General features: G+C 36.2%; 1 protein-coding gene across 1 annotated transcript; it reads left to right on the top strand.

The window, feature by feature from the left end:
• The first annotated feature begins 21,883 nt into the window (after positions 1-21,883).
• On the top strand, positions 21,884-48,476 carry LOC150099465 (chymotrypsinogen A-like). Its single transcript, XM_090404235.1, has 9 exons — positions 21,884-21,942; positions 25,067-25,212; positions 32,309-32,537; positions 32,630-32,740; positions 32,847-33,054; positions 38,447-38,573; positions 43,055-43,217; positions 43,697-43,845; positions 48,250-48,476. Exons 1-9 carry the CDS (start codon positions 21,885-21,887, stop codon positions 48,427-48,429), a joined length of 1,371 nt encoding a protein of 456 aa, XP_090260361.1. The 5' UTR covers position 21,884; the 3' UTR covers positions 48,430-48,476.
• Positions 48,477-72,089: the final 23,613 nt, after the last annotated feature.

Raw genomic sequence — 72,089 nt, 5'->3', positions numbered from 1 at the left:
TACACCGTGCCTCGCCTTCTGGTTGGTGCTAACCACTGAAACGCTAAGAATTTGACCCGCTGAGCCATCTGTACCTTCGCGTTTAGAGCCCGGGATACCTTTGAACCCTTTGAATGGAAAGGTGTCCGTATTTGTGCCTTCACACCCGGGCTCTTAACGCGAATGTGATGTAATGTTTAAGCATTGAAAAGTGTCCTCTTCATGAAGCATTTGTATATTGTGTATATTTGTGTTTATTTTTAGGAGTCACGCGAAGCCAAGAAACAATTATGAGTCTTTGAAAGGAATAAATGCAAAACTATAATATCGGAGATATTGCTAATACGTGGATGTTCATCGCACAGCTAGCAATATAAGTTCTAAATTTCCCTGCTAAATATGTTAATTGTTATTTTAGAAAGGTTTTTATGTAGGGCGAAATTCTGATAATAAGGAAGTTGAAACAAGGAAGGAGTAGCAGATACTGATAAAAGCAAAGGAAATAAAAAAAATATTATATAATTAACATCGCAATTTCACTTTTATATATCGAATTTTATATATCATCATTTATCAAACATGTTGGTCGAGAAGAACATTACTTGCCATTTCCATTAGGAGTCGTGTCTCTTATGTTTTGAACAACGTCTCCTGCTTGGAGTCTTCATTTAGAGAATGCTAATGCTGTTAATGTACCACATGTGAATAGAGAAATGCCACAGGAACAGCCAGGCTTTAGGAGAGGTAGAAGAAATAGAAACCAAATTGATTATGGAAAGAACAAGAAATCAAAAGGAGGTATTCACTTGTTTTATTGATTATAAGAAATCTTTTGATTGCGTGGATCACAACAGTCTGTGGATTGTAATGAGATCAATGGGAAGATCAGAGCATCTGTGTGTGAGCTGTATGACAACAAAGACGCTTCAGTGAAAACAGCCTTTGTTGAAACAGACAGACAGACTGTGTTTGCGTGGAAAAACGGGGTGCGGAAGGGTTGAATACTATCACCCTATTTTTTTAATATTTATAGTTAATATATTATGAGAATGGCTAACTTTGACAAAGATCCAACCGGAATTAAGATTAGTGGCAGAAAAATAAATAATGTAAGATAGCAGGTGTGATTTCCTCATCTTCTGCTATGACACAACCCTCATAGCAGAAGATAAGGAAGATTTGGAATGGTTGATTCTATTCGTTAAAGAGGGAAATTAACAAGCCGGGCTTAATTTAAACATTAGCAAAACAAAAGTGATGGTTTCTGGCAATTTAAATGAATTTATAATAGAGGGAGACAAAATAGAAATTGCTGAAATTTATGATCTACTGGGATCTAGAATCAGAAATGATGGTAAATCTGAAGATGAAATGAACATGGGGGGGAAAAGCTATGTTAAACCTGACAAAAAATATGAAAGACAGGGGGTGTGAGTAAGGCCACGAAAGTTTGAATTGTCAAAGCAACGGTATTTTCAGTAGTGATGTGTGGATGTGAAAGTTGGATTATTAAGAAGAAAGACAAGAAGTGAACTGATTCATTTGAATTATGGATGTGGAGGAGACCATTAAGAATCTTATGTACTACAAGAATAACAAATAAGATTTTAGCGAGTATAAAGACAGAATGTTCTTGGAGGCGATGATCGCTAAACAAAAGCTGATTTACTTTGGTCATATTATGCGAGCTGATGAATCATAGGACAATACAATTATGTTGGGGAAGATTGATCTTACCAACTTGAACTTACAATCGCTGAAAGAAAGCACAAGAGGCGAGTAAGATGGAGAGCCTTTGTTCAAAAGATCACCAAGATTCGAAAACGACTGGAAGACATACAACAGCAACAACAATGCTGATGATTTATTGAGTAAAATGTCTGAACTCAGCCATGTATTTGTTTCTTAGTAAGTTTTAGAAGGGGACAATTTTATAAAAAAATAGACTAGTAATAAATTTAAATTTCATTATTTTAATAAATAAATGCCTGAATGTATTACTGATAATGTGCGACTTCTGACCTTTCACGTTTGATTTCAGGGAGACAGTGGAGGTCCTCTTGTATGTCGTAACGGTACTCAATGGGTCATAGCCGGTGTTACCAGCTTTATAACTGAGGACAATTTGATGGGTGCCTTGTGTGGACAAGTGCCCGCCGTATATACGAGGATCCATTTCTTTTTGGACTGGATTCGTGATACAATACGTTATGCTGAATAAAATTAGAAAAAGAAAAGTGTGTTGAATAAATTTCTGGAAAGAATTAAGTGCGTTGAATAAGATCATTTATAAAATTTCTACGAACATAGGTTTTTTATTTACATTATTATTGATAACTGTCAAATGACTTCTCTTTAAAACAACAATACTTAAAAAAACTAATAAACGTATAGGATTAGTTCTTACTTTGCTTTTAGAGATTGCAAAGAAAGCCCCATCCATGAAAACAGATATACGACCATTTGCTAGTCAGAGGAAAGAAAGAAAGACGCTTTTGGCAATTTGGATTTTTAACGCCTTTAAATATAAAGAAGTCGGATGTTGCAGAATAATGAAAGAGATTTTCGTAATACCTAAATAGGTTTGAAAGTTATGTAGCACTGTTGTATCTCATTGAGTCTATTCTGTTAAGAACCAACAACGATTCAGGATAATATTTGTTTAGAAAATGATTCAAATAAATATTAATCCCACTTATATTTTAACAGGCCACTGATTTGTAACGGGGTCATTATTCATTTGAACTCATTGGTTTGGAATACAAAACACATCGAGGACGATCACACCATTACACGAACTGAATACTTCTTCAACGAGTATGACAAACTGATTATAAATTCACATTACTATACACAAATAATACGAGTATTAGGGGGTAGAGTAACACGAAATGGCACAGTTATTTGTCCTGTTCTCTTTTATAGGATTTGGTTCAGTGAGACCTAAAGCTCACTAGTGGTGAATGCTGAAGGATGCAGATTGGTGGCCCTTCTGTGTTTGATAAAATTAGTTCGGTCTATTGGAGATCCTATTACTCTCTTTCGTGGATAAAAAAAAAAAGAGATCGGATTTATTTCATTTCTAGTTACTATAATATACAAAATTAAAGAAAATTTCCCATGACCTTAACACGATACTGAATGTACTCGGTTTGCACTCTTTCGTATGCGGGAATCATCAAAATAGTTCACAATATATGTTACTCACCAAATGATTAGAATATATTATTAGCTTATTTTAATTAAGGAGATATCAAATCCCACATTTTTTAAAACCGAATAAGAAACTCAGAGATTGGAATCAGAGAGTTTCATGCCAAATATAGTAAACTATAAAAATATCGGCGAATACTAGCGTGAACTAATGCAAGCAGTCTTAGTACGTAGTACAATACTGGGCAACTCGTTGCAAAGGTGAGTAAAGTTCTGATCGCTATTCTTTGGTATTTTCCATAATGTAAAAACACACTTCCTAGGAAATGTATGCTGTTATTAACTTAATATTACCTCTCTATTATTAACTTAATATTTTAGTGTGTTCGTATATATTTAAATATCATTTAATCAGTATAACTCATAATGAAACTAATTCGCGGTGTCATCTATTTACAAGACATGACTTTGTAGAGATTTTCAAATGTTTGAAAGGTTGTATTGCTTATCTGTCAAAATCTATGTTGAGTTCGGATTCGATATAGACGTATTAAACACAGAAACACACGTAAAAGTTTGTAATTTGGAGAAGTGCCGAAATTTGCGAAACTCCAGCATCATGCCTCTCTTTTCATGTATTGTAAATGGCAACATCTACATTACTAACAGTTATTATAGAAAGGTTTATTAATTTTTATCTTCAAGATAAAAAAAAACAAACAAAAAAACTGCAGATGAAAGATGTTTTCATAGTCAATAAAGGCCATGGTTTTTATTTATTTATTTTTTTAATTTGTGTTTCGATTAACAATTTTAGAGTGAAAATGGAGTCGATCCAAGATCGGCTTTTTCGGAATCCTTTTCTTCCAGTAGATTGTGACCTACAATTCGGTCCAGTTTCTCTTTTATTATTCTAGTAAATTGGAATAACGAGAGCTATTTTCCTTAAGAGGGTGAAGATTTTCCAGAAATCCAGACCATGTTAAAGAATATCTGCATTTTTATACAGTTCCTGGCCTTTTCCCATTTTCATCTTATTTATTATATTTTTTAGTTCTGACATCGTAATATTATCTATTACATCATTCTTTCTTGTATAAAAACTTGACTTATTTATTATCATCAGTCTAGAGATTTTTAAATAAGTTTCCCATGTTTCTAAATCTATTTTTTGTATTTTTACTTTTTTTATTTTCTAGTTCATATATTTTATTATTTTAGTGGTTTTCGGTTGAGACTTAGATGCATCTTTTTCTTGTTCTGTTAAAAATCGTTTCATCTCTCTCTCTCTCTCTCTCTCTCTCTCCATGTTTTTACTTACTTGTTTTGCAGTTGAACTGTTTCATTTGTACTCTATTTTTCCTTCTACTATCTTGGAATTTAGTTATTGACTGGTGACTATCTTTTCCTTTTATTATGTTTTTCTCTTTCGTTGTTCCAGTTTCAGATTTTCCCATTTCTCTTCTATATCGAAATACATTAACCCATACGCAGTTAAATGGATGATTATATTGTTGTGGATATTTACTCAAAACAACAAGCCTGTCCCATCAAAAATCATCCCTTACGTAAACATAACAGAAGCTTTGAAAACGCCATTCGAACAATTAGCAGAACATCATGAAACACATTTATTTCTTTATTCTTATGGGGTTGCCTACTTTCAAAAACTAAAAAAAAGCTACACAGTTTTTTTTTTTTTTTAGGTTGGAAATACCAAAGTCTAACTTAAGGGAGAAAGGGAATGAAGTGAGATCTTCCTTACGCGTGCGCGCGCGAGAGAGAGAGAGAGAGAGAGAGAGGGAGAGAGGAATGTGTCTTTTGGCGGTGGATTATCTTATCCTATTTTACTGGAGATACCGATTACTGAAATTCTTGATTTCTGAATGAATCATTCTGGAACTACAAGGTTTAAATTTTTTAATAATGTTCAGAAATCGCTATTATCGTTCGCAAACTAGTTCCCAACGTGCGGTTTTTTTTTTAAATCACGATAAGCGCATGAAAACCTTTCACTGACTTGTATTTCCAAAAGGAGTAGGTGGAGGTCCTTTAGCCCTAACTAACATTTCGATGAACGAAGGTAGTCAATAATCACCCTTGACAATCATTAATAACTAAATCCAAGGCTATTCATAAATTCGTAGTCATCAAGATTGAGAATATAGCTGACGTGCTGACATATAGCTAAACACATCAAGATATTTATTACCATAATTAATTCCTGATATTTAACATTGAGGGATGTACACGATAATATGAGAGTAACATGAAAACTTTACATGCTTACAAATTTCTCATTGACATCTGACTCTAGACTATTTTGTTGTCTGTATTGTGAGAATGTTGATTTTCTAAGACACTGTTAGCTGCATCAATCCACTTAAATCTATGCCTTCCTTGGAGTATTTTACGTACAGTTCTGGCATCAAAAGCCTGTTTCTGCTTTATTTATTCGTATGGCATGAATAACAAAACATGCAGTACAATACACCTTCAATTTAAAAACATATAAAATTAAAAGTCATTTTAAAAACCAATAAAATTAAATGGTTACATCCACATTGGTCAGATAGTTCAGAGCTTCTGGTGTAGCACTTAAAAAGTCCAATTTGTCTCCTGAATATGCTCTGAGATAACACTGAGTCACAATATGGTCCACAGTTTGTCTTTGAGCTCCACAATCACATTGAGGATGGTGGTCGTTTACCCCATTTAAAAAGCATGTCCACACATACCATGACCAGTTCGTATTCTATTAAGCTGAGTCCAGGATTTTCGTGGGAGGTGAGAGCAAGCATCAAAACTTTCTTGTAATTCTTTGAGAGAAAATTTTGTGATGTCATCTGTCTGGCTCTCCCACTGTTCTTTCCACTTTTGCTTCAGGTCAAAGTTAGATTGTAGTAGTAGTTGGGCTAATTGTAGTGGTGGATGTCTTGATCTCAATTGTTGTACATTTAAGTCTGGGAGATCTAAATGTATTTGTAGAGCTGTGTTCTCCAAGATTTTCTTATACCCCTGTAAGAGACCCTTAGTCCTGCGCAGATTCGGTGGAACAATGTTGCTAAGAGCTGGAAGCCAACGTGTGGGCGTTGATTTAATTGTGCCCGAAATCAGTCTCATTGTATTATTTAGTTGTTTGTCAACAAGTTTAACATGTGTGCTATTTAGCCACACTGGTGAGCAATATTCGGCAACAGAGAAAACTAGATCAAGAGCTGTAATCCGCAGATTATGCTCCCCATGTCGTACCTGTTAGTTTTTGTATTATGTTGTTATGGGTTCTTAACTTAGCAGAAACGTTTGTTAGGTGTTGCTTGTAAGAGAGCGTGCGATACAGGGTCATGCCCAAGTACTTTGGAAACTTATTGTGTCGTAGTAAACATCCTTCAAAGAAAATATGTAAAATGACATCTGCCATGTGATTATTAAGGTGAAAGCTTGATACTTCTGTTTTGTCTGGATTGAGCTGGAGCCTGAGCCTCCATTTTTTGTAATATTCACGTATTGTTTTCAGATCTTTTGTAAGTACATCTTCAGCCTGACTCATGTTTTTATGTCGAATGGCAATTACAGTCATCATCATAACAGAACTTGCGTGAGAAGGTAGCAGGCAAGTCATATATTTGTATAGGTTATAAAGTAAGGGTGCCAATACTGACCCTTGTAGAAGATTATTATTAAGTTTTCGTTGTGGGGACATTTTATTTCCTAATATAACTTGAAAGAAACGTTCAGTGAGCAGACCGTTTACATGGGACAATGCTAAGAAATTTGTATATAAGACCTTCACGCCATACTGTATCATAGGCTGCTGTTAGGTCCAAGAAGACAGCTGATGTTTTTTCTTGCTTCTGAAATCCAGCTTCTATGTATGATGTTAGAGTCAGCACTTGATCAGAGCAATCACGTTTTTCTCTAAAACCAGCTTGTTCAATCGGGACATGCTGCATAATTGTATGGACAATCTGTTGTACAGAAGGCGTTCTAACATTTTATAGGTGCAACTCAATATAGCAATAGGTCTGTAACTTTTTGCCTCCTGGGGTGGTTTTCCAGTTTTAAGAATAACAAATATTTTTGACTTCTTAAACTGGATAGGTAGTCGGACAGTAAATAATATATCAGAAAAGAATTCACAGAGCCTTTTTATAGTGTTTGTCCCGCTATTAATCAGAAATTCAGGATGGACACCGTCGAAGCCTGGGGCCTTGCCTGCTTTAATATCTTTTATGAGGCTTTTACTTCATCTATAGTGAAGATTGAGGCATATTGTGAGAAAGCAGGGGCATTTGTTTTTAAAGCTCTAAGTTCTTTCTTAATTGTCTTGGTATGTCGGTCCCTAGGTGCCCTTGACATATTAATGATTTGATTAGCTATTTTCTCAGGGGAGATAATTGTGCTTTTTCTTTTAAGTAGATTAGTTGTGGATAGTTGTTGGAGAAGATTCCAAGCTCTTCTACTTGATCGTTTGAAGTCAAGGTTTTCAACCGTATCAATCCGTTTTGTTTTTCGAGATGAGTTCAGGCTATGTAGTAATTCATCTGCTATTTCAGGATCTTCACTTTTCAGGAACTCTTCTGTAGAGATGATCACTCTCTTCATTCCATCCGGGGACATAATCTTTCCTCTAACCTCCAGGGATATATTTTTTCGCAGTTGATATTATTGCCCCTATAAATCTCTTGTACTCCGCAACTCTAGCAGGGATCCAACGAACACGTTTATCCAATTCATTCGCAAAATTTTTCTACTTTGCTTTTTTAAAATTTCAACACGGTCGTGGAAAATGATCTTGCTATAAGTAGTGTCATACCAATTTCCAGTAACACCGGTCGACGTTGACGGTGTGGGAAGTTAGAAAGTACATATCGTATTGCTGGTAATGGTTGCCCTTCTGAGTTTATTGAAACAAAACATGACAGGATTAGATTCTGTTTGCCATGCTGATGATCTAAAGGTGTTTCTATCCTTGGCATCAAATACAAGGTGTATATTATTTATTTCTGTCCATTAAACGAGGGTAGTACCTCAGTCGTGTTATCACGGTACTTCCATTCTTCATGATGGCTATTAAAATCACCAATCCATACTGTCGGATGTTGATAAGTAGGTATCATATCTATAGACCAAGATGTTAAAGGAGGTTTATAGACATTGACTATTGTCATGTTGTGAACTTTCACACTCACAAGATGAGTATCGTTATCATATCTCGATGTCAGGACAGAAGCTTTTTCTATATCATGCTTGATATATGTTAAAATGCCATAATTTAGGTTGTATGTAGCACCAGTCAAAGTGAAACCAGTTATGTTTCCTTTTCTATTAAGGTCGTCTTCGTTTTCAGCATGCGTTTCTTGAAGAAGCACAACGTCAATGTTATTTTCGTGTAGTATTTTGTAGAGATAGTCACATTTTGCTCTGTTAATTCCCTCTATATTCAGTTGACACATCTTAAGGCTAAATCCCAGTTTTTTTGTCAGAATCATCAATAAAATTAGAAAAATCAGTATTTTTTGACTGCATGCCTTAGCCAGGAGAACTAAGTGTTAGACTGGCTGCCAAATCTCTCTAGCTCAATTAGCGTTACCCAGGGTGCACCACGAGGAGGCGAGCTAGATTAAACCCCCCTGTTTCGGCTAATATTGTCTTTCTTATTCTCTTTAAATCTTAGAGATGCTCTGCTCACATATTCCTTAATACTAACAATGTTAACTCCCTTTTCAATAACTGCATTTTTAGTATGATGATGCAACTGATGCCAACTGTAGCCTCCGATAATTTTTCTCGTAACTCTCATGTATGTTGTGTATGGTCTTTGATCAAGAAGTTTATTTTCAAACCTCTCAAATCCATAAGTCGAAATTGTTTAGTACAAATGTATTGTATTCAACTGAATACAATACACTGGTATTCAGTTGAATACAATTTTGTATTCAACTGATTTGTATTCAACTGAATAAATTTTTATTAGTACTAATTTCTTCAGTTGACTCACCTACCATCGCAGCTTGGCTCATTCTTTTTCTGTTTTCATAGAGACACCTCTGGGGAGTCCAAGGAGTTGTCATGGGAGTGACCATTACTCCATTACACACAGCTACCCGTTTTCTTTACTTAATCCTCCAATGCACACAACATCATCTACTGTCCACTACCACCAGAACCAGTAATATTTTTGGTTTGTAAAATGTTTGTGTGTTCTCCTAGCCCATTTGCCTGTCCGTGGAATAAAATCCCCGTTTCTGGGAGAAAATTCTGCTACCTCTGATTCAGATCAACTAACTCCCTTTCAACTAAAAAAAAAAAAAACTAATTTCATTTGCCATATTTAAATTTTCGTAACTATTGTAATAATTCGTGTTGAAATTTCCGGAAGAAAAAAAAACTATGTGGGACTGGAGTGAAAATGAATAATTTATTAACTAAATTTACGCGCAGCTTTTCTCCAGCTCAAGCTAGCATTATCAAACCAGGTTAAACACACACACACACACACAAAGCGAAGAAAATAATGAAATGACCTTGCTTGAGAACAAGAACGGTGTCATGCATAGGCGGAAATAGTGGCGTTTTTAGGGGTGTTCAAAAAAATACTTATAAACCAAATCACAGGATAATTATATAGATTAAAGAGAAAATGAGCTTTAGCAAAGAAAGCAGTGAGACAAAAACATAGAGAATCCTAGAACAATTTTTTTTAAATTAGAAAGAGTTATAACTAGACCATAACCTGAAACATAAAATATTAAATCATTTCAACAGAGATATAAAAGACAAACCAAGAATTACTACTATTAACACAGATACAGGAACATATTTTCAAGAGCTATAGGTAGAAAAAAACACATGGTGATTACCAAACAACATATATCACATTTATTGATCATAATATAGAACTAGGAGCCTCCGTTGCTGTATATTATAAAATATACAGCAACCTTATAAAAAATAAACTCAGTGAATTTTATGAAGAAAGAATAGAGGCGAAGAATAACATGGCTTTAGACGTGGACGCACGTGTGCTGATGGTTACTTTTCATTAAAACTTCTCATTGCGAAACACAAGGAATTTACTGTAGTTAATGAAAGCCACGTGAGTGGCTTTCATTAACTACAGTAAAGCATTCGATACAGTGAATCGTACAAAACTTCAGAATATTTTAGAAAATTAAATAGTTCAAAACCAACTGATAAAAGTAATTAACAACATATACACAAACAACAGATTTCTTTTCGAACAAATAAACAAACTTCAGTTCTGTTTAATATATATATATATATATATATATATATATATATATATATATATATATTATTACTCTAATAAAAACTTGGATACAAAAAATACAGGGAAAATATTCAAAATCAATTTTAGATACATTACCATATGCAGAAGACCAGGTGCTTTTAGCTTAGTCAAAAAAAACGAACTTCAGTATTCCATACATCATTTAGTTATAGTCGCAAAAGATTTGGATATTAATATATCTATTGATAAAACTAAAGCCATGGTCTTTGCAGGTAACATCCCCATAAGAAGTTAAATTTGCATTGAAAATCAAATACTACAACAAGTCAATACTTTTAAATATAGGATACCATTTCATCTACGTACAGTGAGGAGAAAGATATCGATCATAAAATAATAAATTTAAACAGAGTACTAGGCATTATAAATCAACTTTTTAAGCCTTCAATTGTTGAAAGCCATACCAGAATCAGAGCCTATAACTCCTTGGCAATACCAGTATTATATTATGGAATTGAAGCCTGGATTTTAAAGAAAAGATATTAGCAGAGAATAAGAGAAGCATTTTATGAGAAGAACAGTGGGATATACTCGTTCTGACCAACAAAGAATTAGTGATATACAGAAAGAAATCGATGAAAAACTAATAATTGAACACACATCAAGCAGTACAGGGAAAACTGGAAGAATCACATGGAGAGAATGAATATTAATTGATTCCAAAGAAGGGCTTGAACTACAGGCCAAAGGGAGAACGCTCAATAGGAAGACCTAGAATCAAATGGAGTGAGAACGTAACAGGCCACTAGGCCTGAGAAGAAGCAGAATTTTTATATTTATGTCACCTATTATTATCAGGTATTCTGAAGGAACTTCCTTCGTGTTAGAAAGCCATCTGTTTAATTCATCTAGAAATATTTCGGCGTTTAAATTGGTCTGTATGCTGAGTTTAATATCAAGAAGTTCTCTTGTCTGATATTTTTCACTTCGATGCATATATTTTCCGCAAATTCTAATTTATAGTTTATCTCTATTACTTCTAATTTATGTTTGATAAATATTATTATACCACTACCTCATTTAGTTTGTTTGCAGTTTGTTTTCATGGTTGCCTCTTCTTTTGTTGTGGATACTTCTGTTAGTATTAAAATATCTATGTTGTCTATATCTTCCTTCAGACAAGCTTGCAGGATCAGCTAGTATTTTTGATTGCTCCTGATGTTGATACGAAGAATAGACAGTCTTTTTTGGGACATAATAATAATTACTTTAGTATTAAACCTTCCTTTATTAAAACCAGTAGTGTTCACAAAAAGTAGGGGATAAAATTTTGCTTGTCAGGAGAGCAGCTAATTTTCAGTGTGTTGCGCGTATGTATTCATTAAGTGAAATCATAAGATGGTAAAGGAGACTAGCACTTCCGGAAAGAAAAAATAATGCTATTAGATCATGCACAATACCAACATATACTGTTTTTGGGCCGCAGCCCACAGTTTGGGCTGCGGCCCAAACTGTGGGCTGCGGCCCCCTTGGTGCCGTTAGTTTTGTTGAGGAGGCCGTGAAATAATGAAAACAAATTTAAAATGTTTTAAGACTAAGTGTGCCATGTCAAATGTGTGTCAGATGCTAAAAATGTAATATTTGCATTTGATATTTGCAATATTAGCTGTGTATGTTTTGTATTGAATATAAATACAATAAATATTATAATAATATATTTCTGTATTATGAATTTTTTTTCGATGGGGACCGTGAAATATTTTAATTTTTCCAAGGGGGGGCCTTTACATCCATAAGTTTGGGAAGCATTGGCTTAAAGCATCAAGCATGAATTTACAGGAATTTCAAACCAAAGGTTTCTGCAAAACAAGCGAGGCATATTAAAATATTGGCTATTTTAACTACTTTAAACGATCAAGTGCACTTATCCAGCCATTTTTTTTTCAAGAGTTGCACATAAACGTAGTAAGAAGCCAAATCAAAATTTCTTATTGATATGAAGACAAAACATGAAGATGCTGGAATCAATCAAACATAACAGTACCAGCTTAATAACCTACACTACCTTTCCATGCAAGCAGGGCTGTCACTGGACAATGCAGTGAACCAGACAACATTATTTTTGGCATCCTCTCAGGAAGCCAGAATTCAGGAACCCAAGTGAAGGGTAAATATTGGAGAAGCTGGAGACCAATGCTCTTTTATATTTCATTTTAACTTTGGAAAATTAATATTTTTCGACATTTCCATGAAATTGCATATATTATAAGGGCCTACTTGTTTGTGCTTTTACAACTCCAACTGATGAAGGACGTATTGTTTTCTCTTTCAACTTATAGCTTGCTTTGGTCACTTGTGCTACAGTTCCTGGTTCTTTGGATGGTTCCATCAGTTCAAAAAGGGTTCATGCATGTTTGGATCAAATCTTGCCAAGAGGATTCATTTGAATCAGACCATGTACACAAAATGCAATTGTGCTTCCATCATACGGAGTCTTCATAAAGATTTTTCAGTTGGGCATTTGCTTCTGTTAAGGCATCCTTTGCTTCACTTTCTGTTGCGAACTGTAGAACATCAGCCACTTCTAGAAGAATCTTACAGAAATTCTGAATTCCAAATTATTTAGTATCTTGAATTTGCTTCTTCATTCGCATCAGAATATTTTCACATTTTCTGCTAGTGATCATTTATATTTGCCATCTATTTCATTTATCCTTTGCATTAACTTATTGTATTCCTATTTCAAAGTCTTAAAAGCTACAGATTCCTCTTCATTACCTGAGGTTTTACATGAAGATTCAGTCTGAAGTGGTGAGTCAGCTTCATTTGCTGGGGATACAGAATTCTTATCTAAGGTAAGAGGACCAAAAGTTGCCACAGAAGACCATTTTCTCCTAAACAGAAATCTTTTACACAAAGAATTGTGAAGAGGTGCTATATATCTCACATTTTTGGAAACAACCAAGAAACTACGAAAAACCGCACGGCGCATGAACACAGACGCTGCCATTTTGAAAAAAAAAACATATTATTATAGGATTACATTCTTACATTATTATTACAGGAAACACATCCGATTACATAAAGAAACAGCAATAACCGATATGTGCGCTGGGAAACCCTTACATGGACAATTTCTTCGGGATACTGAGAAAAAAAAATTGACGTGCACAAGAGAAGCGTAGCTATGGCTAAAATACGGATGTATTAAAAACGAAACAGGATTTATTCAGCAGCGCATGAACAAGCATTACAAACTAATGCAATGGAAGCAAACATTTTGAACATGAATAATAACAGCAAATGCACATTATGCGATCAGTAAGATGAGACTGTAGAACATCTAATCAGCAAAGCAGCTCAAACTGATTATCAATACCGTCATGATCAAGTGGTCAAAATAATTCATTGGCATGTATGCAAAAAATATGGCTTTCCTACATCTGATAACTGGTGGCCGCATAAAATAGATAAAGTATTGGAAACGAAACAGCAAAAATTCTCTGGGACTTTCGAATACAAACTAATCGGCATTTGGAACACAATAGATCTGATATCACAGTTATCGAACTTCCACAGGTTTGGATTATTGATGGCGCTGTACCCAGTGATAGCAACATTAAAAACAAAGAACTGGGGAAAAGTTGGTTGTCTGTGGCTTAAACGCACCAAATTCATCCCAACAGTTATCGGTGCATTTGGTGCAATTTCAAAGAAGCTATCCAACTATTTACAACAATTAAACATTAACGAAGTGACCCAATATGATCTACAACGAACACCATTATTTAGAACTGTCCATATTTTACGACCCTGCTCGACCGGCTATTCTTTGATTCTTTGGCATAATGTAAATTGTTCTGTATCACTAATCAATTTTTTGTTTGAATGAAATCTTGTTTTGACTGTGTATACATTATGTGAATAAAATAATAATAATAATGAAACAATAAAATACAACAACAACAACAACTATAATAATGAAAAGAACAAGAAGGGAAAGTACATTTAACGTTGTGCCATCTTATGCTAGTGTAGAAGCATTTAAACAAAAAAAGGCGTAGTATCTGAGGAGACCAACAGTGAGAAGAACGAAAACCTCTTAATCTCAAGTTTCTTTGAATTTCTCTGTGAAAATTCACAAGACTTATCTTTAATTTCCAAACGTTTGTTAAGGTGGGCGTTTTTATCTTGTTAAGGAACACGTCTGCACATTGAATAATTACCATATACTAAAAGGCCTTCATTATCATTATCATGCGTTGAAAAACAACACTGATAGGAAGAGATAAAAGAGAAGAACGAAAATTTATGTGGGCAGTAAGGATGGGGAAAACAAACAGCTGTTGCCTTGATTTGAGGGAAAATATTATCTGAAAGTAAGTAGTCAAACGCACAATTAGCTGTTGCTGATAATAATAATAATAGAAATAGTACTGCGATCACTTAGTAATTGCATGCATCAGCATACATTTTCTTCTTAACTCCTAGTCCTTGAGTTTTAAAGTCTTATCTTTCTGTCGTATTTGATGTGAATATGTTCCATTCGTAAAGCTCAATGTACAGATGCTTAATTCAGTAAAAGAACAGTTGCACTTCTTCATCTAGTAGGAGAGGTTGAAACAGTCTGTCTGTCGTTCTCTTTTGTTATTTTTTTTTCTGAATCTTCTTAACAACGTAATCAACAGCTAAGTTTTAGAAGTAAGCATAAAAGGGCATCTTACGATAGCAGAATAAAAGCAGGTGATGCAGACCTAGAAACTGATAAACATGGTTGAGTTTCTCTGTTTGGATGTTCTGCTTAATAATGGATCTGAAATTGTATATAAACTCGTTGAGATACATTTTGCCATAATTTCTCCATTAGCAAAATGAACAAGTCGTGAAAACAGCGATTTATTCATTATTTTTTTCATTGACGAAGAATTTTTTGGCATAATACAAGCTCATTGGGAAGTCTTTCAAAAAGTTCTTTTGCAATTGTTTCACTCTTAAACATAGACTCCGCACCTTAGCATGCAGGTTTATCGAAACCAGATCCGACGAAATCGGTTGGCTATTTCTCGTTCCTATGATGGTCGATGTCTGTCAATTATGTTCTATTCTCTTTGCTTGTTTTTCGTAATGAAAAACCGCAGTTTCCGGGAGATAAAACCATCCACTTCCAATAAGTGTGGCTAAATCTCATTCAGATGTAAATCTCCGATAACGGTTCATTGCGTCATAGAGGAGATTTGAACCCAGGTGTTTCAAATCAAAGCATATATCCTCGAAACTGAATTATCTGCGTGAGTATGAAATGGTTAGAAACAGTAAATACAGGATTCGAGTCCTGACTGAGAGACAGAACTTTAGCAATCCCCTAAAAATAGAGTACAACAGAAACATTTAAGTTAACCAAAAAGTGTAAAGGTCTCTTCAGCATCCCAGGAATAATTTCAATAGAAAATCTTAGAGATGAGATACTGAGAAGATAAAGCGATTCACACAGCATACCGATTACTCTCTCGTCCTGAAGCTTTTCCCAAAATGGGGAAAAAATTGAAAAAAAAATAGTAGTAAAAATCATTGATCGCTGGAAAGGCACCCACCACAACAGAAAAGATAACATTTGTCGGCCAGAGTGATTACTCTTTTCGTGGACTGAATAGTACCTCTCACCACCTTATGCTGAGGTAGGAACAATATATTAATAACCTTCTCCATCTACGAAGGAACAAAATGTGATGTGATTGTTTACTTTTAAAATATTACTTCTCATTGACGCTGCGTAATTCCCAACCCATGCAGTTGTTCGCAAGTAAGAGGTTGTGTACGAAACTTTTCTCTAAAAGTGTTTAATGCTGTTCATAAGATCTAACCCGTTAACTGGATACTAGTCAATCACAGACTTCTTTTAGTGGCGTTCATTTGGAAGTTCTATTTTCCCGTGATATGCCTATTTAACATGCATTTTCATAAGTACTGTTTTGATGTTCTGGTTCTCAAGATATCTTGCTTTTTTCTAGAAGGCTGTAAACACAAGAACGACAGCAGTAGTTATGTACGTCAGGAATGTACTTTTAATTGCCGATGGTAATGTTTTAATTGGGTCATACAGGGTTCTGTTTTGAGGTCAGCTGGATGACATCATGTACGTTTTTGAGGTCATTAGACTGTCGTTTACATCACGTGAGAGTATTATCGTTTCTAGTATAGTTTTACTGGATGGTTTATTTGCTCCCTTATCAAAAAGTAATTAATTTCATCCCCCCCACGATCTTGTTTGAACTGCTTTGTAACCAACCCGACTGATTTATTTTGAGGTCAACGTATGGTGTTATGTACAAGTGACAGCATCGTTTCTAGCATAGTTTTAATCGGGAGGGTTCCTCCCTTATCAAAAAGTAATTAAATTCATCCTCCCCCCCACCTATTTTGAACTGCTTTGTGAACAGTCAACATGTGACACCATGTACAAGTGACAGCATCGATTCTAAGGTAGTTTTAAGACCTGTCTTGTGGTTGGTTGTAATTAGGTCATGCATTTCTCTCCAAGGTAATTTTCCATTAATCAAAAAAGTAATTAATTCTTCCCCTGTTCGTATCAGTTGAACTGGTTTTGTTTCGAGATCGTATATAACTGGCTAGCATGTTTGCACCTCAACCAATGGGGATAGAATTACGTCATGATGTCTTCGTTTCCAATAGATCATAGGCTTGTTGTTTCGAGACTTGTTTTTGACACCAGCGTCGGAGTCACTTGTTGCAATCAAGCCCCCCCCCCCCAGCTTTTAGGGTAATATTCTACTCGGATCAGTTTCCACCTTCTCTTGAAGAGTTTTTTGGGTAAGGTACCTGCAGGGGTATATTTCTGGGTGAATTATCTTGTTTAGAGAACGTTTCTTGAAAGCTTTTACGGTCAGGTATGTCTTCTTTTATCCAATAGATAAAATGTCATAGACAATGAGAAAAGAGGCATATGAAAGCAAACATGTGTACAAAAATTACCTAGTCTTGTCTCAGACATTACATCATGACAGTAACATTTTTCGTATAAAATGAATTGTTAATAACTCATCATTTTCTAACTGTTTGTTCTTAAATGTTTCCATATCAATAAGAATTATACATATATATATATATATATATATATATATATATATATTAATAAATATGTCTTATTTACTATTACTGGTATTTAAAGTTTGTAAACCTGTATTGTGAAAGTATTGACTCAACAACATAGTTCTTTTGAAAGCGTTTAGGGTAAGATATTCGAGAAATCATAATATATTTTACTTAAATCACCCTTCGTAGACATCCTAACATAAAATAAATATAGACAAGCACTTGTTCAGGTTAAATACATTTTAATTAAGCAAATATTTACATGAAAGACAATAATGAACGCAAATAGCTGTGCTGAGAAATCATTACCTAAAAGACATAAGCAAATTTACATGGAAGTAAAATGTGGGACAAAAGGTATTTTTTCTGCTTTTCTAAAATGTGGGACAGAAGGTTTAACAGATTTATTTTCCATTCTCTTCTCATTATTTGTTCTTCTCCAATCCCTAACGAACCTATGCATTTGTCCTATAGGGTATGTGTTCATTTTCTCAACTTCATCTAAAACAGCACTGTACGTAGAATAATTTGGTAACAGCAAACCTAGAGACTGGAGAAGTCCAAATGTGTGTGTGTTAACGACATGTTATTTAGGCAGTGTAGCGTGTATAGAAATACATTACTGCACTTGAAAGACCCTTGTTTTAACCCAATAATGAAAAAATATATTGGTTTAACCGACAAACCATTAGAACCCTAATTTTACTTCACGAAGACGACATAGCTCTTCATGTATCAAGAAAATGATTGAAAAGTGAATGCAAAGATCGTGATTGATTGATTGAGTGATCGTGCAAGTAGTATTTGCCAAAATCGTGATGTTTTGAAAGTAAATGCTAATGTGTTTCGTTAGCATGATTGATATATTGAATGCAATGATTGAAAAGTGAATGCAAAATTAGAACCATAATGGTTTGATTGATGGTGCATCAAAACAAGGATCTTTCCACTTTGGAACTATACTATTTTGATATCTGATGATCTCTCTAAATACCACATCATTTACACATGCATTCCGACTTCTCTGGTCTGTTTTTTTAAATCTAAAATATGGATCAGATTGATTTTCTGTTCTCTCCTCACTAATTGTTGTTCTCCAATCTATGGGAAACTTTTGCATGTTTCCTATAGGGTCAGTGGTAACGTAACTCTCTCAGTTTCATCTAGAATTGCATTAATGATAGTTTTTTTAAGAAAACCCATAAAATAGAATATCTCTCCAAAAGGAAGCTTGCATATGGATAAATCGGGGAGCAGGATTTTCTCAAGAAAAAAGAGGCTAGAAATAAATAACAAAATATGCCTGACATCTTCCTGTTAACAGAGATGGTCGAATGTACATCTAGCTCTCCTCCTCCTAAGCAGACAGCCTTAAAAATATAAGGTTTTAATATAGATATAGGTAAAAGCCATGTCGAGTGATCATTACTGTCAAAATGATTTCTAAAAAAATGCACTAAAAACCAATCCCCATGTTACCCCTTCAGAACAGTCGGTTGTATGAAATATGTTCACACACTCCTCACATGAATGACATCTTAGTGTACTGTCTGGAGAAAAGTCGATCAGATATCCTAGAGTAATGGGAACTTTCAAACATTAATGGGTGTTTCTTCAAGATATTCATGAACCAAAATGAAAACATATCAAACTCCGGTTGTAAAAATAAAGCCGATATGTTTTTATTGATCGATGCTAAGCGCCATAATAAAAATACCTTTTGTCATCCCATTTTAGAAAAGAAGAAAAATACCTTTCATAGGCAACAGCAGCAAACCTAGAGACTGGAGAAGACCAAATGTGTGTGTTAGTGATATGTTATTTAGACAGTGTAGTGTATATAGAAATATGGAAATTGAGATTCGTTCAAATTATTCTATGTACAATGCGGTTTTAGATGAAGTTGAGAAAATGAACACATACCCTACAGGACAAATGCATAGGTTCGTTAGTGATTGGAGAAGAACAAATAGTGAGGAGAGAATGGAAAATAAACTGTTACACCTTCGGTCTCACATTTTAGAAAAGCAGAAAAAATAACTTTTGTCCCACATTTTACTTCCATGTAAAAGACATATTTGCTCATGTCTCTCATGTAATGATTTATCAACACAGCTATTTGCGTTCATTATTGTCTTCTATGTAAATATTTGCTTAATTAAAATGTATTTAACCTGAACCAGTGCTTGTCTATGTTTATTTTATGTTAGGATGTCTACGAAGTGTGATTTAAGTAAAATATATTACGATTTCTCGAATATCTTACCCTAAAAGCTTTCAAAAGAACTATGTTGTTGAGTCAATACTTTCACAATAAAGATTTACAAACTTTAAATACCAGTAATAGTAAATGAGACATATTTATTAAAATATATATGTATAATTCTTATTGATATGGAAACATTTAAGAACAAACAGTTATAAAATGATGAGTTATTAACAATTCATTTTATACGAAAAATGTTACTGTCATGATCTAATGTCTGAGATAAGACTAGGTAATTTTTGTACACATGTTTGCTTTCATATGCCTCTTTTCTTATTGTCTATGACATTTTATCTATTGGATAAAAGAAGACATACCTGACCGTAAAAGCTTTCAAGAGACGTTCTCCAAACAAGAAAATTCACTCAGAAATATAGCCCTGCAGGTACCATACCCCAAAAACTCTTTCAAGAGAAGTGGGAAACTGATCCGAGTAGAATATTACCCTAAAAGCTGGGGGGGGGGGGGGGTTGATTGCAATAAGTGACTCCGACGCTGGTGTCAAAAACAAGTCTCGAAACAACAGCCTATGATCTATTGGAAACGAAGACATCATGACGTAACTCTATCCACATTGGTTGAGGTACAAACATGCTTGCCAGTTATATACGATCTGGAAACAAAACCAGTCCAACTGATACGAACAGGGGAGAATTAATTACTTTTTTGATTAATGGAAAATTTCCTTGGAGAGAAATACATGACCTAATTACAACCAACCAGAAGACAGGTCTTAAAACTACATTAGAATCGATGCTGTCACTTGTACATGGTGTCACACGTTGACTGTTCACAAAGCAGTTCAAAATAGGTGGGGGGGAGGATTAATTTAATTACTTTTTGATAAGGGAGGAACCCTCCCGAGTAAAACTATGTTAGAAACGACGCGGTCACTTTTACGTTGACCTCAAAATAAACTCGGGTTGGTTACAAAGCAGTTCAAACAAGGTCATGGGGGATAAGTTTAATTCCTTGATAAGGGAGCAAATAAACCATCCATTAAAAGAATGCTAGAAACGAAAATACTGTCACGTGATATAAACGACAGTGTGGTGACCTCAGAAACGTACATGATATGATTCAGCTGATCTCAAAACAGGTTTTTTGTGTTTATTGGTGCTAATTTGATGTCCAGTCGGAAAATATAAACCCAAATTTTTATTCTCGTCTTTAATTCATTCTATTTCTGTGGTTTGGAATTGACTTTTCCAAGAAGAGCATTACCTCAGTTTTACTCTTGATGAAGAAGAAGATGTAGAAAACAACAACAACAACAACAACAACAACAACAACAACAACAACAACAAAACCAGGTTTCTTCACACAAATCCAAATCATACACTTCTAGCAGAACATTAATAGTAGTAATAAGAGCTATGGAAACTGACTTCCATAGTTAATGAAATCGTATAAAGAATCTAACACACTACGTACTGTAACTATGATACTATTTTAATTACGCTTAACGTAATAAAAGAGAAACGCATCGCATAGTAACACCAAACACAACCTCTCTACACAACTAGGCACTATAATAATTTGTATAGGGCAGTATTGAGGGATCGTCTCATGCTACTACCCAACAACTTGCCATATAATCTAAAACACGTGTTCCTGCATAATTGGAACACGTGTAAACCTTTACACGTGTTCCAGTTATGCAGGTTCTAATTTAAACGTAAGTGTAATATTTTTGATGATGCATTAATCGATGCTAGGTAATGTGGGAACACAAAGGTTGGTAAGCTTTGAAAGTGTTAGAATGAATTACAAAGCAGGTCATGAAATAAAATTCACTGTAATTTTTCTGGTCAAAAACCCACGTACAACAGTTTAATTAAACGATTAATTCTGTAATATTCAGCAAAAATTATGACGTTAATCAAGTGATTGTAGATAATAGAAACTTAAATGAGAATTAGGTTACAATTAAAATATGTTTATATCACTGCAGGTGGCACTTCAAACCACTCTACGAAGAATTTCCCTTGGGAAATTGCCATGTTTCGTTGTTCAGCAGATAAGATGAGACTTTAACAAATTATCTATCTACATTTCCAAAACTATATAGGTGCCCAGATAAAACATCACAATATCATATTTGGCCGAAATATATGAAGGATGAAGACTGTGCAATGCATAGTGGCCATTGTTTTGACTTGGCTATCTCTCGTGTATGGTATGTTATATATTTTTAGGTTTGCATTTATTATTTCATTTCTTTATTTCGCTTCGTACACAGTAAAAAAACCAATGTAACGAATGCTATTGTTGCATTTTTTATATAAATATTCAATGTAATAAGATCTGTTTGCAGAATTACGTTTATATCTTCTACAATGATCAAGTACATCAGGGAATAACGCATCGCTCTGACGCTAAGTTATTTGTCTGATCAGATGGCAACATGAACTTTTAATTTTGAAATTCAAACTTTAAATTTAAAACTTCGTATCATTACTTAATAGTTATAAATTTTATTATTGCTTATTATTGGACAAGAATGCTAGCCCAGCTAACGAGGTTATTGGAGATATGGAGGAGGTTAATGAAAATGAATTAACCTTCAAAATAGCAAAATTAATGCAGATCATCGGAGAGACGACGCGAGAATTACAAAATTTCGAGAGGCATAAATGAACATAGAGAGGAAAAGAAAATTAAGAATATAAAGGAAGAAATTCAGAAACAGAAAAGAAAGGTAAACTAAATAGTAGATGTAGCAGGTAATACCAATTTAACTAGCAATAAGTTCAGTATGAGAGGACATAAAAGGGTTGTTGGAAGAGGTGAGAGTGAAGAGGTGAGAGAAAGTGAAAATCGTCAGTATTATACCTCGATATGATAAAAATGAATTAAGAAGAAGAGTTATGATGGCAAATGATTCGATTAGTCATCCATCAAATTAGTTTGATGGATGACTAAATTTGTATAAGAGGGACGATCATAACTGGTATGAGACCTAACATCGAGTCAGGGAAACTAAATTGTAAAGGGGGGAAATGGTGAAAATGTGAGTGTAAAAGCGACCATATTATATACTTGTGTTAATGAAGAGAAATGTTGATGAGGACAAAATGATTTAGACTTTGTGTTCGCCCGGTTTGGACCTATCAAACGAGTGCAAAGATGTCTACATGTAAATCGCACTAGACAACAATAGAGATATGCAAGATGTCCAACTGTGTCATGCAGACTACAGACAAGAGTATACAAAACAACATGCAGGTAGTTTATTATGTCTGTACACAAATTCTAGGAGTATCAGAAACAAACTGGTAGAGTTTGTTGCCTTGGTCAATATGTTTGGACCCGGGTTTGTAGGCATTAGTGAGACCTGACTATCAGAATCAGACCTATTAACTGGTATCGAGTTTCAAGAGTACAGTATTTTGAGGAAGGATAGAGAGGACCGGAGAGGAGGGGGCGTACTTCTAATTATATCAGACGACTTGAATCCAGTTAGAGGTTTCTCTCAGATATCTCAGATATATCATTTATCTCCTAAATTACATACATACATACAATAATATTATTTTTTTGCATTAAACGTACGATTACATATTGTGATTACATATTTAAATTACACGTGATACTTACATATGATACATACATTACGCACATTTCATTACATGTGATACTTACATTGTTTACATATTTTTTAAAGTCGATCATTTTTATTATTAAAATTATGATTATATATTGTAATTACATATTTACAACAGGTTTAGTTCTGTTTCTTTTTTTGTAACAAAAATTCATACAGATTTTTTTTTTGTGTGTGTGTGCATATATATATACTGTATATATATATATATATATATATATATGCACACACACACACACGCTGTGTATATATGTATATTTCTTTTCTTTTTTTTTGTTGAACTTGGTTGAGATGTAATTTCTCAGCTTTCACCCTCGAAGCTTAATTATTAAGCTTATCTGAGGATGATACCGGTTAGTTATTATTAGGTAGGCTGATGTTTGATAGGTCTCATTTCCAGTACAACTGTAGGTTGAGAAATTCACACACACACACACACACACACACACACACACACACACACACACACACACACACACACACACACACACACACACACACACACACACACACACACACACACACACACACACACACACACACACACACACACACACACACACACACACACACACACACACACACACACACACACACACACACACACACACACACACACACACACACACACACACACACACACACACACACACACACACACACACACACACACACACACACGATAATTTGGATAAATAGTATACTACAAAACACTAATTTCGTAATGGAAAACACAATAAAATCATACAAAAATAGCCAATTTCACAGGAGCATCAAATTCGCCAACCAACCACAATGAACCTCGAACCAGTCCCCCGATAATAAAATATACTTTTATAATGATACCCGCAATCTGTGGTTATTTTCCGTAGTTGACAGAAAATTTCACTTTCAGCTCACAATGCTATCGTATAGGCACTTGTACGCGCACAGCTCTAATGATATCTTGGAGAGAGTACAAAAGAGAGCGTTAAAATTATATCAGGATCGTGGAATACTGATTAATTACGAAGATAGATTGAGAATTTGTAGACTGCAGACACTAGCAAACAGGAGAAAGAGGGATGATATGATTAGGACTTACAAACTTCTGAAAGATCATACAGGATTTGATTTGATGAAATTTTTCAATTTATGGAGGGTGAGGAAAGGACAAGAGGGCGTCCTTGGAAGCTGAGAATGAATACCGCTAAGAAGGGGGTGAGGACTTGATTTTATTCTCAGAGAGTGGTCCGTGATTGGAATGGATTGCCATTGGATGTTGTGAATGCAAGCAGTGTGAATGAATTCAATAATAAGTATGATAGCTGGTGCGTGTAGTATGTAGCCTCCCTCGACGAATCCCTTACTCCCCGGAGGTCTCTCTTAATAATAATAACGCATATTATCAATTATATAGAACCGAATATTATTTAACAAGTGTTATCCTCATAATAAAAGTTTATTATTAACGCTATTTAATCTCATTGGCAATCAGTTACATCTGCAAATTGCGATATGTTTGTTTATTATTATTATTAAGTTTTCTTATTTTTATTTATCCATCCTTCATTAGCTCTCTAAAATGAGATCATGGCATTTTCATTTATTTCACGAGTGACGAAATTTAAGATTATATTTCGTTATTTTTCACAATTTGTTGGATGATATTTCACATATATGAAGTGAATGAATATTTTCGCCCTCCATATTTTAGGAGACACAGATCCCTGCGAAGAACAGGAAGTCGTAAATTTATCAGATGAGATCCCTGCTAACCTCTTTAGTGTCGGCTACACTGAAAACAAGACTTATCCGGCTAATCTTATGTGTGGATTTGAATTGCACGCTCCGGTTGGCTACGTGAGTATTTGACTCCTGCGTGATTTCTATAATTGATCTTGCAGTATTTGTAAATTGCTGTTTTTCTAAAAATAGACCATGAAGTGCTCATATGTTCAAATAACATAGTGAATAATACAATATATTATATATTCAAATATAATATTTCCTACCCTTCCTTATCTTTTGCAGAAATGACATAAACCCACTATTCATACAAAAAAGAACATATCCCGCAATCTATGCAGGATATGTTTTTTTTGTATATTTATACATGAATATCCTGTTATCATGTATAAATAAATAAATAAATAAATATATTTAAGTGTCCTCGAGGTTAGCCGAGTGACTATGCGCTTCGCAACCATATGCCTGGGGAAGGAGTGTCCTAGGTTCGATTCTCGTCGTTGACGTGAGGAGCTTAAGGATCTTTCTCAGTCATATCTAAGTTAATCGGACTTGGGCGTGACAGTAGACTTTTTCCCCAGTTAATCCGGGGTTTTTCCTCCCTCAAAGCAGGCAAACCAGCCTTGAGAAATCAACATTACAGGACATAGGATACACCGAAGCATAGGGCTGACTACCTTATCTTGAGAACGGTCAAGGTCAGATGATCAATAAACCCTGGACACCGTCAGGTAAAAGAGGGAAAAAGGATGATGAGATATATTTAAGTTGTTGAGCTGGAGTAAATCGTATGATGACATTCAAATTTTATGCAGATTACTGATGCACCCATATTCATTTAGATTAGGAGAGTGTTTTGTACCCGTTTATCATTCAAACCTCTGACTTTTTTAATCGCACAGTAGTTCATAAATTATTGAAATTACGTCACTTATCGTTCAAAGAAATCATCAACAAATTAAAACCAGTTTATTTTAAACCATGCCGTATTTTTATTTATGAGATACTAAACCTTTACAAATGCAATACTTACGCCCCGTTGTTGATTACGTAAACCACTCCACTCAGAACGTAATCAAAGAGCGAAGTCAGGTGTTGTGTTTAACTTTAACTTTAACATTACTGACTCCAAGAGTGAAGCAAGATGCTTTTCATATTCCCCACTATCTGGAATGGAGACAGTGAAGGAAAACGTTTACAAGCAATATGCTCGCCCTGAGAGAACAAGGATTATAGATCATTTGTTGAAACTAGGATGGTTTTAGGTCTTATGTGTTTGTAGAGATCAGCCTCATCATAGTCAACAGCTTGTTGCACCAGTAGCTTGGGATGTGTAGAGATTTTTAAGACGTTTTTCCTTCAGTCTCTTGCAGCAAAGAGTAAATATAAGGGATATCGGTGTCCCGATGAAGTTGTTTTGAACTCGCTGCAATTTGAGAATATTAGTATCGGCGGTATGGCTCCATGCTGGGGAAGTACATTTGATTATAGGACGAATGATCAGTTTGTAGAGGAGAAGTTTGATTCTGGTGTATAATTTACTATTTCTGTTAATTAGAGGATAGAGTTGGGCGATGTGTTTGATGCCTTTGCACAAGAGGCCTTAATGTGATGGTCGAAGGTTAGTCTGTCTAGAAGTTCACCAAGGTACCTGACTTCTGTTTTCCAAGGAAGTTTGGTGTTAAATAGGAAGATGTCCCCTGTAGGAGATACCGCTCTTCTGGAGAAGATCGCGGCTATGCTCTTCAAGGGGTTTACTTGTAATCTTCAATTGGAGAACTATTTTCTAATAATTGAAGGTTTTCTTGAGGTTTTTGGTGACTAGGTGTGGACGAAGAGATCTGGTTAGTATCGCTGTGTCATCAGCGTAGAGGGCCAAGATAGATGACATTGGATTTTGCGAAATATCTGCTATAAATATCGATAACAGAGAGCCTGTAAGGGTCCTTGCGGAACTCTAGTCGGAATGCGGCGCTTGGTAGATATTGTTCTGTTTATCTTGTTGACCTGCATAAATCTGTTGCTGAGGTATGACTGGATCAACTGTATCATCTGTAGCGTGATGTGAAAGGCGATGAGCTCGTGGAGCAGAACCAAAATGCCACACCTTATCGAATGCCTTGATCATGTCCAGAAAGACAGCTCCGGTTAATTGATACCAGTTGTAGCCTATGGTAATATATTCAGTTAGTCCATGGATCTGTTGAGTGGTGCTGTGACGTTGACGGAATCCAAATTGTTCATTTGGAAGAATATCCAGCTTATTTACTATGGCTTGGCGACTGGTGAGGATGACCCTTTCTGCAAACTTTCCCAGGGTTGAAATCAGGCTAATGGGATGTTAATTTTGTGGTAGATGTGAGTCTTCACTTGGTTTATGAATGGGAGTTATATAAGCAGTTTCCATCGGAAAGAGAAATATCGGAATCTAATGATAGCATTGATTATGTTGGTAAGATGCACAATGAATCTGCGGGGGGTAGTAGTTTAATGATTTTATTGGAGTTGCCATCTGGACCAGGAGCTTTTTTTGTTGTTGATGTCCTTAATGATCTCGTAGATTTCTGCTGGTGAAGTAGGGACGATTTGATTAGTACAGGCATCAGGAAGTTTTAGTACATGTCTGACATGAGTCATGTCATGTACTAACTTTTGTACAAGTGGTTAAAGTTTAAGTTTTCTTAAGCAGGCCTGCACTGCTCTTCTAAATTTTTTGCAATGGTTTCTGCCTTCTCTGCATCCGTGTGCACAAGGCCCAGGTCCGATTGTAGAGGGGGAAGAGATTTGTTTTTGTTTCTGAGATTCCTCAAGAGTCCCCAAATAGAGTGATCCTCAGGTGAGAAGGAAGCCAATTTATCTTCCAACACCGATCCCTGCGGGCATAGAGGGCATCTCTCACAGCTTAATTTAATCTGCTAAGGATTGTTTTGTCTTGAGGAGCGCGAGTATTGTGAAATCTTTTTCTGTCTTTATGTTTTATCTCTGATCAGGTTCATAATATCCTCCGGTGACCGAGTGGGTGTGGAGCGAGTTGTAGAGGAGGTAACTGCCGTTATGGCTGCATTAATTTCCTGAGTAAAATTTTGGACTGGTGTTTCAATTTCTTGCTTTGACTTTATAGGAGGAACAGGGCCAATGAATTCTGGGAGTGTTTTGCTAATTTTTCCCAAAATATGAATGAGTGTGTGTGTGTGTGGGGAAAACAGGTTGTGATGCGTTCCCAGCTGTAATAGCACTTGATCATGGTGTGATGAAAGCTCATTTAATGGTGTTAAATTATATTGAAATTTAACATTTTGCATATATCTAAGCTCTCAACAGTGCCATTCGGGCTATGATGAGTCGGTTCAGTGGGGTATGCGATGATAGCGCAGTTGAGTCCTGTGTAGTTGGCGAGGATGCGTCCGTTGTTATTTATGGTTCTACAATTCCATACCGGGTGTTTGGAGTTTAAGTCCCCAGCAATAATGACGGGCTCGCCAACATCTAGGATAGCATCCAGATCCGTGTGCAGTAGTGTTTATTGCGGTGGGTTGTATGCAGCGTAAATTTTCAGTCTGCTAGCCGAGCTAGTAAGAACCTCCAGGTCAGTAACCTCGAGGTTAGTGGTTGGGGGTTGTTTACTGTATGGTGTTAGATATAATTATTAATGAAGATGGCCGTGCCACCACCTCTGTCAGTTCTGTAAAGGTGATATCTCCTAATTTTTGGGCTGTCCGATGGCCTCAGGGACGTTTCACTTATCAAAACAACGCATGGCTGAAGGCTCTGAGTGAACTCTTGGAGCTCCATAATCTTGTGTTTGAGGCCATTGGCATTCCACCCCACAGTCTGTAGGGAGTCAAGAGTTATTTTATTCCTGTTCATCAATAAGTGCTGAGAGGATTGATTATGTTTCATATAGGAATCTTCTTTTAGCAGGTGAAGGATTGGACAACCTGCTGAAATCCTGTAGCATATTTGCCAGGGAGGCAATAATGACAGTTGTCAGGTTTGACTACGCTTCTGATTGATTCTTATTCTCGTTCGTTCGTTGTCATTTTGGCACGGGACGCGCCCGCATAAGTCGTTGCCTGCCGTTGGTAGTTTGTTCTCTTAGAGGCCTGAAACTGCGCTGTGGTACTTTTGTCACATTTTGTTTATTTGCATTTATAATTTTCTGTCTGTGAAGCCAAAGGTGGAGGTGTTCGTGAGCTGATAGAGGCGGAGGATTGTTTGTTTGTTTCGGAAGTCTATTATTCGGGTGTTGAATACATACCTCCTCTATAGTTAGCTCGGTGAGGGACATCGGTTCTATGAAAATTCGCATTAAGACATTCTGAATTAATTTTTGTAAAATATAAATGGATGATAAAGGGTATTATAAAATCATTAAAAAAGAAAATTAAAAAGGCGAAGCATTAAGGTCAGTGATACATGCCATAATGTATCACTGATCTTAATGAAATCATTTAGAATTGTGCAAATTAAAAGAGATTAACTTTTTGCTGCGGTTCGTCAATTCAACAAATTCATCAATAACGTCGCTCATTGGAAGAAATGCTAATGCTGTGAAGCATTTAATTTTCATGTTGAATTCAGCATCTATTTGATAGCGTAACTTCAAACCAATAGCAACAATTTTGCGATAAAGATTTTGTACCATATGAAATGAACAGCCAGTTATAGTTGTTGATGTAAATATGTTATAAAAAACATTTATAATTGCTTTCTCAATGTTTCGAGAAAGCATTAATGTTTCGGAATCTAATGATGAACGTAAGCCCTTTATGGAACTGAATAATCTGTTGTATGTTAATTCTGATTTGCCAGGAAGCAAAGCAAATAGCTTCCATGGAATCTTTAGGGGGGGGGGTCTAAAGACAGTTCCAAGCCTGTATGAAGGAGGAGGGTCGGTCATACGAGTGTCGATACTCTGACTGTAAAGAAAAAAACACGATTGTTATCTAATGCCTATACGATCAACAGTTACATCGCCCGTCGCTAGTTCGGACATCTCCCGGACCAATAAGGTCCATATAAAATAGTCAGATCTTTGTAGATAAATCAATATCTTCTTCTGTGCAGTCAGATGTGGGTGCACATATGTGGACTATTGACACATTAAATGGTTTTGCTCGGAATCGTGCTGCAACGATTCGTACATTGACTGGTTTGTAACCTAACAGTGCCTTTGTAGATTTTTATTGTTAAGAAAGAAACTAATTCCTGCTTCATGCTTGGTGTCATGCCATGACCATATGACTTCGCATCTATTTATCTTTCCTGCTGATGTCCATCGCAACTCCTCCAGTCCTAGTATATCACACCGATATCACTTCATTTCCTCGGGAAGTAATTCTAGTTTTCCTGATATCCAAAATGTTCGTACATTCCATGTTCCTACTGATAATAGTACTATTAGTTTCAGTTTTTGTTTCGCTTCGATATGCCACTTTTCAATCCAACCCCGATCAATCGATTGGTATCGCAGACGTTGTTGATCCGTGAGACGTCCGAGCCGGTATGTTCCTTTATCCAGACTTGAGACTGGCATGAGCCCCCCATCCCTCCCTAAGGATTCTATCAGGGCTTTTTACTTTGTTTCCTAGCCAATCAGAATTAACTTACAACAGATTATCCAGTGCCTTAAAGGGCTTACGCTCATCATTAGATCCCGAAACATTAATGGAGAAAGCAATTATAAATGCTTTTTATAACATATTTACATCATCAACTATAACAGGTTGTTCATTTCATATGACACAAAATCTTTATTGCATAATTGTTGCCATTCGTTTGAAGTTATGCTATCAAACAGATGCTGAATTCAACACGAAAATTAAATGCTTCACAGCATTAGCATTTCTTCCAATGAGCGATGTTACTGATGGATTTCTTGAATCGACGATCCAACAAAAGTGAATTCTTTACGCTGTATCTCTTTTAATTTGCATAATTTGTAAATGATTTCATTATGGTATGTATCACTGACATTCATCTTAATAAAGAATTGCCTTTTTAATGATTTTATAATACCCTTTATCATCCATTGATAATTTACAAAAATTAATGCAAAATGTCTTACGGTGTAAAAGTTTATGGAGAAAATGTTTACGGCGAATTTTCCTACGGTCTAGATCTGCAGGATTTACGGCTGATAAAATCCTGCAGGTCTAGGGACCTGCCAGCAGAAAATCCTATAGACTAAGGTGGTCTACTAGCAGTGATTGAGAGAGAAAGCAATAAATGTTGTAGTGTTGTGTGGAAGAAACAGTGAAACTAACTTAGTTCGGCTCGAAATTACCTACCTTCCTAAAAACCATACATCTACCACTGGTATTCGTGTCGGGTGGGGCCTACGTGGCCATCGTACACATTTCGTGTAGAGGAGGGGGGCAGTAGGAATTCAGGCAGGGTTAGAGCCAGTGCAATGCAAGATTCACGAATGCCTCGTAAGTTGTGCACTACAGCCTAAAAGCGCTGTTTTCTAGCACAGTAAATAAAACATGTCTGTCCACATCGAACTCACCATCTCTCACTTGTTGTGTTCAGTGGTAACTGCTCTACTTATATTAAAATTCTCTTTATTTGAAATCTTTAGTTTAAGTTTAATTTAGATATCACATGTGTATCCTGCAACTAGTGGAGGAACAGTGTACTAACAGTTTTCCTGTCACATGACAATCAGTCCTAAAGTTTGAAGGTTATCTTGTATTTAGCGATGAGTTATTTAATTCAATAGTTTGTAGCAAAAAACAGGTTTAAAATAAATATTTGCCACTTTTTAGTGCAAATTTTACAATTTTTTATGTACCGAATAGTGACTGCAGTAAATTTGTTTATGTTTCTTTGTATGAATTTCTTAAAAATCGCTTTAATTAACGTTTTATTTAAAGTTAATTTAAGATAAATTCATCCAGTGTCGTGATATCAAGAACAATGCCGGATAAATTTGATTTCATTTCGTGGTTATGCGGCTAGAAATGAAGTTGTCTAAGAAGACAAATTTCAATGTATAAGTAATGCAACAGAATTATAAAATGCCATCCGTAGTTGTTTTTATTATTTTTTTATGAATTGACTACGCCTTTTTTCACAAAATGAAATAAATATAGTAAGTTTTTTTTAATATTTTTAATAGCTTTATTTTGCTTTTTTTTAATTTAGATTAGCAGGTAAAAGAATAAACTGCAATCTTTCAAATATTAATGTTGCTTTTCCATACCAGGGAATTGAAATCGATTTTGTCGATTTTGAATTAGAAGAGAGTTCAAGCTGTGAGGCAGATGTCCTGATGATTGTTATCGAACCTTTTAACGTATTAAAGCGATTCTGCGGAAGAAACAAACCTCGGGATATAATATTTCCGTACAATGAGCTGGGGATTTTCTTCATAACGGATCTCATCGGCCATGAAAGAGGATTTCATATTCAGGTTAAAGCAACGACTAAGAAGAGTAAGTAGTACGTTGAGTCGGTTATCCAGTTTTGATGGAATGAAAATACTTCTGTAAAACAATTCATTTATTTTTAATTTTTATTCTTTCAGCTCTTTGTAACAGTGATGAATTAGAGTGTAAGAACCGGAAGTGCGTCAGTAATCAAGTGATATGCAACGGAATTGACGAGTGTGGCGATGGAACGGATGAAGAACACTGTAGTAAGTTCTTGAGTTCAGTAGGACGTATTGTGCAATTAAGAAAATAGCAAAATAACCACTTTTCTCTGTAGATCTCAAGGTTAAGGAAATGCATTTACTTATTTAGTGCCTTCCGATTTCCTGAGCTGTGGAATTCCTGATATACCGCCACTAATAGACGATCACGATCGTATAGTTGGGGGTGATGAAGCTGTTCCTGGTAGCTGGCCCTGGCAAGCTTCTTTACAAAGCACAATCACTGAGCCAGAAGGACATTTTTGTGGAGGAATCATTATTAATAGCAGATGGATCCTTACAGCCGCTCATTGTCTCGAGTAAGTTATATTAATATATTGTTTTCTATCGGAACTTGATAATCTTTTGAATATCATACACGAGTCCAGATGACTTCATTTTCTGTACTTTTTGGGTTATAAAAATATTATCGGATCCGATTCTGAACCAATTATTTTTAAAAGAAAATATGATGATCCCTGATCCCTTGAATAAAGAAAATAACAAACATAACTACATTAAAATGCAAAATGTGAGTTTTGTTCTTACAAATGCAAATGAAGTACAATAATTTCAAATTACGCTAATTATTGGCAAAAATCCAAAAAAAAAAAAAAATAGAAATGAATGAAATGTGGCTTTAAAAAAAATGAATGAAATTCTAAACTCTAAAACATAACAAGGGACGGGGTTCCATTCTTATACATTAATCATATCTTAAATCTTACATATTGGTGATTTATTAAATCCTTAATATATCGAGGACTAATTAATCCACATACTTTCGTCACTGGATAAATTGTGTGTGTGCGTGCGTGCGTGCGTGCGCGCGTGTGTGTGTGTGTGTGTGTGTGTGTGTGTGTGTGTGTGTGTGTGTGTGTGTGTGTGTGTGCGCAATTAAAGGCATTATCCTTTTCTCCAAACCCCATGAGAAAGAATGATCTGTGTAGTTCCAATCTTTCTTTTGAGATAATATATCATACTAGTAAGAATTACTGCACTGTTCAATGACATTTTAGCAATGACCGGTGGTAGTAATATATGTTTTAAATATTCTCTCCATTAGCCACCAAAACATTTCGCATTTCTGTTACCGAATCGGCGAACATTGCAATGTCATCTGCAAATCTGATCGAAGTAAAGTACTGTGCGAGTGGTCTAAGAAGTTTTCGGCCTCGAGTAGAGATGGAACACTATCGGCAAGAAAGTTTTTTTTCAGCTGGTGCATCTGCTCTAAGCACCTGTGTGAAATTGGAAGGCATTCTATCAAGGAGTTTGTTTCATACAGCTGTCTGAAGCAAAAGTGTTGTCTGCATCCCTTGAAATGGATAAAATTGAGTATCGTGCAGTTATAAAACCCTTTGTAAAAGAAGGGTTAACGCCAAAAAAACAATTGATTCGAAGTTCATAAAAGTGTATGGGCACGCTTCTCTTTCGTTTTTGACAATTACGAAATGGGCAGCCGTGTTTCAAAGCGACTGTAGCAGCCTTGAAGATGATCAAAGTGAAGAAAGTCCAAAAAGTCTAACAACACCAGAAACACATAGATAAAGTGCATGATATGGTATTAGATGATTGGCGAGTCAAAGTGCGTGAAATTGCTGAGACGATAGGCATTTCAAAAGAACGTGTAGGATGTATTTTGCATGAAGAATTGCAAATGAAAAACTTTGCGCTTCCTCACAGTTGATCAAAAACGCACTCGCATGAAAATCTGTGAACAGTGCTTGGAGCGTTTTAACAAGAATAAAACCGATTTTGTGCTTCGATTTATTACCATGGATGAGAATTAGATTCAACATTACACACCAGAATCCAAACAGCAGTCAAAACAGTGGACAGAATCCGGTTGTTTTATTCAGCGCCAAAAAAGACAAAGTCGGTTCCATCATTAGGAAATGTCATGGCATCGGTGTTTTGGATGGAAAAGACATTTTGTTTATTAATTATCTTGAAAAGGGTAAAACAAAAACCGAGGAATATTATTCCGATCTTTTAACTAGACTAGACGAAAAAATTCATGAGAAAAGACCCTATTTGCATAAGGGAAAAATTCATCTTTCATCAGGACAATGCACCTACCCACAAAATAGTTGGCAATGGCAATATTAACTGATCTGCACTATAAATTGTTGGAACATCCACCATATTCCCCAGATTTGGCTTCCTCTGACTTCTGTCTCTTCCCGAAACTAAAACTCTTCCTCGCTAGTCAGCGTTTTCTTCCAATGAAGAGGTGATTACAGCTGTAGAGGAGTATTTTGCAGATCTTACTGAAAACCACTACAGGGACGGGATAATGGCGCTATAACATCTCCGGAATAAATGTATTAGTCTTAAGGGAGATTATGTTGAAAAATAAAAATACTTTTGAAATTATAAATTCGTTTTTTCATTGTTAGACCGAGAACTTCTCAAACCACTCTCATATAACCATTTATGAATATATATTAGATACCACTTTTTTTCATTTATAGCTTTCAGGGCGCATTTTTGCTTAGCTCCGCTCTTTTAATTTAGAAGTTCTAGAGTTTTCATCTCTTTCAAATCTAGCTGTTTGTTCTAATTTCAAAGTTATATCCACTCTTCATTTTCTCCTGTCCATGTTGGCTCTTTCCATAACTACAAACGCTTTTCTCAATCTACTCGTTCAGAGCCTTATTCAAAACTACAAAATGAATATATGCGTCTCTCTCTCTTAGACAAAATATTACTTCCCTTTTTCCAGATTTTGTTTCCCCTCAAAATAGCGTTCAATTAGATTAACCTTTATTTTATTCTTTATTCTGTTTTGTGCTATTTTAAGAAGAATTTTTGAAGCACGCGACAAGTGATTAAATGTGTAATACTGTTTACAATGTATATCATCAACTTCTTCGGTATGCGGTTTATTACGCTTTGGTTGAAGTTTCTTTTTCTAGTTTCCTCTAACCTTCTTAAATCAATTAAATGAACTTCGATTTAATCATATTGCATGCTTTTTTATCAGTTCTGTTTCTATACCATCTTTACCTGGTGCTTTTCCAATGTTTAGTTAGCAAAATGCATTTTCAAGTTCTTCTCTTAGATATCTAATCTTCTCTTGAATCATTTATTTTGGCTATTTCATTATGTAACACACGGCAGTTGCCTAGATTCTAGAAATACTGCCTCTATCTCTGTTTTATATCTTTCAAATTTGTAATGATCGTATCATTTTGGTCTGTAATCAAGTTACTTTTGCTTTTTCCACCAAAAACAGCATTTCCTTTACTAATCTCTTTGTAATGTCTGTTTTTTATTTCATAGTTTTCAATTATCAGCATCTTTCGTTAATTCAGTATTTCTTCAGTTTTCTGTACTGTGATGCAGTTCTGTCCCTTAATCTTATAAGTTTCTCTTTACGTTTATTATGGTGTCGGCTTTTCTTTCACTTTGTTCATCTCTCTCTTTCTCTCTCTCTCAAAGATATCATTTTATTATTCAACGTGTTCGAGGTTTTCTTCAAACGCTGTACACGCTTATCTCCACAGTTTGGGGGTTTGTTTTGTCATTCCCGACCGCACATTTCCATCAATTTTCTCTGTTTGTTTATTTTTTCTTTGTTTTCATATCCAAAAGTTTTATGTGACGTTTACATTCTCTGCACTAAGCCTCTTGAAGATGGACTTAATTTCAATTCTAGTCACCGATTGAAGGAATGTTTTCTAAATCTTTTTTCGACCTGTTCCCTATTTAGTCCATCAATGGCACAAGCTAACGGTTTTTTTCTTCCGGAAATGCCTGTTTTTTGTTCTGCAATCTCAAGAAAATCGACCATAGAACTCACACTATTTCAAAAAATAAGATATCCTATTAAGATTGGGTACCAAGAGATGGCAGCACTTATTTGCCAGTCTCTTCCTCGGTTGTCGCTCATAATTACTGATAGCCTTGGGCCAGCTATCTCTGGCTGTTGACAGAGATTGAACTGCCCACTCAGTCTCCAAAATATATCTGAAAATGTTGTTAATCATGATTAGTTCATTGTTTGCATACTCCGTGAATTTTCACATCTAATGTTTCTTGTGCTAGTCCAAACTCATTTCACATTTTGTTTTATTTTACTTCATTACTGCCTTAAAAAGGCACCTTCAAAGCGTCTGTTGTTTCCTGTACTCTACCTGATTCCTCATCTTTTGATTCACAGGTCGATATATAGATTACTGGCTCACACTAACGCTTTTAACCACTATTATTTTATTACAAACATGTAAAGAGTTGACTAATTGGTATTGCTCCATATCATACTAAAATTATAGTTGTTCCATTTCTTCTTTTTTCTTCTTCTTCTTCAGAATATAGAGGAGGTTATCAAAATAATGGAAACACCGATAAAAAAAAGGATATATGCATTGCGGCCTATGCAAATCACAGACAACATCATCCGCGATGTGAGGTATATAAGACGGTGGAGTATGATATTGGCTATTACATAGCAGTGTCATAGTCGATGTTGAATTAGCTGTTGTGTAGTTAGTGTGGAAAATGTCGGACCTTACTGATCTCTAAAAAAGATACTAGCATTCGTGTGTGGCTTGCAGAAGCTTCCGTATCCAAAACGGAAGAAATCATCGGTGTTTCACGAGCCACAGGATCGAAGATTATGAGAAGGTATAGAAACAGATAAAACGTTGTCCCAAATGGGTTCTCAAAAATTCGATCACATCACATTTTCTGCTGGCAACATCAGTTGGCACATATTTTGCAGGAAGAATGGTCCAGTTATCTTCTGTATCAATCTATTCCACGTCGAATTCATGGTATTCTCACAGCCCAAGGTGGGTTTATATCTTATTAATAAAGGATACTTCAAAATGTATACGTGTTTTCATTATTATTATTATTATTATTATTATTAGACACTTCCAGGGAGTCCAAAGACTCATCGAGGGAGGGCACCTACTCTACAACTCTCCGTCTCCACCAACCGCAACTACCTTCAACTACACCAACGCCATCTATCGCCGATCACCACCACTGTTTTCACAGACAATCACAAGCATCCATGCCCACGACGGGATTCGAACCGCAGCCTTTTGGCAGGAGAGCGCGTAACCACTCTGCCAACCAGGCCGGAATCGAAAAAAAAAATCTCAATTTCCTACCCATTTTAAATCTGTTTCTTTCCATGACAACCAATGTTGAGAAATACAACACTGTATTTTCTTCTTGCTTTCTGCATCACAGTAACTTGTTCGAGTGACCTTTATTGTCATATTGCTCAAGATAACTTTCTTTATAACTGTTCCACCTGAACTAGAGTTTAGCTTGTAATAAACACAGATAATCACTAATGCTTTTCATCAGGGATATTTATCGACTTTCCAGTCTAGCTCAGTCGTTCTTTGCAAGACATAGACTCTTCCGTGAGGATTCAGTGACTTGTAGAGGACCTGATATGGACGATTCTGGTAAGAGAGACAGTTTTAGCCAAACTTACGAGTCCTTACCCCGAGTTTGTGAGGAGTAGTCACATTAGAACCAAGAGGTCCAGAACTTCTTGCCCCCCTCCCATGCGAAGGTATTCAACAATTCAACATGTATTTCTCGAAAATTACAATTTTTTTTAAAAAACATTTCTTTACTTCATGTAATATCAAATCATATCTTATCAAGTATTACTAATGACTTGTCTTAGTTTGTGGAAAGATTGCTGAATAATGTTGAGATTTCTTTCGTTGTTTTATATAGAGGTGAACCAAACTTAGAAGATTTAAAGGTGATTTTAGGAAACCATGACAAATTTATCGATGAGGATTCGGAACAAGTTCGATATATGGAGTTTGTGCAAGTACATCAGGATTACCACATGCCAAAGGTAAAAGCGTTGTTCTTAAAACTATATAATTAACTGACTATACGTAATATGGAGAGTAATATAATCTGTTATTTATTACCATTGTTATTTTAATAATAATATATAACAATACGAAATAATGATCTGCTTGATGTACGGTTCTTCGAGGACCTACCAAGATTGTCTTTCGTAACCAATTTAGGGATATTATGTTAGTCACATGTCTACATGTACAATACTAAGTGTAAATTGCACATCCTACTAGCTGCTTTTCCTGGTTGTTGAAGAAAAAACTCCAGTTTCAGGGAGATAAAATTTCCCACCTCTATGTGAAGTAGGGACTCATGCTCGGTCATCTGAACAAAATACAGTAATGCTGTTAAAAATGAAATAAATCATTTCGCAGCGCTGTTAAAAAACGAGTGGACACTGCTCCTTCTACTGTTCTGTTAGAAAAAAAAGAGATTGATTCTGGTTACAATCCGAATAGTTTTTATACAGATTTTTCCAATTCAAGTTGCGTTATCTGATCTCATACGACATAAGCAAGGTCTCTCGGAAACTAGTTTTTTCCTTTTCTCATACATGGCAATCACTCAGTGAAGCTCTCAATTAATAGACAAATGTACTCTGAATGGGGCAGTAGATGGCGTTGCATGTAGAAATAAGCAGCGCAAACAGTGCGGGTTGTAATGTAGAGTGATCTTTCAATTTGTTCTTGGATTCCCTGGAATAAGAGACATAATAATACTAGTAGTGTTCTACAGCTAATTACTATTACCAATCAATATTGCTATCATCAGAATAGAATAGAGTAATGAAAATAATTCAAATCACTTCAAGCATTTTTATTCTCTGATGAGAGTAGAGGAAGCAATATTAATCCAAATGAGCTTTTAATATCAAGTTGGGAACCTGTACTTGCGACCAAGTATAAACGATAGATTAGCATATGGTTATACTGATTTCGAAGTGATTGGCGAAGAGAGAAAGAGCATGGTAGGCTTCTGGTGTCTGATGATAAATTCTAACACATGCAGCCGGCAACAGCATGAATTTTCTTCTATTTTTCTCAATATAAACCAGAAGTTTTTTTTACAAAAAACAAACACTCTACTTGAGTAGGAAAATGATCGTTTGCTCAAGAATTAACTGATGAAATGCCTGGGAAAAAACCTCTACTCTGAGACTGGAATGATACCTTCAACGGTCATTTTTAGTGATCTGTCTGTATAGTACAATAAACCTATCCACAGAGAATTATGAATCCAGTAATAATTTTAAAGCATTTTATTATAATTTGTAATTAGCGGTGCATTCTAATTATATAGAGTGATGATCATAAGAGGTCATCTATATAATCTATATGCATTCGCTGATAAAAATGCTTGTATTTTATAATTGTGTACTTCGACACTGTTCAAGGCAATCAATAAAATCTACTTGAAGGTGGAAGAGTGTTCTTATTAATGCCAGCACTCATTGATAAAACAACGTGGTAAACATGAATCATCCGGAATTTTTTATCTGATTACTAGAAAATAAATCTTGCAACAAACAGAAGACAAAGGGTTAGGATTTCTCTTCCTATGCTGTGAGTAATAGGTTTGTGGTATCCATCTAATTTTGATAGGTCTAAAACGGCCTGGATTGCTTACTTTGGGAAATAAAACTTTAGCCCATTTACGCATTAATCAGATTCTAACTGTTCTTGTGTTAACTCGCAATTTTTTTCTTACGGTTATAGAAATACAAGATGATAATTTTTCAGTAACCTTTCGATTTTCCTCAACGGTTTTTTTTATCATTCTTATTATAAAATTAAACAAACTAGTTTATCACTAATTATAAACGGCATTTGATGAAGAGAGACAAACAAATACCTCCATCTCAAGGTATCGCTAACCCTAACACATTATATTATTTATCTACAATAATGTGTGTTCTGTGATCGACTTTCCTGAGCTTACTAGAAATATCTTACTTTCTGGCAGAAAAAAATATCGGTGTGAAAGAGATATACTAATAGGAAACGCTCACAGAAAGAGTTAATGAAAGTTCCTCTAATCGGCGGGTGAATTAGAACTGATAATGGCTTTCTTCGGACGCCTAGGGATATGAATGCGAATCACTTTTCCACAGGGCCACACGAGAATTACTGTTTATTATTGTTATTATTATTACACTAACGCTTCTAATTTCCCAAATGGGGTAGGAGAGGCCATTTAGCTCTAATTTTGCAAATCTCCATCCTTATTCAATGATATATAACTGCCGTAATACTATAAATCATTTTAATTAACATCCGGGGAAAGCGGAATGGTGACATCTGTGGCCACTTGTTATTTACGTTAACAATATATTATTGTGTGAAACTGTGCGATTTCAGGGTGGATTTCTAAGTGGTTGTTATTGTTGTTTTTCATCCAGACATCCATAGAATTCGGGGATAAATGTGAGATGTCCTCACAGATATAATTTATATAGCATCCATTTGTTTACATTTCTTTCATAAAATAACAGAAATAACTTTGGGCAACGACCTACTTTATCATTCAGTTTTCATGATACATTTGTTTCCATAAACTTATTCACTCACGTTGCATTCACCTGTTTTATCTGACACCATATTGCTTCTCATTCGCCATGAGAAAAGAATCTGCTCTTTGCTCCATTATTGACCGAAATATTATATAGTTTCCATGAATAACCTACTGTTATTTCTCCTAAGTATTGAAAACTGATCCTTAATATATTCTTTTTCTATCCCCCACCACCAGTTTGTATTTCTTTAATGTCCTTCTGTTCTTTTTATCTTCCACTCATTTGAAACATTCTGCAACCTACGGTCCCTGTATTCTGTTCTTACAGTCAACGGTTACACAGTTCTGAAGTCATCTTAGTTATCTTTGAGCCCTTGCAATATTTATTCTTTCCTGAAACCGAGACGATCTAAAACTGCTGATACTGATCCAAATGCAGTCAAATAATCTTCTTATATGGTTAAAAACCTCTTTGTAACGAATATGCAATGCCCTCTTCATAATTTTAGCAACCCTCTATATCGTCTTCGGTAACTTTACAATGTATCCCTTCAATTTCAATCCCCTACCATAAACATAGTCCATTGAATTGAATATTCTCGCTCCAGTGCAACCCCTTCCACTGGACGACGTTGAGCAGAATTTTCAACGATCTATCCACATTGTTGTCATCTTCAAATCATCCTGAACAGACACTACCTCAAGGTTATTTTCCACAATTCTTCCAGCGTCTTCTCCATCTTCGATGAAATGAACGTGGCCTCCCTTATTAGATGCTCTCTTAACAATATGTATGATAAATAATTTTGGCCCCATTACAAAACACTGTGTCATCCCATAGTCACTCCTTTCATATGCGACGCAGTAACCTTCATTATTTAGTCAATTCCTATCCATTTAGATAATCTATTATCAATCCCAATATTCACCACATTTGAAATTTTGAGTTATCGTGCGAAATATTATCAAATATATCTGTAAAATGTTTGAAATATTACAGTTTAAACCTGTTTCGTCGGTTTATCACTGCCTGATTTTAAAAATAAATCCTTAGCCATATGAAATTTAAAGCATTCATTCCATTACAAATCCATGTTGTGCTTCTGAAAAAAGATTCATTTTCTTATTCTAACTCTAACTAACTTCCCTAAACGCCCACTAACATTTTTGAATCGTAGTATACTCAAAAATCGTTTACCTCTGGTGTTGAAACTGAGCAACTAAATGTTTCTACATATATTTATGTGTAGGCTGTACTTTGAAGAACCACGTCGTAGGTACAACTGCTCAGCAAACTGTTCAGACCTATTGCGTTATCGACATGAAGTTTGATGATTACATACTGTAAAACGAACACTTCACATATTAACATGTTTTCAGTAACACGAAATACATTTACAAAAATAATTATGAAATATTTTTTTTCTAAATGATTTTCATTATGCATCTTGTTAACCTACCAACTCTAATCATCCTTTCCGAGCAACCTTTTCTTCTGCAGGATACATAACTAAAAACTCATTAACTCTTTCAAAAATAAACAAAAAAGTGAATTGTCTACGTATAGTCAAAAATCCTACTAGTTTTCTATTGTGAATGCTAATTTGCGGTTAAAATGCAAGTTTTCTATTGGAAAATCCTATTTATGTACAGTATAGATCGAAATTCATCAACTAGCCCATAACAAAAAAGTTCGTTTAGTCCAAAGCTAGAGACCTGTCAGTGATTGGTTATTTTTTGCCGTCATACATCAATGATTACTATGACAACTACACAGGAGCACCTAGAACTCATTATTGTTGAATAATTAAATAAATTAAACACATAATTATTGAAAAATTCAATGGATTATATTAATAATTAAAAAGCAAGGTCGATTTTTTTTTCAAGTGTATATATATCATTTTTGTCAGTTCTGTGCGACTATTATGTTATGGATTAATTTTTCTTTAATTTCAGACTCCTGAGGACGATCCGAATAAAATTATCAATGATATTGCATTAATTAAGTTAAGTGCTCCGATAAAATTCAATTCGTACGTGAAGCCTGTTTGTCTTCCAACTTCCGATGGATTTCTACCTGGCACCAAATGCTATGCTACAGGATGGGGAGAAACTAGAGGTCGCTCGTTTAATTTGTCTTTTTTGAATATTATAAAAACTGTTGATTTTGCTGGAAATACTAAACTGAAATGCACCAAAGTAATTTCTGGTCAAACGATTGTGGTTTGCACTGGTTACGTGGTTTATTTTAGCATTTTAACCACCTCAGCAGCCATTATGGATCAAATACGGATATGCATACGCTTCGTATCCATCACATATTTCAATGTAATAACAATGGTATTAAAATTTTAATATGCACTTCGCATCCATGATAAACTTGACGTCTATAGACGTCTTGGCCGGTAGCGTGGTTAAACAAATTCATCAGGAATAATTTGTAAGATTTGTATTCTTGTAATTTTGTAGAACATTTTAAATGAAACAGATTTCATTAGAAATGAAACAGATTTCGCTGTACAACTTCGTTATTTATTTATTCATTCATTCATGACTATTCTCTTTCACAGAGATTAATCCCATAATTGCTTATTCCAGGCAGTGGCTCGGAGAATGCATTGAAACAAACGTCTATGACTATTCAGCCTTCTGCAACGTGCAGGGATGTTAGAAGTTTGTTTAATGTAAATTTTGAAGAAAGTCAGATGATCTGCGTTAAGAATGAGAATAAGTACGGACCGTGCCATGTAAGGAGATTTATTATTTTTATTATATATAAGAAATTTATGTAAGTATTTTATTTTTATTATTAATATTATTATCAACAGGCATAAATCATTTACAAGTACTCTTCAAATGAATCCTGAAAGATTAAGGCATAAACGAGTCACATTAAACAATGATCAATCTCACCTCATCCTCAGAAACTCTTCAGCAGCGTTTCAGAGAGGGTGTGTAGGTAGTACATCTCACCTGGGCAGATTAGTGATATGTATATTGTAAGTATTTGTTTGGGCTTAAATTAACATCTCGAGCGAACGAGAATGCCTAGCGTTTTGGATTCAGAGGCGGCAATAGTTTAATGTTTCAAATTCATGAAATTCAATAATGTTTCAAACATTAGAATTTAAGACAGAAATGATGAGAGTTTTGAGGTTTTTTTAATTTGTGCTTTGCAGATTTTGTTAATTGAAAAGGAGGAAAGCAATGGGTCGTCATCAGCGAAACTGTGTACCCGATCAGCAGTCAGCGAGTGTGGATCGTTTAATTTTGGAAGGAAAAGTTTAAGCGAAGTAACAGAGCCCTGTTATTACCCATCATTAGTTGAGTAGGCAGAAGATAAGGAGCCATCCACCATCATTCGAAGTGAGCATCCGGGCAGAAAGCTGGCAACCGAATTTCAGAAGTACACGGACAAATCGAATAATGGGGGATTTCTTAATACACCTTTGTGCCAAACTCAGTGAAAAGCTTCTTCGAGATACCAAGAGCAAACATCTGAGTTTCCCCAAGCCTTTACATGGCGTTTGTCCAGAGATGGGTTAGTAGATTAATAGATCCCTTTTGATGGACAGGAATTAATCCATACACTCGATGGTTTATTAGATGAAAGTCAAGTCTTCAAAGTGGAGTAGGAGTTAGCTGTTGGGGATTCTTTTCACAACTTTTGAGAGAATCGAGGTGAATGAAATTGGACGGTAATTTGAAGCTAAATATTTGTCAAACTTTACAGGAAAAGGTTCTATATGGGCTAGTTTCCAAACCATAGGAAAGATAGCGGTAAAATACGAAAGTAAACAGGCGGCATAAAGTGGAAGTGAACTCTGAGGCACATACCTTTGGATCAATTGTAAGGATGCCATCGGGGCATCCTTACAATTGATCTAAAGATATGTGCCTTTGTTTCAGAGTTTTTGGTATCCAGTTTGAGCAAACGTTTTCTGATTTCTTTCCAGTGAAAGGTCGAACGCGGCATTGAGTATAGAGTCTTAGGAATGCTTGTGAGAGATATACCATGATCAGCTATGCAAGAAGTGGAGGAGAAGTAGGAAGCCAGGCGATTGGCTTTTCTATGGGTGATGAAGCAATAGTCCCATCTGTGTGTAATATTGGTTGGAGTAGTGTTGCACATTAGTGACGACGGACAGCTTTGGATAGAGTCCAGAAGGCATGGATGCCATTTAGGCAGGAGGCAATAGGCACTCCTTAATATTTTCGCTCACTGTTGTGTTATTACTTCTCTCACTTAACTATATTTCAAAGTAATTACTCCACACATCCAGAATATCTTTGTTCCATGACGTATATCACATTTGTCATCTATGATTCCTTTTAATGTACTACATCTTCTATTTCTAAGCATTTTGAATAGTCAGAATCTTTTATGGGACATATACCAAGCGCTTGCTATGCATATCTTAGTTCGTTTGTATACATACTCCAGGTTCTTAGTTTTTTCCTTTTCACCTTATTGATTTTTTCCTTATTGACACCACATGTGGTGTCAGTCATATACATTGATTGACCCCACATGTCAATCAATGTATATGTTTTCCTTAGAATTTCCTTAGTCTCCAAGGTTTGGTGTGTTGTGTTTGTTTCCTAACTCTTTTATTTTGTTTCTCTAATAATATTTGCATAATTAATTCCAATCTACAAGCTGCTTGACTTTGATTCATTCTGTAGTTGGAATTATTGAAATTATTGTACATGGTGATTATTTTCTCATTAAAGGTTGTTATATTTTATGAAACGTGGTTAGATAATTTTAGATGGAATCAGCGAAAATGAGCCAAGTTAGAGATAATCTCTATTTCGTTTCGTGTGAGTTTCTAATTCAGTATGATAATAACATTTTGTGTTGCTCTGCAAATTATATATTTATCATAGGCAGTACGATAACCATGGCATTATTAATTTACATATTAGCGTTATGGAAATATATTACTATTCTAATTATCAGTGGCGTAGCGTGCGCACTTAGGTGGTGCTGTATGAAAAATTTAAGAGTGCATAGCTCATCAGCGCTCATCTTAATTAGCTCAATGCAATTAATTGTAGGATAACTTTGAATATTTCAATTTATTATTGGATATCATTTAAATATGGAAAGCATAAAAATCAAATGAACAATAGCTATGCTTCATGCGCGTCGTTTATGTGAGAAGCACAAAGGGTTTACGTTTCTTGGTGAGGTTAGATTATCATTGGCAAATACTAGAGTGAGACACGGAGAATTTTGATACGATTTTTATATACAGCCGTATAATATACAAAATCGAAAAAAGTAATCACTTGGGAAGATGAAGTATACACAAGTTCCAACCTCCTTCGACTATAATCACACAATCCGCGAAAGCTCTTACAGAAAACAAGACATTCATTAGCTCGTCAACAGTATTTCCATTGTAAGTATGGGCAAAAGTTATAAAGTATTTATGGAATGGAATGATTTCCTTTCATCCTTACTGATGGTAGGGGGCAGCTATACTACCATACTAAGGAAGTGACTTTGAGCAAGGTGGTTTCCCGTTGCCTTCCTTCCTGTGCTATGTCATATGGCTGTATCCTATGGGTTCGCGGGTCAGCTTTTCCTATTTGCGGGATGAAACATCCCAGAATAAACTGGGGAAAAACCCTGCTGTCCACGCCCAAGACCGAGATAACTTGGCTACGGCTGAGGAAGATCATTCAGCTTCTCACGTCTCCGACGGGAATCGAACCAAGGACACTGCTTATATATAAAATCTTGTCTATATCGATGTCCCAAACATTTCAGTTCACACTTCATGCACGTGAAACAAATCAAACTCAGAAAATAAAAACAGCAATTCATGAAAAATGACAACGTTCCGTTGGATTATTTGACACAATAACCAATCATATCTACTGATTTCTGAATTCTATTTTCCAAGCAAAAACCCCTGTCTCGTCTTCTGGTTGGTGCTAACCACTGAAACGCTAAGAATTTGACTCGCTGCGTCATCAGTATATCTGTTCAAAGGACTCAAAGGCGTTAATATTTGTGACCCGCACACCATGGGGTTTAAGGAAGTTGAAACAAGGAAGAAGTAGAAGATACTGATAAAAGCAAAGGAAATCAAAAAATATATTTTATAATTAACGTTTGTAGTTCACTTAAGGTGGAGTTATATCAATCCATTTAATTAAAATGTTATATAGTTTCTTTTACCAAAATTATTGGTCGAGAAAAACGTCATCTGTCAGTTTTATTAGTAGTCATGTCTGCTGTATTTTAAACAATCCCTCCTAAGTGGAATCTTCATTTGTAGACTGCTAATGCTGTTGATGTACTGTACCATATTGTGAACAGAGAAATGCCACAAGAACAGGCAGCCTTTAGGAGAGATAGAAGAACTAGAGACCAAATAGCAAACTTGAGATGGATTATGGAAAGAACAAGAGAATTTCAAAAGGAAGTATTCATCTGTTTTATTGATTAGAAGAAAGCGCTTGACTGCGTCGATCAGAAAAGTCTGTGGATTATGATGAGATTTTTAAAGCAATGCTAAACCTGACAAAAATCGTGAAAGATAGAGATGTGAGTAAGGCCACCAAAGTTAGAATTGTCAAAGCAATGGTATTTCCAGTAGTGATGCATGGATGTGAAAGCTAGATTATTGGAAAGAAAGACGGAAAGCGAATTGTTTAATTTAAATTATGGGTGTGGAGAAGACTATTAAGAAATCCCACACGGACAGGAAAAAGGACTAATAAGAAAGTTTTAGAGAGAATAAAGACAGAATCTGCTTGGAGGCGATGATCGCTAATCAGAAGTTGATGTACTTTTGGCATTTTATGCGAGCTGATGATTCTTTTGAAAATACAGTTATGTTGGGGAAGATTGAAGGAATGAGAAGAAGAAGCTCACAAAAGAGTTTGGATGGACAACATAAAAGACCAACTTAAACTTACAGTTGCTGAAAGAAAGGACAAGAGGTGAGTGACATGGAGAGCATTTGTTCACAAGATCACCAAGCGAAAACGATTAAAATTTTCTTGGTAAGTTTTATGAAGGATCAATTTTATAAAAATAGAGTAGTAATAAATTTAAGGTTCGTTATTTTAATAAATAAATGCCTGAATGTATTGGTGAAGACCAACTTCTAACTTTATACGTTTGATTTCAGGGCGACAGTGGAGGTCCTCTTGTATGTCTTAATGGTACTCAATGGGTCGCAGCCGGTGTAACCAGCTTTATAACTGACACTAATTTCTTGGGCGCCGTGTGTGGACAAGTACCCTCTGTATATACGAGGGTCCATTTCTTTTTCGACTGGATTCGTGATACAATCCATGATGCTGAATGAAATTAGAGAAAGAAAAGTAGACGAATAAATTTCTGTCCAGAATTAAATGCTTACGTGCTCTTGAATAATCCTTTTTATAAAGCTTCCACGAACATAAATTTTTATTTATATCATTCTTGATAACTGCAAAATGACAGCTCGTTCAAAACAAAATACTTAAAAATTCTAATGAACATATAAGATTTGTTCTTACTTTGGTTTAAAAGATTGTAAATAAAGCCCCACCCATGAAAACAGATATACGACCATCTGCTAGTGAGAAGAAAGAAAGAAAGATGCTTTTGATAGTGCCTGTAATTTGAATTTTTTTTCCGCTTAAATGCAAAGAAGTCAGACGTAGAAGAATAATGAAAGAGATTTCCATAACACCTGAATTGGTTTGAAAGTTATGTAGGAGCACTGTTATATCTCTTATGAGTCTGTTCTGTTATTGTGTAAGTTATCTTTAATATCAAGAACCAACGAATGATTTAGGATAATTTTCGTTTAGAAAATAGGATTCAAATAAATATTATTCTCACTTTTATTTTAACGAGCCACTGACTTGTAACAAGATGCTTGTTCATTTGATGTGATTGGTTTGGGAATACAAATCACATCGAGGGGGATCACATCATTACAAGGACTGAATATTTCTACTTAGAGTATGACAAAGTGGTTATAAAATCATTCTAACCACCCACACTGTTATTTCTATCCAAGACTTCAATAAATTCCGGTTTCTCTTTACCTCCTCATTTCCTGCTAGACATAATATTGAAAATAACTAATTCGACTCAGTTTTATACTATAAATAGGAAGCATATTCAGGGATATCATTTCAAGAAGGTTAACTATGTGGGTAAGAAAATTAAATCAATTGAAGAGGAGATATTGTTTACTTGAAGTGATCCTAGTTTCAAATGAGCAACATTGAAATTTTGCATAATTTTGTGAAAAATAAATTTAAAAATATTGAGTCGGTTGAATGAATAATGAAATTTTCAAAGAATACGCTCTAAGAAAAAAACAACAACTAAGAACCGAAATTATAAAAAATCCGATATCAATTTATATGAAAGCAAACATTGCTTTTCAACTTATTCTAAGTTAACTGACACAGACGGTTAACTGATGCCAAGACCTTCGGAGATATCCAGAAATGATTTACTAAGCTTGTAGAGGATTTACATAATAATAATTAGTAGAGCATGTTGGCTAGCTGAAACATGTATTGCCATGTATAGTACAGGGTGGCCATAAATTAACTTTCCCTCTTTGGAGGCATCTGTAGCTAAAACCAATTAACGGAATGAGACCACATTTTATATAGAAACTTTCGAAGGCATTGGGAGATGAATTTCGAGAAAAAAAAGATTCAGTACCCAAAGTCGCCGACAGGGGAAATTTTGGCGTGACGGAGCCGAAAGCAGTCAAATATTTGCAGTAAACGCAGGTAAAAAGGATTATGCAAATTTTACTGTGCGTACCTGACAGAAGCGCCATCAATTCCACTTAAAAAGGGATTGGGAACGTTTAGGCAGTTATTCGAATGACTGACGAATTGTGCTCAATATGCGTTCTACCTTGCTTAAGCGTGCTTTACTTGTTAAGTTGTTTTACCTTAACCAGTAATGAGAGGGTTATCAATCAGGTTTTTCCGACGGCATGGCCACATCGATCCCCGGACATCACTCCATGTGACTTTTGGCTGTGGAGGGATATTTGAAATCCGTTGTGTATGTTGGTGGCGTTCTCAACTTGCTTGAAAGAGAACATAAAACGGGCCGTTATGAACACCCAATCCAACTCCTTACGCTTAGCTGTAGAGCATGTCGCACACTGGATGCAATTTGTTGTACATAAGAAAGGTCAGCACATTGAAAATCGTGTATGTGGTCCAGGGGACCCTGATTCTGATGAATAAAACATTATTTCCTGTGAGTTCAATCACTACATTAATTGCTGTGTCTCTCGCAAGTTGTTGTTTTAGTTCAATTATTCTTATTCTTATTATCATTGTAACGCGCCACATATCCAGCTGGAATGAGTGACGGGGCTGTCGCTTACACCGTCGAAATGTTATTATTCCATTTTATCTGCCTTTAATATAATTATCTGCTTGTTTTTTTATACTCCTCCAGCGACAAAATTTCCCCTATCGCCGACTTTTGGTACTAAATCTTTTTTTCGCGGAAATCTTCTCCCCATGCCTTCAAATGCCTCAATAGTAAATTTGGTCTGATTCCGTTTATTGGTTTTAGCAACAGATGCCTCCAAAGAGGGAAAGTTATTTTATGGCCATCCTGTATATTCATATAAGTGTATATGCATTAGTGCCAAGTAAATATGTATAAAACCTCTCTCGATGGTGTCTCCATTTTGTTGTGGTGGAGACAGTACCAAATTCCAATGTACCAGGAGAATATGCAAATATTCTCCTGGTACATTGGAATTGGAATTCCTGGTACTCCGATAAACAATGCTACCAGCAGGGTCTCCCAAGCCGGACACGTTATGGGTGAGGGATCAGACGAGGAGAGTCATCCTGATTTTTCAGTTGGGGGATTGAGCACAGGGCCGATAACGCCATTTCGTAAAAAATAAACTTGTCACTAAACAGGGATCAAATAATCTTCACTGATTAGACGTAAATGGATATCAACCCAAGCCTTGGAATAATGGTTTATGAATAAGTTCATGGAATGTGAGAAGCCTGTATAGAGCTGGAGCATTTCATGAAATCATGAATGAATTAAATAGGTATAAAATGGATATAGTAGCACTATAAGAGATGGAGAGGAGAAGGAAATTTGAGAAACAGAACCTTTTGTTACTTTATGGTGGAAACAATTCTGATAGCCATGAATTTGGAAGAGGTGTCATCATTAGGGAAAAAAAAATGTTGCAATCGCTGACCGAGTTTGAAGCTTTTAAGGAAAGAATAAGGAAGCTAACAGTACAAGTAGATATGTAAATAAATATGGGTCCAAGATTACCTTTATTAATGCACAGGCAACTACTGAAACTGCAAAAGAGGAAATAAAAGATGAAGTCTATGAAAAATTGGAAGTAATCCTAGAAAAAATTCCCCGTCAAGATATAATCATTTTATTAGGCGATTTAAGTGCAGGAAAAAGAAGAAATATATAAAACGTTTATTAGAAACCAAAGCCTTCACGAAGAGACAAATATTAATGGAGAAAGATTAATTAATTTGACCGCATCCAGAAACTTAATAATAAGCAGTACTATGTTTATGAGGAAGAATGCACAGAAATAAATATGCAAATCTCCTGATGGTCACGCATTCAATCAAACAGCCATATCATAGTCGATAAAGAAAGAAAGAAAAGTAATTAGATTCAGAATATCGAGAGCTTCAGAGTGGTTGAGTATGATAGTGACCATATTCTACTTAGTGCTATTCTTAAGGTTAAAAAAAACAGTAAATATTTTTCAGCACATGCAAATCAACTGAGATACAATATTAATAAATTAGATTTAACAGGAGAGAGAGAGAGAGAGAGAGAGAGAGAGAGAGAGAGAGAGAGAGAGAGAGAGAGAGAGAGAGAGAGAGAGAGAGAGAGAGAGAGAGGAAACTATGAATATATATTGAAACAGAAATTGAAAAATATGCAACCGGAAGAGATTAAATTGAAAAAAATCAGAAATGGCATAAGAGTAGCAGTAGAAAACTCAATTGCAATTCATATTCATAGTAAAATACACGTAAAAATTATTCATTGACGAATGTGAATTGGCAACAAAGAAAAGAAAAAAAAAGAGAGAAAAGCTTGGTTTAATAGCCCAACTGATATTCACGCCGCTCAGAGATATAAAGAAAGCAGCAGAGAAGCGAATAAAACAATCCGACAATAGAAAAGATTTTTTTTTTTCATTCACAGGTCAAAGAAATTCAGATATACTTTCCAGTAAATAATTCCAGAAAATGTTTCCATGAAATTAACCCTCTCCTCTCAAAAATAGCCGACATATGAAAACAACAATAATCAACAATAGCAATGGGCAAACACTCGTCAATAGAAATGAAATAGCAAACAGTGGAGAGAGTATTTTAACAAACACCTAAATTGTGATGAACCTACTGAGTTTTTTAAGTAGAATACTTATCATATTGATCATCACCTGGAAATATCTCAAACTTCACTAGCTGAAGGAGAGGAAAGTATGGGATACTTTAAAATATATTCTGATGATGTATGCCTTGTTGGAGAAATGCTGAAGCCATTAAAACAACATTAGGAAACTGAAAAAACTCCCCTTGATAAACTAGAATTATAAATCAACCACGATAAAACTGAATATTTAAATGCATGCGGAAATCATAGTCACGGAGAAAATGACCAGCTTACTATTCAAAACCTGAATTTAAAAGTGCCACCTCCTTCATCTATCTTGGAATTCATTACTCGAGATAATAAAATGAGCACAGAAATAAGAGTGAATATCTGCTTCCAATATATCGTATCATTTACTGCCTTCCGAAATTCTATAACACAGAGTTAAAGCAGAAATATAGACGACAATCATTAGACGACCTACCGTTTTATATGCAGCAGAAACCTGGAGAATAAGAGACAAAGTTAAAAAAAAAGTGTTGCAGATGTTTGAAAATAAAATTCTCAGAAAAGCGTATGAAAATGTAAGAGATATTCCAACAGGTGAATAGAGAAGAAGACAACTATCTATAGATCCTCACTCCTGGTTAATGAGATTAGAGCATGCAGATTGAAATGGTTTGGACATGCGGAAAAAATGCGTGAGGAGAGAATGACTAAATAAGCATTCAAGATGAATGCTGATGGGAAACGACCTACGTGTAGACAGCGGATGCGTTGGGAGAATAATATACAGAGAGACTTAGTTGAGATAGGAATCCAGAACTGGAATGAAAGAGCTCAAGACAGAAATGAATGGAAGAAGTTGGTACATGCAGCAAAGAACCATAGAGGTTTCGCAAGCTGAAGAAGAAGAAATTTATGCACAAACAGGTATGCAGAAGATAAATAAATATTTAAAGTGGATGTTAGAAAATTAATGATAGTGTTAAGTTAAGCTAGGAATCAATCAATATTCATAAGACAAATTATATTTAGATCAGTAATTCTTATGTTACCCAGATGGTTGGTGGTGATTCCCAAGTCCTTCCACAGCCTTGTTCCAATCTTTTAACAGGGAGTTATACTCCAGTTGTTTTAGTAAGTTGCTTTTGTCCTGGTTTTTTTCGCGTTTTCATACCCAAATAAACATGAAACGAAGTCATTTATTTTCTACGCCATTTTATTCCCCAGTAAGTTACCATAGGTCTTCACCAGATGCCAATCGGTGAAGACCTATGGTGAACGTTAAACAACAGGCAGCATCAGAATACATCATAAGAGTTAGAAATATTCTGAAAACAAAACTAAACGAATTAAAAGCAACTAGAGAAATGAATTCTTGGACAACACCAGTGATCCGATACAAGCTGACATAATAGATTGGACAAAAGAAAACCTGGACAAACTGGACCTCAAAACTAGAAAAGTAATGACTATGTATCATGCATTACATCCACAAAGTGTTGTTTACCGGTTGTACATACCGATGAGAATAGGTGGATGGGGTCTGCTGCAAGTGAGACAGACTTTGGAAGAAGAAGAAGTTAGTTTAAGACGTTACATCCAGTGGTGAGCTATAAGGGGCTCGCGCGAGCCCTTTGTTAAATTTTTCTCAAATTTGCAAGTCCTTTGTTCTTCTTGTTTAATAATCTTGTAGAACTAGAAAATACCACCGCAGAATGTATACATGCTACTATAACTGCTACTAAATTCATATGGATTTTCTGATAACTATTTAAAAAATCACCTCATTGCATTTTGTTCTGATGGAGCTAGTGTAATGTTAGGAAACAAATCAGGTGTTGCAATCAAATTTCTACAAAAATTTCCCAACATTGTGATTTGGCATTGCGTAACTCATCGTTTACAATTAACATTCGACGATTCGATGAAAAAACATTAAAGAAATAAATCATTTTGAAAATTTATGGATAAATTATATGCTTTTTATCATCAATCACCAAAACAATCAACGAGAATTAAACACGATTGCAAAAGACCTTTTGGTATCGAAATTTTAAAGATCGGCGATGTGTTTGGACCACGATGGGCAGCTTGCAGTTTACGAACGGCTCTTGCTTTTGTGGAAATATTACCCAGCTTTATGCAAGCATTTTGCATCGAACGATAAATATACGGGCTTTTTAAACCGACTTCTCAATTTGGAATTTTTAAAAGATCTAGCATTAATGATTGATGTCTTACAGGAATTATCATATCTGTCAAAAGCTCGATAACAATCCGATTACAAAAAGAAACAACAACATAACCGATATGTGCCTAGAAAAAAAATAAACCCTTGCATGGCCAATTTCTTTGGGATACTGAGCACAAAACTGACTTGAACAAGACGTGACAATGGCTACAATATGGATACGTTAAAAAAGAAACAGAATAATTTATTCTAGCAGCTCAAGAACAGGCATTACAAACTAATGCGATGAAAGCAAAAATTTTGAACATCAATAATAGAAGCAAATGCACATTATGCGACCAGAAATAATGATAAAACTGTAGAACATCTAATCAGTGCTTGCAGCAAAATAACTTAAACTGACTATAAATATCGCCATGATCAAGTGGCCAAAATAATTCATTAGTATGTATGCTAAATATATGGCTTTCTTACTTCGGATTACTGGTGGCAGTATAAAATAGAGACAGTACTGGAAAACGAAACAGCAAATATTCTTTGGGCCTTTCGAATACAAACTGATCGGCATTTGGAACACAATAGAGCAGACATCACAATTATCGAACATCGACAGGTTTGGATTATTGATATCGCAGTACCCAGTGACAACAGCATTAACAACAAACAACTGGAAAAAATTACTAAATATCGAATCTGACAATCGAAGTTGGCAGGTTGTGGCTTAAACACACTCAAGTTATCCGAATAGTTATCAGTGAACTTGGTGCAATTTCAAAGAAGCTGTCCAACTATTTAGAGCAATTAAACATCAACGAAGTGTGACCTCATATGACCTAAAAAAAAACAGCATTACTTGGAACTGTTCATATTTCAATACGCTACCTGAGGGACTATTCTTAGATTCTTTGGTAGAATTTGAATTGTTCTGAATCACTGGTCAAATTGTTGTTTAAATGATATCTTGTTTTGAGGATGCATCAATTATGTGATTAAAATAATACTTCTTCTTCTTCTTCTTCTTCTTCTTCTGCAGCTTCTCCCACTTAAGTGGGGTGACTGTTTATAATGAGTCTCCTCCATACCTTCCTGTCTTGGGCTGTCACCACATCCAAGTTCTTCATCTTCAAGTCCTCTTCTACCAGCTCCATCCATCTCTTCTTTGGCCGGTCACGCTTCCACCTTCCTTGCACATCCATCTTCATTACCCTTCTTCCCACATATTCGTCCTCCCTCCTCATCACATGACCAAACCATCTCAACCTTGCCTCCTGTATTTTCGCTCCTAAGTTCGTAACTTTCATTGTTCCCCTGACATAGTCATTTCTCAGACGATCCTTTCTGGCCACACCGCACATCCACCTAAGCATTCTCATCTCTGCTACTTCCATCCTGCTGATGTTATTTTTCCTCAGGGCCACAGTTTCTATAGCATATGTCATAGCTGGCCTCACTACTGTCCTATAAATTTTGCCTTTCAGAATGATCGGAACCCTCTTATCGCATAACACTCCAGCCATCTCCCTCCAGTTCCTCCAACCCGCTTGTATCCTGCATCCCATTTCCTTCTCAGCTCCTCCATCTTCTTCCACTGTTGAACCTAAGTATCTAAAGTCTCTCACCTTCCTGATGACATTTCCTTCCAGCTCCAGATCTGTCTCCTGGCCGCCGCCGCCCACTGCGCAACACATATACTCTGTCTTACTTCTGCTCAGTCTCATACTTCTCTCTTCCAGTACTTTTCTCCATCTTTCCACTTTAGTTCCCGCTTCTTCTCTTGAATCTACACACAGCAAGATGTCATCTGCATACAACATTGTCCAAGGCGCATCTTCTCTCACCTCCTCTGTTACCACCTCCATCCCAATATTAAACAGAAACGGACTTAATGCTGACCCTTGATGCAAGCCAACTGTTACTTGAAAACTTTCTGTCTGTCCCAAACAGGTCTGAACACTTCTCTTCACATTTCTGTACATTTTCCGCACCAACCTGACATATTTATCCGGCATCTTCTTCTCTCTCAGACACCTCCTGACTTCTTGCCTTGGCACTCTATCGTATGCTTACTCCAGATCAATAAATACCAGATGTAGCTCCCTTTGTTTCTCTTGATATTTTTCCATCATCTGCAGTAACCCAAAGATAGCATCTGTTGTTGATCTACCAGGCATGAAGCCAAATTGTTCCTTTGCAATCTCCACCTCCTTCCTCAATATACCATCAAGAACCCTTTCTAGGATCTTCATTGTGTGGGACATCAACTTTATTCATCTGTAATTTTTACAGTCTTGTGCATCCCCTTTACCCTTGTAGATGGAGACAAGAGTACTCTCCCTGCATTCCTCTGGTATATTTTCCTGTTGGCAAACTTTCACGAACAGGTCCCACAGCAGGTCAATTCCCTCTTCCCCCAGTGCCTTCCATGCCTCCACTGGAATTCTGTCGGGGCCACCGATTTTCCATCCCTCATCCCCTTCATGGCCTCTGTCACTTTCACTCTACTGATGTTCGGCACCATCCCCTCAGAAGGCTGCCCATCTCCTCTGTGAGTCCTTGCATTTTCCTCATTCAAAAGTCCCTCAAACTATATTTTCCATATGTTTCTTATGTCCATATCCCTCCATAATACTCTTTCTTCAGCATCTTTGATCTGCCTCACATGTAAGATGTCCTTTGCTGCTTTCTTTCTACATTTCGGTAGTTGGCAAATTTTTCTCTGTCCTTCCTTTGTTTCTAATTGATCATACAGATCTTGATATGCCATGGCCTTCTCCTGTGACACAACTCTTTGGCTTCTTGCTTTCTCTCTTTGTAGTACCTCTCTGTCCTCTTCCACTCTTGACTCATCCCACTTCTGCCTTGCCTTCCTCTTAGCTGTCACTGCCACTTGTACATCATTATTCCACCACCACCACCAACCCTCCTTCTACTCTCTAATCTTTCCAGATGTCTCACCAAGCACCTCGATTGCACAGCTCAGGATTACTTTTGAATTACACCAATCTTGTACACTTTCCAGTCCATCCGAAATCCTCTCTAACACCCTCTCCCTAAAGCGATTCCTCACACTCTCCTCTTTTAAGCGAAACCACTTAATTGTCTTCATCCCATGGCATCCAGAAGTTCTTATCTTCGATCTTATTTTAAAGTCTGCGCACAGCAGTCGGTGTTATTGTGCTACTTGATCTGTTGGAATTACTTTAAGATTTGTTACAACCTTAAGAAGTTTTCTTCTAGTCAAAATGTAGTCAATTTGTGAGCTGTTGTTACCACCCCTAAATGTTATCAAATGTTCTTCCCTCTTGTAGAAAAACGAGTTCACAATTGCCAGATCAAACGCAAATTGCAAAATCCACAACACTCTCTTCTTCCTAGTTCATCATTTCCACTCCGTCGCCACCATGCACCCTTTCATAGTCTCTATTATATGTATATATATATTTTTTTATAATAATAATAATTTTATAGATTGCTAAAATATTTATACATACAATAAACATCTTGTGTGACAATGCATCTTATAATTTTACAGAGTTCAGCACTAAGTGCTGCAATTCCTACATTGGATTTCAATTAAAATATGTAACAATACTTTTTTGCCTTTATATTATGTATTTTCAACACATGTTCTTCTAACATTAACAATGAAGATTAAACAGAATTTTTTGTATAATTTTTTATTTATTTATTTTATTTTTTTATTTTTTTAAAATTTGAGAAAGAGTGATTATACATACAGATTTCTGTATTTGCTTATAAGGATTACTTGTAGATAAATGAAGCAAGTTAACCCCACCTACTTCGACGCTTGGGTGAGCTTTTATGAAGAGATGAAGAGAGTGGGATTTAGTCTTCACTATTTGTGTTGTTGCTACTGTTTATGTTTGGGATGTAGGCATTGGATGCTAGTGATTTGTGATGTGTATATTAGTGTTAATGATTTCTTAACTTTGTTGGTATATTTTCCAGAGTTCGTTTTTTAATGTTCTGTAGTTATCTACGTGTTTTAACTGTCTTGGTAGGTTGTTAAGTTGCGTGGGTATCTGATTTTAATCTCACAAAAGAACCGTATGAATTGTGGAAGAGTGTGGGGATGTAGAGAGTTGTTATAGGTCGTGCTATACGATATGTGTCTCTGTTTCGATAGGTGATGTTGAAGTAATTCCTTGTTAATGTCATGTAGTGTTTCAAGTTTTTAATGCTCAGAATTCTGTGTATCGCCATGTGCTTGTCGGATATTGGTTGTTGCGTGTAAGGTGTCCAGATCACTGTTGACACGATTTTCCTGTGTAATGTTTCTAATTTTGTTAGGTGGCTGTTTGATGTATTTGCATAGACTGTTATTCCGTATCTGAGTAGGGATTCGCAGATACTGTGACATAGGAGTTTTTGTATGTTGGGTGGAATAATGTCTTTAACTTGGAAGAGTTTTGCTGCGATGATCCCGAGTTTGGTGTGTAGGTATTCTATATGTTTTGTCCATTAAAGGTGAGGAATCAATATAGAGACCGAGGTATTTTGAGTATGTTACAGGTTTGATTTCGGAACATTGGCAGGTATTTTTGTTGTTAATGCAGCGGTATGTGTGACAATGTGTCGATAGTGATGCGGGGCATATGATTCTTGCGTTGTGTATTATTAACATCTGTATTTTAGTGCTTTTGATTAGAATTGCGTTCTGATGGAAGTTTGTTGTGATTTCGTTTAGGTCTTGTGCTTCGCAGAGAGCTGTGTTAATGTCTGTGTGGATTGCTAGTAGTGCAGTGTCATCTGCGTATTGAAATATTTGACTTATGGATATGTTATGAACATCGTTAATGTATATGTTGAATAGAGTGGGTGATAACATGGTACCTTGAGGTACAGTGTTTTACTTGTATACTCCGACTGTGACATGTACCTATTTTTGTTACTTGTGTTCTGTTTGAAAGGTAGTTCTTGAACCATGTATGCAGTGTTCCTCTTATACCTATTGAGCATAGTTTGGTGAGTAGTATGTCATGTTCAAGTGTGCCAAATGCTTTGGTTAGGTCCAGAATAATAATAATAATAATAAAAATAATCATTTTTTATAATAATAATGATAATAATAATATATATATATATTTTTTCAAATGTCAACTGATACTTTATTATCTGTCAAATAAATTACATACATATACATACAATTTATATAATACACATGATACACATATTTATATTGTACATACAATTTAATATAATTACATACAATTTAAGAGACAGTGGCACACGTAGAGAGGGGGAACAAGGGACCTTCCCCAAAGAAAAAGGGAAAAAACACTAGAAAATTTTCCTGAAATCTTTTCCTAATTAAAATTCTATTTTTTATTTATGTTTTGTCGTATTTCTATTTCTATACTGCTTATGAATTAGCGATCATTGCAGATGCTCAGTCATAGGTCGTATGTGTTGTGTAATGTGTATTCTCAAATTGTCTACTGAACTCGCCTCCCCCCCCCCTAAGATTAAATCCTGAGTGCTGTTAAGAAATAATAGTACAAATTTTCACATGTGGCTCAATTCAGATTCCAGTTTATCTCATACTTTATACAGTGCACAAATCATATAGTACAACAATTTGTGTGTTAATAGTAGTAATAACGAGTTTAGTAATAGTTTACAATCAGTTATAGTTCAGTTACAGAGGATAGATTGCACAATTATCTATGTATATAGATAGATAACCGTTTTTTTTTCAGTACAGAATGCTAGGAAAATATCTTATAATAATAATAATAACTTATTTTAATAATAATGATAATTTATTTATTTCTAAAATATTTATATATACAATAAACATCATGAGTGACATTGCACCTTATAATTTTACAGAGTTCAGCACTAAGTGCTGCATTTTCTGGATTGGATTATTGGATTTCAATTAAAAATTTTAATAATACTTTTTTGCCTTTATATTACGTATTTACAACACATGTTCTTCTAATATTAACAATGAAGATTATACAGAATGTTTTGTATTATTATTATTTTTTTTTTTTTCAAAATTTGAGAAAGTGTGATTATACAAACAAATTTCTGCATTTGTTTATAAGGATTACTTGTAGATAAGTGAGGCAAGTTAATCCCGCCTACTTCGACGCTTGGATTATTTTTATGAAGAGATGAAGAGAGTGGAATTTAGCCTTCACTATTTGTGCTGTTGCTACTGTTTATATATGGGATGTAGGTATTGGATGCTAGTGATTTGTGATGTGTATATTAGTCTTAATGGTATCTTAACTTTGTTGGTATATTTTCCAGAGTTCGTTTTTTAATGTTCTGTAGTTATCTACGTGTTTTAAATTTCTTGGTAGGTTGTGGAGTTGCGTGGGTATCTGATGTAATCTCACAAAAGAACCATATGAGTTGTTGAAGGGTGTGGGGATGTAGAGAGTTGTTATAGGTCGTGTTAGAGTTATACGATATGTGTCTCTGCTGTTTCAAATTCTGTGTATCGCCATGTGCTTGCGGATATTGGTTGTTGCGTGTAAGCTGTCCAGATCACTGTTGACACAATTTTGTTGTGTAATGTTTCTAATTTTGTTAGGTGGCTGTTTGATGTATTTGAATAGACTATTATTTCGTATCTGAGTAGGGATTCGCAGATACTGTGACATAGGAGTTTTTGTATGTTGGGTGGAATAATGTCTTTAAATTGGAAGAGTCTTGCTGCGATGATCCTGATTTTGGTGTGTAGGTATTCTATATGTTTTGTCCATTTAAGGTGGGAATCTATATAGAGACCGAGGTATTTTGCTGTATTACAGGTTTGATTTCGGCACATTGGCAGGTATTTTTGTTGTTAATACAACGGTATGTATGACAATGTATCGATAGTGATGTGGGGCGTATGATTCCTGGGTTGTGTATTATCAACATTTGTTTTTTGATGCCGTTGATTAGAATTGCGTTTTGGTGGAAGTATGTTGTAATTTCATTTAGGTCTTGTTGTGCTTTGCAGAGAGCTGTGTTAATGTCTGTGTGGATTGCTGGTAGTGCAGTGTCATCTGCGTATTGAAATATTTGACTTCTTATGGATATGTTATGAACATCGTTAATGTATATGTTGAACAGAGTGGGTGATAATATGGCACCTTAAGGTACACCGTGTTTTATTTGTATATTCCGACTGTGATTTGTTAATTGTGTTCTATTTGAAAGGTAGTTCTTGAACCATGTATGCAGTGTTCCTCTTATACCTATTGAGTATAGTTTGGTGTTCAAATGTATCAAATGTTCAAATGTATCAAATGCTTTGGTTAGGTCTAGCAGTATAAGGACGGCGTACTTGCTTTGTCCTCCTCATTGGGAAATATGGACCCAACATCGTCAGTGCAAAATGGGGTGATCTCTTTGTTGATGACATCAGCAAAATCACCCTTGAGCAAGTAGAGGTAGCCCTGGATATAGACGAGGAGGCAGCTTCAGCGTTCTACATAGCTCTCTGCAGACTGGACATGGCCAAGAGAAGTGAGGTGGCCAAAAGAATCATAACAACCCACAACAAAAGAAAGGAACAATAACCGCCTTGTGGATTTTCTGTTCTCAGCTTCACTGGTTTAGCTACCATAAGTGGGGGAGGACCTGAGAACACGAGCGGCGAAGGCTTACAGCGAGGCGGTGCAGTTCTTTGTGAGCTGCATCACTCGGGCCAGATCCTTCCTCCACCTCTAAGTTTACCTTTCCATTCCTTCTCCAGCTTTTTTTTCTCTGCACTTCATTTTTTTGTTTTGTTACATGTTTCCTTTTTAGGATTTTTCCTTTTTTTTTTTTAAAGTGAAACATCAACGACCATTTTAGAAACGTCCCTGGTGGGCAAACAGCTAAAACAGGTCAACTGAGGACTCTTTTACCTACTGTACCATTATGCACTCTATCTTTATTTCCTCTCCTGCTATCTGCTGACTCTCAGCCTATCTTACTCTACAGGCCAATGATGAAGTTTGTTGAACTGACAAATTAAAGGTCGAAACTAGTCTGGGTAGTGGCCCTTCCCTTAATGCATAACATTAGACATATCCGCAAGGAGATGTGTTTTGCATTATGGGAGATACTGAGATAGGAATGATAGTAACTTGCTCCACCTTTGCAAGGAGTCGTCCTGGGGTGTTGCACCACCTTACCCCGGTCCTGAAGATACTTTCAGGCGCAAACTTTGTTTGTTCACACTTGGATAAAGGATTAAACTAAATTTATTATATTATCGTGAAGACTCAGTATTGTACTAGGTATTCTAATGCTGAACTTTGCGAAGGTAGTGTATTTGCAGTTCCCACCACCTGTTAGAAAAACGCAGAAATTCTTAATTTTCCTAGTAAATGTGCTGAAATACCATATCTGGAAAGAGAAAAAAATCCCAGGTAAGAGACAGAAATAGAGTATACGCGAAAGTCGTCAGTGGGTTTTATTTTTATTTGCCTAGATTGTTGACGCACGAGAGATATCTGCTAGGGAATGGAAGGTTCTTCAATAAATGGTGCAAACCAACTATTATCTGTTTCATGACACAGGGGCAAATTAAACCTTGTCTTTTTTTATAAAATAATTCTTTGGTTTTATAGTTCACAAATAGGAGGGGATTGACCTGATTAAATCCGAGCTGCGAAGGCCAACACCGAGGCGGTTTATGAGCTCCTTGATAGCTGTACCACTCGGGCCAGCTTCTTGTCCCCATTTTTCTGTTCATATGGTTCTCTAATCCAGAGGTCGACAACGCAGTACCCGAGGGCGACATGGCGCCCGCAGTGAATTTTTAGTGCGCCCTCGGAGAAATTAGTGTAAACTGCTTTGGAGCTCGCAGCAGGAATTTTGCAGCGTAGATCGCAGTATATCTGAGAGATACATTCATTACTAGTATGTGCTAAAATGCGAGAAAACATAAAGAAAAAACACTGCAAATATAATACACGATGGTACAAATTAAGTGAATATTGAATCCAGCATTTTTCATAGCCGAATATAGAAACTACAAGAGTTTCGTGCCGAATATATAGAAACTAAAAGTTTCGGCGGATGCAAGCATAAGTAGTGCCTTATGGGCAACTCGTAATAAAGGTGGAGCAAGCTCCAGATCTCTTTCCTTAGTATTTTCCACAAATGTAAAGCACATCTTGCAGAAGTCAACAACCTTTTTTAATATGAAGAGCGCAATATAAAATTTGAAAATTACGGAGGGCTCATGACACAGGCATTTTTTCTTTCATTTCACGCTTACAAATTCCATGATTAGTTTTTTTTTTTTTTAAATTAGATTTCAAATTTTAACATTATTTTATTTACCTCGGTTTTACGACATATTTTTGTCATATATGAATGAATATAAAATACCATAAAAAATAAAAAATAAAATGAATACAAAAATAATATTCATGTTAACAATTAACATGTATCTGTCAGATCAGATGCGAGCGCCTTGCTTTATTAATCATAATGGCAAATGTATTTGTTTATTATGCAATAATAATGTGGCTATTTCTAAAAAAAGTAATATAGAAAGACATTTCAAAACCGTTCATGCCAATTGTAATTTTAAGTTTAATTATTTAAATCACGAGGAGTCGGCAACTCGGTGCCTGCGAGCGTCATGACGCCAGGAGTATTGTGCTCTTCATATTAAAATGGTTGCCGACCACTGCTCTAATCAATGGTTATTACATTATATCTTGGTGATCATTTCGTCTCTTTTGTTTTGGATAATTTATGTTTCTTATTTATTTTGGATAATTTATGTTTTTAGCTTTTTTTTAGGACAGGTGTGATGAGAGTGGTGTCTAAGGACCTTTTTAGCCCCAACCTTTACATAGTTAAATTGGTCGAGTGAGGCCTCTTTTATAACTTCCTCTTATCATACGCTACCTTTTCATTTCTTCCACTCTCACTACTTGCTGACCCTCATCACTCTTTTATATTCTAAAGGACGATGATGAGAGACATGAACTCCCAAATTATTATTTTGAAAATATATTTTCACAGTGATTAACAGTTATTAAATTTATGCACTTCATAAAGCGTTCGAATTCCTACGGCTTTCATATCTTGTAAGGATATCCTGCAATGGAAAATATAAAATAAGTTTAAGAAATAGAGAAAAAAATCACGTGTACTGTGCTATACTGTGCCATCTATTCTTTTCAAACTCTTTCATTTTTTCTTGAATATTGTTTGGTATTAGAGTCTACGTTCACCTCTGAAACCCGCTGAACTTTTCTTTTTTAAAAGGCCTCTCCCAAGATACCCTGCTCAAACTAATCCTATTTCGAATCCCGTTGTACACTTCGTGTCTTCGAATCAGCATGATGATATTCCTATCACCAATAACACAGCACACGGTTTAGATGTCCGACAAGGACGAACTCTTCTTTTTTTTTTTTTTTCTGGTGTAAAATATTCCATCACTACACTAAATCTTAAGTAGTTTCGTCAAATGACTAAACAATATCGCAAATTGGGAACTCAAGTTAATGTATAATAATCAGGTGCTGTTTCTAAACGAAACTCGCTTTGCAGTATGATGCAAATTGTAGCTGTTAATTGGAGTTAAGGTACGTATTTAACTATGTTGATGAACATGCATGAATCAAACAAGAATATACGGACCCAAAAAGCATCTCCGAACAATGTTGATATTCGCTGTTTTAATGAAAATTGACAGAACAAAAACTGATAAGAGGTGTACTCTTTTCCACACCACCTCAGGGGTAGAGCACCAGGCGCGTTTTTTTTTTAACGTGGTATCCCCGGTAGGCCTAATCCACGCATTGATAAATTTAAAAATTTAGTAATGAATGTATCTCTCAGATATTATCAGTTTACTTTGTGACAAAACAGTTGAATCTCATTTTGCATATCAAGAAAAAAACTATATTATTAATATAAATGACTCATTCCTGAAGTACACCGGTTGTCACCTTAAATCTTGGAGACTCTTATCCAAAATGGTAATTTTTATTCAGTTCCATATCGTCCACTTATGCAACAGCCATCAAATGCTTAGTCCTGGAAAAATCTATAAAAAATCAAAAATTCTCATGGTGTAACAATTGACCTTGCCAAACTCAACTGCGATATTGCTATGTAATGCGAGAAAATTCCTCAAACACGACCTTCCCCTTAGTAAACCCAGCCCGTTCATTGCAGAACAAAAAATCGCCGTCAATCAGCTTCAGTATGTGGTTTCACCAACCTTTTCAAAATCTTCACCACCGCTCCAGAGATCCTGATATATCATTTATTAGACGCACATCAATATTTGTACCACCCTTGTGCAATTCTTGTTGCTGTCAGCCTGTATAATCCCACTGCTGGGCAAAGGCAACCCCATGTTATCCATTCGGCTCTATTTTGGGCTGTTCTGGACCAGGTTAATCCTGCTGCTAGAGGTAGACAGAAGACGAGGTGGACAGATGAACTGTCCAGAGTTCATCTGTCCACCTGGTCTTCTGTCTCTCTCTTTCACTCTCTCTTTCACAGAAGACACCTGGTCTTCTGTCTCTTTCACTCTCCTGGTATCCAGTAAGTGGTTAGTTTATCCCATTTATCATCTTGTTTTCTCATCAAGTGTCCTGTCCATTTCCATTTTAGTGATTTTATTGTTCTTATGACGTCAGTGACTTTTGTTGTTTGTCTTCTTTCTAGAGCTCTTATTTTTTCTATCCTTTTGATGTTTGATATACTTTTTTCCATCACTCTTCGGCATGTCCTTAACATGATCGCTTGTTCAGTTGTTAGTGACCATGTTTGTGATCCAGAGACATGCTACCATTCAGGTTACAATGGGTAGTATGATCATATTATACAGTTTGAACTTTAGGCTGATTATCCACTCTTTTAAACTCCATAATTTCAATAATTTGGACGATGATCAAGAGTTGAAACGCCTTTTCTAAATCCTGCTTATTCATGGGGTTATTTCTGATCTAGTTGGCTCGTAATTCTATTTTGGACAGTCCTAAAAAATATTGTATAATTATGTGAAACGAGACTTATGGGTCTGTAGTTGCTTATGTTTAAGCTACAGCCCTTCTTATAAAGTAGTATTATTTATGAATTTAACAACTACTGCGGTACTGCCCCTGTGTAGGATGTCATTGTATCGTTTGAGAAGTTCTGGTAATAGTCCACGAGTCTAATCTGATTGAAGAATTTAGAACTTGATCACCGCCTTGTGCTTTGCCATTCTTCATTTGTTTGAATGCCTGTTCTATTTCTCCTCCGAGAAATAGATTATTTGCTTGATTACTTCGATATAATTCTTGTTAGATTTTTTTTGCTATTTTGAGAATTGCTGATCTGTTATTTGTTTTATGACGAAATTCATCTACTAAAGAAAGGATATAGGATTTGCCATTTTAGGCCATTTTTTGCTGTTTTTAAAGATGTTCTAGGGTTTGTTTGATTTTATTTACGCCGAAATTCCTTAAATCTTTTCTAATTTCTATTTTGACTAATTTGTTTAGTTCAACAAACTCTATTTGCGTTTGTATTAATTGGAACCTTTTGTTTTCTTTACTAATTTTCTTCGTTTTATTAAATTTTCGGTGTTATCAGTTATTTTGGACTATTTAGGTCTCTCGTTGCTACTTAGTGGTTGGTATTCTTGCTTCATTACTTTCTCTACCTTATCGCAAAGCTTTCTAGTATTATTAAACTATTTTCTCTTGACCACATAAAAAAGAAAACCCACGAATACAGGACGTTATTGACACTTCAGCTCCTCCCACCACTTTCTCAAAAACTCAGTATTGTACACATGATAAAGAAGAGAGCTGTCCTGTTTACAACAGATCAAAAAGATCTCCAAGACGAATTGACACTGATATCTAACAACCTCACCATGAATGGCTACCCCCCGGAGACTCGTTAACAAGATTCTTTTCTCTGATCCACCACAAAGACAACGAGACGACACTCGATATATTACCACAATCGTCATTCCATACGTGGGAACAGCCTCTAAAAAGATTGCTAAACTCCTCAAACTACACAGAATAAGAGTGACCTTTAAACCTGAAGAAACAATTCGAAAACTCTTAAGATCTCCAAAAGATATCCATTCTTTCTTTAAGTATGCTGGAGTTTACAATATCCCATTCTCGTGCGGTTAAGTTAGATCGGCCAGACTTCAAGAAGCTTTAGGATAAGATAGAGAGAACACATCGGATATGTCAAAAACAACAGACAAGATATATCGGGCTTATCTTCCCATTTTTCTAGAACCAACCATATCATTGAATGGGATAAAAGCTGCATTCCTTACATAGAAGAGGATCACCGCTCTCGAATTTTTAAAGAAGCCACAGCAGTCGCCCGTTCTGTAGAAAACCTTAATAGGAACCAAGGTTTAATCCTATCTGAGATCTGGAAGACCCTTATTAGAACTATAAACATGCAAGAAATGAATTTTAGTGCAAACTATAGAACGCTCCTAAACAACAACAAGTGAAATCATGTACGCGCTACACGTGTATTGCACACGTTCAGTTTTGTTTTGTAATTTATAATTAGAATTCGGTTGATGTCTAGTCTGTAACATGTTTTGTTAGCTTTGGTGCCTATTATCAGTTCTGTACCCTGAAGATACCAACAGCCTAAGTTCGTGAAACTGGTTGGTATTAAAATAGTTGTATATTGAAATATGAAACTGGTTAGTATTAAAATACTTGATCAATATTTCCCAAATAGTCAATTTCCACAGCTTTCTAGTATTGTTTAACCTTGTTGATTTTTGAGTTGTTAATATTTGCTTTAAGTTGTCTTTAAATTTCTTCTGGTTTATTTGGATCTTGAACTCCTGGTTGTCTGTTTTTGAACTAATTATTCCTGTGTTTTGGTTTTTTGGAACCAGAAGGTTCCTCTTATTAATCCATGATCTGAATTAAAGTTGAAATTGATGAGAACTTCACAGTTACATAGATTAAGTGAATCTTTAATAATACCTAGTCTATTTCATTTATTGCTTTTCCGTCCCGTGAAATCCATGTCCATCTTCTTTATTCTCTTTTCCTAAAGAAGGAATTTCCAATTAAAGGCGAATTGTAGGAGTCGCCTTCCTCTGTCGTTCCTTTTCTGGCTGCCATGGTTTCCATGGTGGGGGGGGGGGGGGGTGGGGGGGGGGGGGGGTGGGGGGGGGGGGGGGTGGGGGGGGGGGGGGGTGGGGGGGGGGGGGGGTGGGGGGGGGGGGGGGTGGGGGGGGGGGGGGGTGGGGGGGGGGGGGGGTGGGGGGGGGGGGGGGTGGGGGGGGGGGGGGGTGGGGGGGGGGGGGGGTGGGGGGGGGGGGGGGTGGGGGGGGGGGGGGGTGGGGGGGGGGGGGGGTGGGGGGGGGGGGGGGTGGGGGGGGGGGGGGGTGGGGGGGGGGGGGGGTGGGGGGGGGGGGGGGTGGGGGGGGGGGGGGGTGGGGGGGGGGGGGGGTGGGGGGGGGGGGGGGTGGGGGGGGGGGGGGGTGGGGGGGGGGGGGGGTGGGGGGGGGGGGGGGTGGGGGGGGGGGGGGGTGGGGGGGGGGGGGGGTGGGGGGGGGGGGGGGTGGGGGGGGGGGGGGGTGGGGGGGGGGGGGGGTGGGGGGGGGGGGGGGTGGGGGGGGGGGGGGGTAATATATTTTTAATGTATTTGCAAATAAATACTTCGCACACCATTTTAGAATAAGAATACCTATGTCCTCCTTCTCACTCCTACATTGCATGGGAAAGACTGTCAGTAGCAGCACTGAAGGATTATATTGGACCTGTTCCTCACATACGCGCAAAAGAAGTAGAAACTGCAGTTACAAATCTCACACAACAAATTAATTCTGCTATAAAGGTAGCTTCCTCCTACAAATCTGCCTGCAAGCCAGATCGTTTGCCTGAAGACATCATGAACTTGTCAGAGACAATAACAGAGCTAGGAAAAGATACCGTAACACGTGTGCACCACAAGATAAAATAAATCTAAACAGATTAAATGGGGCAGTAAGAGATGCACTCAAAGCCCATAGAGACCAAATATGGGATGAAAAGTTATCCTCCATTTCACCTACTGATCACTCCATCTGGGGACTACTGAAAAATATCAAAAACAAAGACAGATCCGTTCCCCCAATATTCTCTGACCAGGGCCTTGCTCACACAGATGTAGACAAAGCAGAAGTTATAGCACACAACTTAGAGGAGCAATGCAGGCCTTCGTATGGAAACCTTGACTTTGACCACATATATAAGATTCACAGCAAAGTCAGGCACTGACTGAAACTTCCTATCTCCAGAACTCACCGTATTGCACCAACATCATCTGCTGAGTTATATGACATTATTAAAAAATTAAAGAACAAAAAAAGCTCCTGGGTCAGACAGCATTACTAATCAGGTGATTAAACCTCTGCCCCGAAAAGCAGCAGTGCACCTGACCAGTATAATAAATGCAATTTTAAGATTTCACTATTTTCCTTCCACCTGGAAACTGGCTGACGTAATTCCTATACATACGCCAGGCAAAGACCCACACCTACCGCAAAATTATCGTCCAATTAGTCTTATCTCAAATCTGGGTAAGGTTGCAGAGAAGGTCATCCTCTCACGACTCCAAACCTCAGTAAATGACCTAAACATCCTCTCTAAAGAACAGTTTGTTTTTAGGCAACACCATAGTACTACCCAGCAAATCCACAGAATTGTCGAATACATCACCACCAGCTACAACTGGCGCCAGTGCACAGGCGCTGTTTTCCTAGACTTATCCAAAGCATTTGACAAAATCTGGCATTTTGGACTCCTGCACAAACTTATCTCAGCTGGTACCTCACTAAAAATGGTTCACTTAATCCATTCATATCTTCAGAATAGATCGATGCAAGTAAAAATCAACGGTTCTACATCCTCCCAGCGCCACATCTTTGCTGGAGTGCCGCAGGGATCTCTACTGGCTCCATTGCTGTTCTCTATATACAGGGTGTTCGGGATAAATTTGACATATTTATAATTAATTATATTTTTCCGTAAGTTACATGTATTAACACACACTTCTCTTCATTTAAAAGTTTGGACCCTTCTTCATTCATATACAAGATGTCAGAAAGGATGGATAGCTGGAACCTACCTGAATCATGGAAGAGAATAACTTGTATCATGATGATTCGTGCCCGCCATCAAAATAAGGATATTACGACTGCTGCCCAATGCTCCCTGAATACAGTAAAAACAATCAGGCATGAACTAGAGACTTGCAATGGTGACTACGAGGATGTAGCAAGAAGAAAGATCCCTAGCAGACGATCTGATTGCGTTCGTACAGCAGAATTCCTCGCAAATCTGCAGGAACAGGTGTTGAAGAACCCTAGCATTGGAATTCGGGCTTTGTTCGTGGAGTTGCTAACTGTAGTCAAGCCCTGGATAACAAGGGTAGCCAATGGTTGGCCGTATGTATGGCAGCAGGATTCGGCCCCTTGCCACACCTCTGGGAAAAGTCAAAAATGGTTGTCTGAAAATTTCTACGACTTCACCAGTCCAAATGTTTGGCCTCCAAACTCCCAGACCTTAACCCCATGGATTATTTTGTATGGGGCGCAGTTGAAAAAGACACCAATCGCACTTCCAGTAATACAAAAGCCCAGTTAATGGATAAAATTAAAACATTTTTGCGGCCCTTCCCAGGGAGACTGTAGCATCAGTTTGTTCGAGGTTCCGAAGCAGAATTGAAGCTGTGATCGATGCTAATGGTGGTTATTTTGAGTAAATCTTGTTGATAGTATTGTAATTAACTCTGCCTGTAATGTTTTTTTGTCAATTCATTAAATTTAATAGATACAAAGAAGATTTTCTTTTTCCTTACGAAACTGTCAAATTTATCCCGAACACCCTGTACATGTCAGACATCCCGCACAATCCGATGAGTTCCATTTTGGCCCTGTATGCGGACGATACGGCAATACTAACCAAATCTCTGAAACCCCATTTCATTACCAGAAAGCTTCAAGAAAATATTCTAAAGCTGGAGGGTTGGTTCTCTAAGTGGAGATTGGAAGTCAACCCCCAGAAAAGCTCAGCCATTCTTATTTCAAAAAGGCAAATGTCTCCTGTTGGAGATGTGATACTATTCAATACTAAAATTCCCTGGCAAACAGAAACAAGTTACCTTGGTGTGATTCTTGACAAAAAGCTATCTTTCAACCAGCACACTGAGTCTGCGTGCACAAAGGCATCTAAAGCATAGCTCAGATCTATCCGCTAATTAATAGAAATAGCAAGCTCACCAACAGAATCAAATTGCAACTATACCAGATGACAATTCGTCCTATAATCACCTATGCCTCTCGGCCTGGAGCCACACCTCTAATGCTAACATTATCAAAATACAGCGAGTGCAGAACAAGTGCTTGAGAATGATTCTGAACGCCCCGTAGTATGTTAGAAACA

The sequence above is a fragment of the Typopeltis vanoorti genome, chromosome 14 (genome assembly GCF_054136105.1).
Source record: "Typopeltis vanoorti isolate ZY-2024b chromosome 14, IOZ_Tvanoo_1.0, whole genome shotgun sequence".
Taxonomy (NCBI): Eukaryota; Metazoa; Arthropoda; class Arachnida; order Uropygi; family Thelyphonidae; genus Typopeltis; species Typopeltis vanoorti.
This window is presented reverse-complemented; position numbering and strand designations above follow the sequence as displayed.

Excerpts from the sequence above, each read along its gene's own strand:
- LOC150099465 (XM_090404235.1), top strand. The coding sequence starts at position 21,885 with ATGAAGACTGTGCAATGCATAGTGGCCATTGTTTTGACTTGGCTATCT. Across the intron at positions 21,943-25,066 it reads TTGGCTATCTCTCGTGTATG|GAGACACAGATCCCTGCGAA; the intron begins GTATGTTATATA and ends TCCATATTTTAG. Across the intron at positions 25,213-32,308 it reads TGCACGCTCCGGTTGGCTAC|GGAATTGAAATCGATTTTGT; the intron begins GTGAGTATTTGA and ends TTTCCATACCAG.